Raw genomic sequence first — 59,794 nt, forward strand, 5'->3', positions numbered from 1 at the left:
AACCCATAACCACAGAGACAACTAAACCACAAGCCGATGATCAGTCACCACCCTTGCTTTCATCTCTTGAGTCTACCTTTAATGAACGTACACTTGATCTTGACACCATTGTGTCACCTCCACCTCCTGCTACTCGTCGTTTTGACCGCATCAAGCAACCAAATGTCCAATTCCAGAATTTTCATCTCTACCACACCGCCAAGGTTGCTTCCAGCCAATCTTCTTCCTTGTCAGGTACGCGTCACCCTTTGAATCGGTATATTTCCTATGCACAACTCTCACCAAAATATCGGAATTTTGTTTGTGCCATCACCACTCTTGTGGAACCTACAACTTATGAACAGGCAGTATTGGATCCAAAATGGCAGGAAGCTATGGTCGCAGAACTCCATGCTCTTGAACAAAATCACACTTGGACACTCACACCTCTCCCTTCCGGTCATCGTCCAATTGGGTGCAAATGGGTGTATAAGATCAAATATAACTCTGATGGCACAGTTGAGCGATACAAAGCTCAATTGGTGGCGAAAGGCTTCACTCAACGCGAAGGGATTGACTATAAGGAGACCTTTTCTCCTATGGCTAAGTTAACTACAATTCGATGTTTACTTGCCATAGCTGCTGTCCGACATTGGTCATTTCACCAAATGGATGTTCAAAATGCCTTTCTCCATGGTGATTTGCTTGAAGAAGTCTATATGCAATTGCCGCCCGGTTTTTGCCGACAGGGGGAGACACTTATGGTATGTCGACTCAACAAGTCATTATATGGACTTAAACAAGCCTCCCGTAGCTGGTTTCAGAAATTTTCTGCCACCATTCAACAAAATGGTTTCCATCAATCAATGGCTGATTATTCACTTTTCACAAAGATCTCTGGTAATTCTTTCATAGCTGTGCTCATCTATGTAGATGACATGATCATCACCGGCAATGATGAGAATGTAATTGCAGCTCTTAAGGAGTCTCTCCACACCAAATTTCGCATCAAGGACCTCGGTCAATTACGATATTTCCTTGGTATTGAAGTTGCTCGTTCTACTGATGGTATTTTAATATCCCAACGAAAATACACTCTTGATATTTTGGATGAAGCAGGCTTGCTTGGGGCCAAACCATTGTTGACACCTATGGAAGAAAATAATAAACTCCTGCCCACAGTAGGAGATTTATTGAAGAATCCATCCACTTACAGAAGATTGGTCGGACAACTCATTTATCTTACCATTACAAGGCCAGAGATAAGTTATTCAGTTCACATTTTAAGCCAGTTTATGCAAGAACCAAGAAAGCCTCATTTGCATGTTGTTCATCATCTTCTACAATATCTTAAAGGTGCACCTGGACAAGGATTATATTTTCCTGCAAAAGGAAATTTGCTACTAAGAGGATTTTGTGATGCAGATTGGGCTCGATGTTCGATCACAAGACGATCTGTGACTGGATATTGCATTTTTCTTGGAGGAGCTCTCATTTCATGGAAAACCAAGAAACAGACAACAGTGTCAAGGTCATCAGCTGAATCAGAATATCGAGCAATGGCTTCCATTACATGTGAACTTACATGGCTCAAGTATTTGTTGGATGACTTAAAGGTAGAACACTCGCAACCTGCCAAACTATTCTATGATAGTAAAGCAGCACTCCATATTGCTGCTAATCCAGTTTACCATGAATGTACCAAGCATATAGAAATTGATTGTCATGTTGTTCGAGAACGAATTCAATCAGGTGCCATAGTAACTGCTCATGTTCCATCGTCTTGCCAGCTTGTTGATTTGTTCACTAAGCCACTCAATTCATCAATTTTTCATTCCCTTCTCAACAAGTTTGGCGTTCTTGACATACACGCTCCAACTTGAGGGGGAGTATTATGGGAAAGGAATCAAGGATCCCGTAATTTGAAGATGATATTTGATTGCATATAGAAGATTATTTTGATTGATTGTAATTGATACGTTTGCTCATAGATTCCTAGAATAGGCTAACCAATACTTTGTATATATGCATCTTCTTCCTTTTAAGTTGATGAATGAAATATACACCAGATTTCTAGATTTCCAAAACACTCTGTTCTACTCTGTTTTCTTACATCTACCAACGAATCCTTTTTCTCTCATACGCTCCCCCTCTAACAGAAATGCACCCATCTCTGAATATTCCTCTAGGTGTCGCTCTCTGATTGGTGTATGCAAACCACCATCTGATTCTTCACCAGCTAGATAGGAGGCAACACATGGCTCCTTGAGAGCACTCCACCTATCATCTTAAGAGCCCTACACTTGTCAAAGAAAGTAACCTGCAGATATGCAAAAGAAAGAGCCTTAAATGGGGTCTATAGGATCATTCGGATTTTTGTATTTGTTGACCTTAGGCTTGGTTGAGTTTTGGGTTTCCTTTTTTGCCATGTGTATTGGCTAGAAAAAAGAATGATCATTGTTGTATTTGAGAAAGGAACAAAGGTTTAGGATATGGTTGCTCTAATACCATGAAAATATTTTTCCTGTATCTATTCAATGAAAAAAGAAAAGAAAATATATATACACTACTATTGCCTATTTATTTTCCTATACACATAGAAAACAAATATACTATTTCTTATTCACATTCCTAGAAACAAATCAATGAGAATAAAGAAAATCAGTTGACTATCATATTTAAAACCGAGATTCCATATATCATGTGCATTGATGGTCTTTATAATTCTTAACAACACTTATAATGAAAATAAGAGTAGAGAAACAATTGTCTTCTTTTGTAGAGGGTTAAAACAGATCTATAAACTCTTTTCAAATTTAAAAGAAAAATAGTTAAGCATTTCTTTTTATAAAAAGGAATTTGGTGTGGAAAATATTATTAAAAAGCACATTTTTCAGAATAATTTTTTTATTCTTTATAAAATAAAAAATTTCAATTTTCTTTTCCGTTTTTCTTAAAAAAAAATTGGTTAAAAACTATAATATAAAAAACAATTTTCTTAATTTAATCTTTATACTTTTTAATAAGTTAAAAGTTCTCAAATTATTCTTCCTATTTTTAATTAATTCAAAAACATCTACTTATTTTTAAAATAAATTTTGAAAAAAGTGTTTTTAATTAAAAATATGTAAAATGTATGATTTAAAATTGAAAACTAATTTCAAACAAATTATTAATCTTTTTTTTTTTTTCCTTGGCCTTAGTTATTTTCTTAAGACGGGAAGGAGGTGTGATTGACTATCATAGGGTCCATCAAAGGTTCGGTATCGGCCCCCTACGATGATGACATGGCTAAATGTAAGTGGATGCATGACAATTCCAGTTACCCAAAATACCCGTAAAATCTCCCGCGCAAAAATAATCAAAAACGAAAATTCCCTCAACACAGGCCCAGAAGCTGTGTCTTCCTCCCAAAATCGCCGCCGCCACGCCCATGGTGATACCAACCGAAGAAGAGGCTCCGTCAACGAGGGGGCCGTCACCTCCGCAGCTCACCGACGACGATATTGTGCGCTTGGCACGCGAACACCCTCAAACCTCCGCGTCCCTCCCATCCTTCCTCCTATCTTCGACCTCCCACCCTACCCTCATCTCCTATCTCCACTCACGCGCCGCCGCTGCCTCTCCCTCACTCGCCGTCGCTGACTACACTTTCTCACTTCTCTCCCTCATTTCTCTCTCTCCTCATTCCCCTCCTCTCTCCACTCTGTTCTCATCGCTCCTCCTTGCCTACATCAAACTCTTCAATTCCCGCCAAATCCCTCACGATCGCAATTCTCTGAAAACCATCCAAATCTTCTATCTCCACCTCGAAATCGCACCCAATCACGATCTTCTAGCTGTCGCAGACGCTATCGTCTTCGATTTGCTCCAAATTGTCAATCAAGATGATGCTCAACTCCTCGATCTCCTTCCTCGGTGTCTCGACCTGATTCGGAATTCGGAAGAGATCGAACGAGGTGGCGATTTTGTGAATTCCGTGGTTGATCATGTTCTTACGAGTGATTGGTCCAAGGCTTTGCTTGTGAAGGTGGTTTCACTTCTTCGGGAATTTTCGTATCTGGATAAGGGTAGGTGTAGGGAGTTTTTGGAGAAGGTATTTGTTGGAATGAAGGGAGTGGATTTGCAGGACTTGCCGTCGCTGGTTTATCAGTTACTCGTTTTGGCATCTAAGGGGTTTAGTAAGAGGGAAGTGATTGAAGGGATTGTAATGTTTTTCGGGTCAAAAATGGGGTCAAAGGCAACTTCTATTGTTCGGCAGGTTGAAGGGACTGTGTTGCTTCATGTGAATTTTGCTGTCAAGCAGGATCCTTCGTTGGGGCAAGAGGTTCTGGGCCTAGTCAGGTCAGATCTTAGGGTTTTTAATAATTTTACTGTTGCCATTTTGTTTTCCCTGGCAAGGGTTCGGAGGTTTAGTGAGAGTTCCATGGGGATTTTGAAGGCTGCCCTGATCATGGCATATCGGGACTTCAAGTCTGCAGAGTAAGGGCTGTAGGCTTTCAATTTCCTTTCTCTGTATGTTTTCTATTCTTCTGACTGTAGAATTGGTTTGTAATTGAATTTGCACCTTTCAGGGACTGTAAATGGCTATCAAATGATTTGAAGGAAGGATATCTGCAGACTGTCAAAATAGTAGAGAAGGCTGTTCTGCGAGCTGTAATGTTCCTTTTGTCTTTTATCTCATTGCATTTGGGAATATTCAAGCTCAGTTTTTATTTTTCATATAAATAAGAAACATGGTGTTCATTGCACTGCATCATGATTAGATGCACCCTGTTGCTCTCCAGTCATCAACTATAATGCTACAACCTACGCTTAAGGTTTAGTTGAATTGTTGATACAGCACCTGAGAGGTGAGGAAAAGAATGGCTCTTTTGTCTTGTATCTCCTTGCATTTGGGAATATTCAAGCTCAGTTTTTATTTTCATATAAATAAGAAACATGGTGTTTATTGCACTGCATCATGATTAGATGCAGCCTGTTGCTCTCCAGTCATCAACTATAAATAATATAATGCTACAATCTACACTTAAGGTTTAGTTGTGTTGTTGATACAGCACCTGAGAACTGAGGAAAAGATATGACCTTTGGATTAAGGAGGGACATAACCTGAATGATATTGATTGATCAATACCAGATAAATGTCTATATGCATTGAGCTTATTAGTCTATTTAGTATGGTGTAGTTGGCCATTATTGCTGCTTTTAAATGTGTCAAACATACCCAAAGGCAACAATTTTATATTCATTCTCTTTACATTGATTTAACATCATTGATTTCTTGAACTGTAGGTTAATGATAGCAACTATGGAAGGGAGCATATTGTGCCCAGTATTGTACAGTTAGGTTTCATATTGCTGGAGTCAGCAGAAGATAGAAACCAAAAAGCATTCTACAATTCCAATGGTCTGATGGGTACAGAAGAACTTGGTATTCAGATGCTGAAAAGTTTGTTTGATGTCCATGATATGGCAAGAAATGAGGTTGGTGCAAATTAACTATAGAAGTAGCATAATACTTGTTGAAAAGTGCATGCATGAGAATCTTTCCTGCAAAAACTTCCATTTGGTGTACAGAACCTTGTTATCCTTTATGGGGCCATATATTTTAAGTGGGCCTCTTGTAGCTATACATGTAGCTCTGTGCAAGGAGGAACTAGCTTTTTCCTAAACTTTTAGAACTGTAAAAATCTTCATTCATCCAGATACTCATCTTTAGGGGAATGAAAAGAATCATTTGTAACAGCATGATCAGGCTATAATGCACGTGATGATGATCCTGACACCCCAACTGAAAAAGGCCTATTGGAAGTATTTGGCTGTCTATGCAAATCTGCTTTTGCTATTCTGTTCTATCTGGGTCATAAGTCCTGTTAACTCATTATATATTTATATATATATGTATGTATGTGTGTATTGCCTCAACTGTGTCCATTTTGGTATCCTTGTATTCATTATAGCACTCAACTTAAGATGTGACCTCTTATTCCTTTCTGATGCAGTTGGCCTTCTCTGCTCACAACCAGACCATCTAAATAGCCAGCATTCTTTGATTTCTTGTTGATTCACTTTTAGTTGAAAGAATATGGTGATATCTTGTATTTTAAATAATTCAATGATCAATTATTACAAATTATTTCTGTCTAAGGCCTTGTTTGTAAGGGATTTTTGGAAGCGAAAAGCAATTTTTTATGCCCAACATGAGCTTCTAGATGTGTTTAGCAACTTGCAGAGAGAGACTTGGAGAAAAAGAAATGGAGTGAGTTTGACAAATCTTTTTTGCTGGTAATCTCAAAATAACTAATTGATTAATATGTAATCAATTGGACACTACTTTAAAATGGTTCTTCTGCTTAGAAACAAAATGTTTCGAATGCTCCTTAAATTTCTTGCTCTTATTGGGTCATTTTAATCTATATGCATCATGGTCTTGATTCATTGATCTCTCAGAATTTTATTTATTTATTTATTTTTTTTAAAAGGAAAGAAAATACTATTTCTTCCAACTGTTTTTCAAATTCAATAAATGTTGGTTGATTGTCAATTTTGTTGTAGTTCTATGATTGAGAGTATTATTTTCTATTTAATCCCTTTGAGTTGTATATTTCAAGTTTTGGTGGGATCTATTCATCAAGAAGAATTGATTCAATAAATTACATACTCTAGGTGCTATATGGATTTGAATTCGATTTTGGACCAAATATATATTGATTGACTGCCTTGATTATTTGTTGTCAGCAAATACCACTATTTTTGGTTTTGGATCTCCCAAAGGGTTTCTGCAGGAGATCTAAATTCATATTTTTCCACTCTTCTGATAAAAAGATTCATCCTCTTTCATAAAAAAACAAAGGTGGAACCAGTAAAACTTTCTTGCTTGATTCATCCCTAGGGTTGAGTACCTCATTCAAAAATTGTTTTTGATCCAATTTGTAGCAATCAATTTAAAAGGCAAATCCCTTGTGATACACCAGATCTGGCTACTTGACAAATGGGCATGTTGGATCATGCATCTTGCTATACATACACATGGATTTGCCTAGATTCTCACCCTGTTATATTTCTACAGGTGGTGATGGATTGATTCAAATGGATACGGCCATGTCCTATTTGGAGGAAGAATAAAAATAAAGCAGAAATTGTCTTTTGGAGAGATCAGCAATTAGCAAATTACTTTTTGCTTTAAGAAGACCTTAAAATGAATGTAATGGCAATTTTGCTTTTTGTGGAAGTCCGCTATTAACTTATGTTGGAAGTGGTTTCATGTTTACTGAAACTTCCATAATAGCAAGCTTGCCCATTTGAAATCATGACTCCAAATTTAGTTTTTAGTTAAAGGCTTAAAGCCAAACGTAAATAGTTATCCCCAGTGAAGTCTAAATCTAGCTGTCATTAGTCTCTAAAGTCACTTAATAGTTTAATAGATACTCCAGAGCCTAGTTGAGCTTCCTCTTTAATGACAATGAAAGACCAGTGAGATGGTAGTTTGTGGTGAAGGAATAGATCCATCTTCATTCTCTTTTGCCTTTTTCAAAAAAGTTTGACCCTTCAAGGCTCTCATCCTTCTACATGGGTCTTACGCTTTTCCACATTCCTTCTTGCTTGGTATTTTTCCTGAGTTGTTTGTCTTGGCAGCTTTACAGGTCATGAATGATTTTTTTTTTTCCTTATTATTTCAGAAAGTATAAAATTCATTTATCTTTACAAGGGATTCCTATTTGGTCAATTATAAGCAATTTCACATCTTTTTTTATTTTTTACTCTTTTCATTTTTAGCTTTGTTTAAGTACCATACTAGTATAGATTCATATAATTGATTTTTGTCTATGTGTTGCAGATTATTGAACAATGCAAATTTCGTATCCTCTCTTTGAAGCCTGAACAGAGCATGCCAATCATAAGGTAATTTCAGTTGAATCCAGTGTTGACCTTTCTTGTCAGAATTGTGGCTGATGGGGTTGTACTTAAATCTTTATGTGCAGACTGCTTGGTTATCTGATTCAGAGTTTACCCTACCCAATGCTGGAACATGTTTCACGTCTAAAGGAATTTTTGGATTATTTCACATTTATGCATGGCAAGATAGCCATCTGTTTTGTTACTGCTCTGTTGCCTCTCATCAAATTTAGTCGAGATCTTCAGGTATTTATTTTTCTCTCGTCAAACACAGTTATACTCGTGGTAGTGTGAGCTTAACAGCACACAAGAGCATGTTATGCTCTATATTTATTAATTCTCCTATAATAGGAAAGAAAGAAATCATTAGAACATGGACAAAAGCAAGAAGCTATTTTGTTAGAAGCATTAGCGTGTCCTTGCCTTCATCAAACAATTGGTAACTCAAATATAGTGGAACTGCAATCACTATGTTTTCTTTTCTTTCTTTTTTTTGGCTATATTTGACAAACTTCTTCATTAATTAGGTATCTACATTTGAGTTCTTAAAACAAAACCAATTGAAGTTTACTTGCTTTTTCAATCATGCAGGATTACACCATATTGGTTGTGCGCAAGGCTATGTTTAGACGAGAAGATACAGTTCGTATTGCAGCAATAAATGCCATTATTGATCTGGTTTTGGCGGAAAAACAATCCAAAAGAGGTGGGCCATATTCTTTCCAGGACTCTTCAAGCCAAGCCAGTAGCAGCCAGCAAGCAGAGATACCCTGCAGCTTGGGGGCTGGTCTATTTCAAGAGTTGAGTGGTTTGCTGCAGAGATGTCTTTGTCAGCAGGTGTCATGTTCTCCCAAAGTTATTTTTTATTGTTTAGAACATTTATTTTTTCTTCAACCATGTATCTTATTACAGTTGGATTACTGAATGCAGGCAAAAGTCAAAGAGATCATGTACCATGGGCTTGTAAAGCTTGTCTTGGTGGATCCACTAACTGCTGGGCCTGTCTTGGATTTTCTCTTGCCTCACTTTCTTCATTTTTACAGGGAGGTAGTTATTCATAAACTCACTTGTGCTTTTTCTGGATCTCACTACTTAAGTATTAATCCATATTTTGAGTTTTTTGTGCTTAAAATTATAGGTTTCCATGTCAACTTTGTAGAAGTTCATGCGCTGCTGCCTTTGTTTCATGTCATATATTTAACTGATCCTTTGTATATGTCAATTGAATTCCACTCTTGACACTAGAGCACCATGTTAGCAGGATGCAGATGCTCAACTTGGCATTAGCTGTTGTGTTAAATCAGAAAGTGGGAAAGTTTGTATTGAAGAACCTTTAGATTGTCTCCTATCCTCTATCTCTTGGATTCTCCTCCTTCAGCCACCTGGTAAAACTGATCGCCCCTCAGATTCATCATGGGCATGTTTTGGTTTCTCTCTTTCACAGGAGAATGAGGTATTGCTATATTTAAGAAAATGCAATATATGTAAAGAAAGGCGATTTATGATATTTTGCTTAATAATATTCATGTGAAATTATGCAGGCTGGAAAAATTCTGTCCAGTGAGTCATTCACTAGTGCTTTATTAAAGATCCGCCAGTGTTTGAGAAGAGGAAATATGGAAGGTTTGTGAAGTTCTTACTGGTATGGCTTTTCTGTTTTTTGAGTTGTCTGAAGCAGCCATCTTTCTACACATGATTAATAGGCAAAAATCCCTTGCAATATTTTTAAACTATCTCGGCTATTATGGAGGTGTATAAGCTAAGACAGCATATTTTCCAACTTCCCAGAATTCATATCTATATCATATTATATTTCTTGAGTGCTCGTCCAAGCTCCTGCCTCTTACCAGATTCTGTTTACTTATTTGTCAGATCAGACATTTTTGGTCAGACCCAGGATACAGTCTCTAGAACATCTGAAGACGAGAAGAGTAGATGCTGTGCTTTGATTTTGTCAGGAATTGTTGAGGTTTTGTTGAATACTATTGCTACTGAGATGGAGAAAGCGACTGACATAGAAAAGGTAGATCTACTAAAGGAGCTTATTGATTTTGTTAATCATTATGATTTTTTGAAAAAAAGTAGGTCTACGTCAAGGCAGCGGAATGGTATCAAAAGAGGGAATCTAAGAACTGCGGTTCATGATATACCAGATAGCACTGATTTGGGCCACATGACATTGTCCCAAGCACGAATACCTTTCCTGGCAACTTCAAGTATCTACCAGCTACTGCAAACATTTCTGGACCTTTATAATATTGATTTCTCAAATGGTATTACAACTTCTCAGAACTGTAGCCAATCATCCTCAGGCAAAACTTTAGTTTGCACTTCAAAAATGATTTCCTTTGTCTTAAACGTTTCCCTCCATCAAATCAAATCTTTCACCGTTTTGGGAAAAGATGATCCATTAAAGACTTTGATCTATGGAGAAATCGAGATGCTGGGTCCTCCTTTGCTGAAATTGATTTGGTTACTCAAATCAGAGCCTAAGTTGGAGGCAGATCAAAAGAAGAAAGAAGGTAAGGGGAGGAAAGATGTTGAGGACAGAAAGGAACACTTGCATCTGGCCTTAGTTTGCTTGAAGGAATTGATAAAAATTTGCTTGCAGAACCCACACCAGACCAGCTTGCTTGAAGATTTAGTGTCTTTGTCTACAGTTGAGTATCCACTGAGAAATGTGGCTGATGTTGGGTCCGATGATGAATGTGAAATAGCCTCTGGGACTGATGATCAAAACATAAAAAGCAAAGTATTGCTTATAAAAAGATGCGTAAGGCCATTGTTCTCTGAGCTTCTTGGGCTTTCATTTGTTCGTGAGGTTGAGGTGAATTCATTATTATCTGTCTCATTTCAATCATGCACATTTTTTAACCAACCTTTTGTGTCTTTGCTGAAAATTTATCTACTTCTTAAAGCAAAGCCATCTAAAGCGTTTTGTTTCTTCTCAGATTCTATGTGATATAGTAATGATGATTGGTAACAAGCTGCCCTGCAAATGGAGGAACTTTCATGGAGCCTGGGCTGTTCGTATTTGCAACACCAGTGGTATTACAAATTCCAAGGTTGCAAAAAATTTGGTTGACCTTGCTATATGTTTAAGCTCACCTCCAGATGATCTAATTGTGGCTCAAGAAATGGCGAAGGAGCTGTTAAAAGTTATGGGATCAGAGAGTAGCAATCCACTGGAGACATCTGAAACATATGCTATCATAAATCATTCAACAACCAGTGCAGTAGCTTCTTCTATACTGGAGTTTATTGAATCAGTAATAGTTGATATGGATTGGGCTACAGCAAAGCTGAAGACATTCTCTCCAGTTACTCTAGAAACTGCTTCCCTTGATTTGAATGGAGGACATGCTCCGGCATTGTCTTTGGAAGAAACTCTCTACTCAAGAGCTGAAGCGCTGGTTAGAGTCTTATCTTCTTTTGTTTTAATGAACATGAAGGGTAAGTTGAACTAACAAATTTAATTAATTAACTCTCTATTAATCTGTCTGTGTTCATGCAAATTTTTTTTCTTATACTTCACAAAACAAAAACTTGCAGACCCTCAAGCAGAGCATTTGCTTAGATTGATTACAAGGTTTTACAAGCATTTAGCTCGAATGTCGAAGCTTCGGATTGCTCCTAAAGGCTGCAGGCAACTCTTACCTGGCCTTAAGTTCCAGAAGCTTGTGGAACTAACATGCAGGCAGCTGACTGTTCCTCTATATAGCTTTGTGGCACTGATGCAAAGGGTACAAACCATTGATCTTTGAGCAGTTTCTCATTGCGCCCTCCTGCTTTTATTTGTATATACGTGTTCACTCTTCTTGGTTGTCAAAGTTATTCCTTATGTGCAGGATCAACAAGAGAATGCAAAGAGCAGAGGACTACTCAGCAAGATTAAGAGGGAGAACAGATGCATCCCAGACCTGATCTTCCAGATAGAAGATTATGAAAAGTATCTCATCCAGCTCAGCAAGGCTACCAAAGTCAATCTATTGAGGCACGCTAAGCGTAGCACTTCCAGAGATTTCAAAATATTAGACCACCCCAGAACCAACACCGGGGAAGAAGAGCCTCCAAACCACAATCATTCAACTGCAGTTCAGAATGAAACAGGCCAGGAATGTGAAGATAATGAAGGAAATGGATCAGAGAGGGCTCCATCACCTGAACCCCACAGTCCCTTGGCTGCTGAGGATTCTGAATCTGATGGTGAAGATAGAGATGCTCTTCCCAACCCCAAGAGATCGAAGATGAGTAAGGTTGTGCAGGACTCAGACGATGAAGCATAGCCAGCTTATACACTCATCATGCACTAGGCATCCTCAACTGAGTACAACGGGATGCTTGTATATAGCTGGTAAAAGAACAATAGAGGTTTTGAGAGTGAGTATCCAAACAGGTTTTTTTGTCTCATAAATGAAATGAAAGGTGTGGGAAGGAAAAGGACTCCTCGATTCCATTTTTGGCTTTCAAGGTTTCCTGTCAGCCATCTTATAGCCTTGGCCCAGTGGCTGCGCTCATCAACAATTAAATTATTGAACCTCAGTGGCTCAGCCTGAGAATCACCCACCCAATTATAAAATCAGCATTAGAATATTGTGGATGTAGTTGGCAATTGAAAATGGTATGCCATATGTGATGTGTCACGGGTACCAGAAAATATTTAATCTAAAAGACAATCAATCAAAGATGGAAGATGGGTTAGATTTTACATTAGGGTTTAATATCGTATCCAAAAATATTTTATATGCCTATAAAAGAATGCATTATTAATCAAATGGTATTACAGGTAAAGAGGATTTTGTTATTTTCTATTGGATACTTTAAACCTCTTATCCTTTTATAAATATTAATTTCATTTATTTATATATTTATTATGCTTTTATTCAACGGTTGATAGATACCAATTTTTTTTATATATATAATTAAAACTTCATTAGTAGTGTGTTTTAAAATGGACATAGGCCACCATTCGTCACCTTTCACATCAATATTAAAATAGAAAATTTTCAAATATGACATTTTGTGCATGTTTGTGTTTTACACTTTTACGTGAGACAAAGCATTATTTCCCATTGGGTAAAAAGGTAGAAAAAAACCAAACGTAGACCACTAGTCAAGAAAAACGAGTAGACTAGAGTGTAAGAGGTAGAGAGAGAGAGAGAGAGCGCTCCTCTTCCTTTCTCTTTTTTCCCTTTTGCTTTTCAGCTCTGGGAAGACGCCCTCTCCCTTTCTCTCCAGTCCTACTAAAACATCAAAATATCCAACGAAACGTAAAAAATGGCTGAAGACTTGAAGAGAAACGGCGCTTTAGCTCTCTCCTTGAAGCAATCTTCCGATGATCGGAAGCTTTCGTTGGCGGCATCAGCCAGCAAGAGGGTCATCATCAAGAGCGCCGATATGAAGGATGACATGCAGAAGGAGGCCATCGATATAGCCATCGCCGTTGGCTTTCTTTCTCTCTCAATTTCTTTGGCTTAGGTTTTTATTTTTTGGAAAATGGAAATAATTTACTTCTTTTTTCTGTTTGATTTCTGTGATTTTTGGATATGGGTCTGATCTCAATCAGGCTTCGGAGAATCACAGTGTGGAGAAAAACATTGCGGAGTATATCAAGAAGGAGTTCGATAAGAAGCATGGACCTACCTGGCATTGCATTGTCGGTCGCAATTTCGGTAATTCCCGTTTAATCATTTTTCTTATAATATATGTAATATCAATTTCTACTGGATAGATTAATTGATGAATCAGCGGTGGTGTTCTGTTGTTACATATGGAATGGGGATCTAGGCTTAAGATGATACTGAATTGTTTGTAAGCATATGTTCCCTTTCTATTGTTTGGTACTTTCCTGTATCTAGAAATTATTTCTATAATCTACATCCCTTTCCGGTAGCATGATTTTCAGTATAGCCAAGGTGGGATTCTGGTGATGTTTTTTTCCCTCTATTTTCCATTTTTAGGAATAAATAAATAAATATACCTCTCTGCAAATGGCATATTATTTGAGCAACAAATGAGTGGTTGTATGGTTGAAACATCAGAAACTTGATGGGGTTTCCTCAGCTTCAGGTAGTTGGACAAAATTATAAGGGGATGGGCCACCTTGGCACCTATTGTTTGAGTGTTTGGTGTATAGGAGTATGAGGAGAAGAGATTGTGGTCCTGATGTAGCCTAATGGTATACTTCTTCAGATCAGCACCAGTGTCTTCTTTCTAATGGAGGTCTTTATTTGGGGGAGAGGCGGTGTCTGGTGTCTAGGTCAGTCCAATGTGTTAAAAGAAGCAAAGTTATTGCAGTCCAATTGCCTAAATGGTACAAGTTTGCAAACAATGGGTATGAAATATGATTACTATTTTTGCTCATCTCATCAACTGAATGCTAGAGATATTGTTTTTATTAACAATGCAGACGGTCATGAGTCATGACTATAGTTCTAATTTTCAATATTCAACCATGATTTTATGCGGTTATTTCAATTCAGTAATTAAACCCCATCCTCAAAGCCCACCTGTATTTTGGACCTTGTGGTCCTAGTGGAGGTAGGGGGAAAGGAATATGATGAAATAGTGCCCCCTGGAGCTCTGTGAATATAAATTTTGAATATCGGTACTTCAAATTAAATGGCTCAAAAATCCCATTATATATTTTCCAAAACTGTATTGCTTGTTCCCTTCTGCTACTGCAACAAAGTTTTATTTATTTATTTATTTTGATAGGTAAATTTTGTTCCCCATTGGGATTTGAACCTAAAACCTCCCCACCCTTTTACCACTGCAACAAAGTTCTTGTAGAAGATAGGATAACTCAAATCCTATTAATCAAAATGCCATCCAGGTTGTATGAAGATGACTTCATGTGTCCTTGTTCCAATTTAATATTGGCATGAAGTGGTAGAGAAAACAAAGTATCAGGACTTTGACAATAACATCAGGGAAAAATCTTCCTACCTTTACACACTATGACAGTTGGAATTGCTAACTCTTGGATGTTTTCATTTCTTCTAGTTAACAAAAACTCCTGCAGTTTTCTTTGTCAGAATAACCAAAACTTGATAACTAGTTTTCTTATGTGGATTATGATCCTACTTCTTTTACAAATGACTAAGTTAATCTAATAAGATTTTCTATAAACCACCAGATTTTCTGGCCTATGTGACTGGTTTTTTGTTGTTGTTCGTATATAGCTGGTTAAAAGATATTCTTTGAGGTGACTACATACCAGTAGGACTTAAACCTTGGAAGTTTGATTAGGCTGCAGGCCATCCAGGGTTTGACGGGACATTTATTATTTTAATTCCATGTTTAAATGTGCATTAACAAAACAAAACTTAAAACATGCATATGATCTGCAATGAAGGAGTAACTAAAGTCAGTTGCAATTCTCCTCCAAACCCTACTTGTGGTCTGAAAACTTCAAGTGTGATCCCACATTTTAGTTGGGTTGGGTCAAATCCTGTGAATTCTTAATGATACTTTAACAGGGAAGCATCGTTGCTTTGATTTTCTGTTAGTATGTGTCTCTGCATGTTCCTTCAAAATATTGTTCTTATGTATCCATCTACATTGCTACAGTAAGTGATTTATCTCATTGTTATGCAAATACATGCCCACTATTGGCCTTTGAGTGATATTCAGAATTTGAGTGCTTTAAATATCCTGAAGCTTATGTCTGCATTGATCTCAGGGTTGATATGCATGGAAACATGGTTCTATTGCAATTTCTTTCAGAGCTATGTTCCACATGGGTTTTCTCTTATGTGACTGCAACCATGTATATAGAGAGAGCTGCATATGATCTCACTTGAGAATTCAAATTGATTATATTTTCTTAACCATCTAAAATTCACAGTATCCCCACTCTTTGGCATCAGCAAATGGATTTTGTTTTGCCATACCAAGTTGTTGAAAACCATATCTTATGAACACATCAGAATAGGATTTGGCAAGAAAATGCTTTGGTACATCCATCAATATGCAAAAATTCCTGTTTTAAAGCATCTAGTATTAGGTTTGGCAATTGGAGGCCTTGGTATTAGAAAGCTATCTACCCTCAACAAGGTGCTACAAGGCAAGTGGATTTGGAGGTTCACCTTAGAGAATGAGTCCCTTAGCAAGTGGGTGGTTGCTGAGAAGTATGAAGAGGAGGGAGGTTGGTGTTCCTGTAATAGTATGGGCAGTTTTGGTGTTGGGTTGTGGAAGGCAATTAGGAGTAGTTGAGGTAATTTAAATAGCAAAACATTATTGAAGGTGGCAATGGCAAAGGGTGAAGTTCTAGAAAGATAAATGGTATGGTGGTTCTACTCTAAGAGAGTCATTCCCCTTTTTGTATTCTATACCTTTGACAAAGGATGCTTGGTTGACAGATGTTTGGGATCAATAGGGCGAGTCAGGGCATTGGAACCCTCTCTTTTCAAGGTATTTAAATGATTGGGAGATGTAAAGGGTTGAGACTTTCTTTCCAGGCTTCAAGGGAAGACTTTTGGAAGGGAAGAAGAAGACATAATGGAATGGATGGATGCAAGGAAGAGTAAATTTTCAATTAAATCCTTCCACACTTTTCTAGGGCAAGAAAGAGCAGAAATGTTCCCTACAAGGGCCATTTGGAATTCAATGGTTCCAACTAAAGTAGGTTTTGACTCTAGATTGATTGCAAAGAAGATGATGGTCTTTAGTAAACCAATGGTTTTTCTGTAAGATGAAGAGTTAATAGATTATATCCTTCTGCATTGTTTTGCTTTTTGGTGTCCTTTGTATATGACCTCTGTACTTTGATGCACTTTTTTTTGGGTAGGTATACTTTGGTGCGCTTTTGTTAGGGACTATTAATATATTTATTTTATTTGCCTATTAAAAAAAATAATCTAGTATTAGTTTTTGGTTTGAATTAGTACATTTGTTCATTGTTTCATTACTTTATTTATACAATTCCAAAACATCCTGTGCTATGAATTTTCTTATTTCTTATTTGATAGGTAAATGAAAATGTAGTAACCAGCATCTAAAGACACCCAACATAGAGGAGGCACAACCCAAGTACATATTTGGCTTCCTGGAAACCTACAGACCAAATATCTTACTTCCTGGCCTATGAAAAGTTCTTTAAAGTTGCATTACCAAAGGCAAATACTAGGGGTGACACCTTTTTTGGTGAACCCATCCAATTGTCCGTGCCTGACCAGAGTTAAACCAAGTTCTGGCAGATCTGTTGTCCTGATGAAATTAATGTTTGTACTAGTATGATGGTTTGAATTCAAAACTGGTGTCTGTATTGGGTAGGCCTAGTTGGATCATCTTACCAGGCTTTTACCTGATATACATAAATAATGCACAATGAAATCAATTATAAATACAAAATAGATCTAAATCTTATTTGATAATATAGATGATGATATTCTTGATATTTCAGTTGGGACTTCAACATGAAGTGCCTATAACACCAGCAAATCCTGGACTATTGCTCCAGCTCTAGCCATTCATGGACTTGCAAACTTACTCTGTCAGTGTTTAATTTGATGCATCCCAGCTCTGACTTATAAAGTTGTGGTGTCCATTTAATTCTTGATGTTTCAGAAAGGCAATTTTTTTGTCTTAAAGAAAATTGAGATAAAAAAACCCTTTTTGATTTTAATCTCTTTGATTTTCTCTCACTTCCTTGATATATTCTTCTAGTCATTTGGTGAAAAATATGGGATTGCAATTGTTTTAAAACTTTTAAATAAAGATGCCTTAACCATTTTATTTTCCTGGTTTTTTCTACAGGTTCATATGTGACTCATGAAACAAACCATTTTGTTTACTTCTATTTGGACCAAAAGGCAGTCTTGCTGTTCAAATCTGGTTGAGAGTGGTGATGATGTTGACTAAGACAACAAAGATGATGGTGAGTTTGCCTATCCACAAAAGAAAAAAAAAAGGGAGAAACTAAGATTATGGCCAGTTTATGTTTATGATGTTATTGGTGGCACCTATGCGTATTACTTGAAAGAGTTTGTTCTTTGATACTTAGCTGGAGCAATCAAACCTTTTGCACCAGCAGCCTTGAACTGGTGGAAAACCTGTTATTGCCAGCTGGATTTGAAAGAAACCAGTTGCAATGTCGCAGCTAGTTTTTTGCTAGATCTTATATGACGGAAAATGCTGCTAAATGCAAAATTGGTGTGCTTTGGTCTGGTGATGGATCAGTTATAAATCATAATCGAGAGCCCCTAAATGCAAAATTTCAAACTGGACATTGGTGTGCTTAACTTCTATATTTATTTGTACTTGAGTTGGGTAATGGACTTCATCTGACATTTTTTTTTTCTTTTTGATACTACTTTTAGACATTTTGTTCTTGCTCATGATGATCCTCAAATTTGTTAGTGAAAATTAAACCTTGAAGCTAGTTTCAAGTCATGCGGTGCTTTGATCGCCCAGAAAAGTTGAAAATCTACGTTTTGCATACGATTTGGAATGAGCATGTTGGGGGTCTTCTAGTGGTATTTCTGTTTAGAGTGTTTTTCTAGCACCGTTCAGAATGAGGATGCATTAAGATTTCAATAAATAATGACCCTGTTTCTATATCTATTTGGTGATCCTGATGCATGTTCACACTACAATACCAACTTTTTTGTTGTCAAAACACAAGTGGGATATAGATCATCATGCGGGGTGGTTGTATTGGCTCTTGAATATGTTTAGTTTAAATTAATGCTTTCAAAATTTATGGAGAATGAGTTCGGTGGCCCATCAACGACTTGTTTTCTACTCAAGAAACTTCTTCAGCTATACCACTTACAAAAACATGGCATTCACACAATATATGGTAGTGGTCAGATCCAACCATGAGGTTGCTCTTTTCTTCAAGTGTCTTAACTATAAACTGGAGGGATCAAGACAAACAAATGTTAATCTTATGACATGTGATCTTTCACTGTTAACAATCAGAATCTACAATGCACTGCTTCAGTGCATTTTTTCTTATGTCATCTTATGACATGTAATCTTCACTGCTAAAACAACAATGGTCTATGCACAGCGTCAATGCTTTTATTAAAATTTCATGCATTGAATGTGGCAAAACAGTAGAGGACAAGCATCCTTATATGCAAGAAGAAATTGTTCTTGCAACCTGCTAGATTTACAGACCTTGCATTACCGGTCAAGATGTCAAGGGGGTTAAGTTCTGACATACCTTAAAATTAAGGTAAGCAGTGAAGCTGACTTACCTTTTAAAATCAAGGGAAAAGGAACATCAGCTTGTAGAAGCAATTTGTGAAATTTGCTTACATATTTTGCTTATACAAATGCAAAACATGCTTTGCTAATAGTAGCTTATAACAAATTGATGCAGAAGTCATCTATAACCAGTACCAACTAGTCCGCAGATCAGCAAATCCCGTCTTTTCTTATGTCTGAAAATCTGACTGAATAAGCTGACTTGGGCCTGGTATCAAACATAGTTCAAGGGCACTTTTATTGCAGAAGTACCTTTGTAATTTGTAAACCATAACATCGATGTTATCCAACTTAGAATGTCCATACAAAATCATACCAGAGTGTGTTCTTACACATTCATGTTACTGGAAGAAAGTATTATTTGATTGTAGAGAAGACGCCCTGACTACTTTGTTTTCTGGTTTCATTGACAGGTTCATACATGACTCAGATAAACTACTTTGTTTGCTTCTATTTGGATCAAAAAGCAGGCTTGCTGCTCAAATCTGATTGACCTTGGTGATAATACTGTTGATGAAGAAGATGACAATGATGTTGGTGGATTTATGATTATGATGCTATAGGTAGTACATTTATGTACTAGTTGAAAACCCTAGCCAGCAAAATCTCTAGCAGGACATCCATGTGCTTAACTTGTATATTTGCTTGTACTTGAATTGGATTTCAACTTTGAACTAAACCTTATTGTCAGTGCCTCACTTGATTGTTTCTTTTGGAGCTTTGCTTGTTAGTTTTACTAGTTCTTGATATTGTTAGTGGACACTACAGAACTTTTACAACAGGTGATATGGAACTTGAACAACTTTGTCTATAGTTTGAATCCACAAATTAGGGTTTTGGATGGTATTGATATCAAGTTTGTGTCTTAAATCTTGTTTCCTAGCATCTCTTTGATCATCAGTGGCATGCAGACCATGCTATACCAACTTGTTTGTTAAAATGCCCACTGGAACATAGTTGTTAAAAGCGTTGTTAGGCAAGCAACCCAAGACCCAATCATTCTTCCTTAGTTATAATGCCAACTTGTTCTTGTCTATTTTATTTTTTTAGCTCTTAATTCTTTGGACACTTATATAATTTTATTGAATGTTTTTTAAAAATATTTATTGGATTAGATTATAGGTCATGTTTTATAAAATGGATATGCACTTTAAGCTTGCCTTCCACTCCACCCAGGTGTGCATCCTGTATTGCGCCTAAGCCTTAATAGACTTACTTGACTTGTGGCTTTTAAGACTATGAAGTGGGGGGAGGGGATGATGAATTCGGGAGGGAGGGAGGGAGGGAGGTTGCATAGGACATTTATTCTGGATTCCAAAATCATGTAACAGTAGCAAATGCATTTGTTTGTGGGGGAGGGGGGAGGGGGGGTTCTCAGGTCTCTTTCCATGGGAGGATTCTTGTGGACATTTGCACTGCATAAAGACATGAAAGTGGGAAATCCCATTTATTCCAATTGAGTACACCCCCAACCCTCAACCCCCCTCCCTTGTAATAATAATGCTCTTTCCGCATGGGCACAATTGAAAAGTATGGATTCCCTCATTCCCATGGTCCTATTATATTCCTTCTATTTCTAAATTTCAATGTTCTATACCCCCACCCCACCCCACCCATTTCTTTCACTTTGCTTTCCTTCATTGGCTTCTTGTCTTGGATATTTCTACCCGTTCCCACTTCAGATTTTTACACTCTCTTATATTATATTACAACAAAGAAATATTTTTTAAAAGAACGGTTGAGAGCGTTTGAAACAACTCTCATCAATGATGGAGCTTGGGGAAATAATAGCTTTCTTCTTGGGCCCCTCTTTCGTTCCACTCTCCCCAAAAAACAGAGGCTCTTGTTAAGCGCACTGCACCTTCGATCACTAAAATACGCGTCCGAGAAAATGAAAAAATAAAAAATACAAATTTAATTTATTTACGCAATGTCGCCTCACAAGCAGACAAAAAACCCATTATCCCGAGAAAACGATAACTCTCATGAGATGAGCCAATAACTCTTTTATCTTATCTGATTAAAGATTTTGACCACGATGAGTCTCTTAATTAATCACATTTTCAAATATACCACAAAACACCAAAAATACCCTCCTGACACGCCAAGAAGCAAAAACAGCGGATTCCTGATAGAAACCGTGGGCTGAGAGAAAAGGGTAAAAGGGTCAAAACATTCTTTGCCTTCATACTAGGAAGCAAAACGACAGAGGCTATCACAGCCATTACAAAATGGACGAGACGGGGTAAAACTGGAATCACACCTCCCGGGTTTCCGGGTCAATAGGCAAACCCGCCCGCTCTGGTGCGGGTCCCTTTGCGAAGACGGGAAGAAGTAGAGGACGACGGAGAAGAAGAAGATGGACAAGAAGAAGCCGAAGTGGGTTTCATGGCCGCCAATGAACAGTTGTCTCTTCTAACAGTCTCTTCCTCGTCCATGAATATCTGCCTGCACCTGCACTCCACGCTACAAAAAGCTCTGTCTCCTCTGCATGAATCAATGAACCAAAACATCAGCACCCCTATCAAGCTAAAGCTTCAGCTGACAGAAATCTGGGTTTTGGGTAGATATGAAGCAAGGAAGAAGAGATCTGGTAGAATAACAAGAAAAAGAAACTGAAGATAATTTGTATTAAATATTGTAAATATGGATGCTTACTTGTACATGTAGATGTCTTTTCCAGGCAAGAGTTTTTGCTTGCAGAGAAAGCACTCGTCGAGAAAAGTGGTGGCCGCCGGGAGGAGAGGTGAGTGAGAATTCCAACGTGCAGGAGGCGAAGGAAAAGGAGTGGGTTTGGTCATCATGGTGATTTTGTTAATGACTTGTGGGGTTTTCTTGTTAATACCCTTCTGGGCTTCCAATACAATACTGAGTCCCACCATATCTCATCGTCCTTCTTTGGTCCCTACGGAGGGCGGTGGTGGCCTGGTGGTGGGTGGTGGCGACGGCGAGATTTGGTTGATGAAAAAACGAGGAAGATAAATAGAAGGGTGGAGACAGTACGATGGGGAGGATGGTGGTGGGTCCTTCTGCTTCACACCTATGTAGCAGAGAAAAGAGCAGTAATACCGACGATTGGAGTTACATCCTTTTCTAACTTCTAGTGCTTCTCAGCTGCCACGTACCCTTTTTATTTTTATTTTATTTTATAGGTTTTATATATAATAATATTAGTATGATGCTTGAGTCTTGAGTCTCTTGACTTTCTTTAAGATGATAAAACAGCTTTCTTATATTTGTATGTAACTGGAATTAATTTGCATGGCAAAATTCAAAAAGCATAGAAGGAAGTTTAGGTTGATTGAGGCGCTGTTTTTTTTTTTATATAGAATTTTAATGTTTAATAGTGTTAAATATTAGATTATTTATTTTTATAGTATATTATATTTATTAAATATTAAAAAATGAAAAATTTTAATATATATTTTTTTATTTAAAAAAATATATATTTTAACCTTTTTATTTAATAAAAAATTTATAATAAATCATAAAAAAAATAAAAAAATAAATGATCTAAATTTAAAAAACAAATTATTTTTAATAAAAAATTAAAAAAACAATACCATCTTAATGTCTCAACCGTGAGATTAATGGCATGTTTGGTATTGAATTTTAGAATTTTAGAACAAGGTTTTTGACCACACACGCACCAACACTTAAAATTTAGTCACGGGTTCCAAAATCATGAATTTCCTCAACCCACATCTTGTCCTTATCGTTTAAAGTTTAATAATAATATGTCCTATTTATTTCACCACCAAACACATGCGTTCTTATTTTTCTCAATTTAGAGTCTGATATGCATATAATTTTGATTATATTATTTTTTTATTTTGTATCTAATATTAATTTTTATTTATTCATTAATCTCATATATTCTTATAATTTTTCTAATTATCCAATTTTAATCATATACTATAATTAACTATAAATATCTTAATTTTCCCTTTTGGTAAATAATATATATTACTTATTTTTTATATTCTCGGTCCAGATCATCAATAACCGGCCCTACCAGCCCTCCAATCACCAATTTTCTTTTCAAAAATATTTTAATAAAATTGGTTTTAATGTGTTATAAAAGTCTGAAACCAAACCATGCATTCTAATTTGAAAAAACAAAAAATGAAAACCGGTGTTGGGTGGATGTAGCGAGTAGCATTAATTTCTGTCAAGTGAGGAGAGCGAGTAGAAAGAGTATACACAGGCAAGAGAGTAAGGGATGAAAGGGCAAGGAAAAAGGAAGAATGTAAATGGTAGAAGGGAGATGGATGGCAGGTGCCTTTTGTGGCACTACTCTCCATACCCTCTACAGTTTCCGTACAAAAGATTCTAACACTAAAAGCCGGCGCCTCCATCGGTCCACTCACCACCGCCACCTGTCCCCGCCGTATTCCTATTTTTAATTGCCTTTTATCTCTGTACCAATTCACCGTCAGAGTTTTCTTTTTCTTTTTAATTTGAAAAAGTTTTCTTTTAACAATTTTAAACAAGAAAATAAAATATATCCATTGAAATGATTCTCGTTAAAATACCTTTAACGTGATTTTATTAATAATCATTACAAATGTTTTTAAGGAAAATTATTTAATATTCGAATATAAACAAACATATATATACATATATATTTGATGGTATTTTTTTACTATGTATCATATAATAAAATAATTATTTTTAAAAAAATAATCATTAAGTAATTGCATATTAATCATTTAAAATTTAAAAGTTGATTAACGATGAAGAAGTGTAAATGATTCCCTATTTTTTTTATTTTTTTTTATTTTTAAAGGATTTTGAAAAGTTCATCCACGCATGAGGAAGATTAACGAGGATTAGACATCCTCCGGGTCACTCCCAAAGCAATTATTAAAATAATATATATTATAATAAAACCTTTTCAATAAGGAATAAGCCAATTTATTTTCTTAAGTGAAATATATTTTTGAATTAACATACTTAAGCATGAAGAACAATGGTTGGTGGGATTCCAACTTCCTTTTCTCACATCATCAGTGAGTCTTGGAATCCCCCTCCCCTTCGATTTTAAAATATCTTCTTCAAGGATTTTATGTTCGGAACCGGATTTTATAAAATAAAATAAAAAAAAAAAGGATAAAAGCTTTTAAGTTTGTAACCCATTTAAATATTATTTTTCTTAAAATAAATGAAACATAAAATTACATCTTTTATAGAGTAACCACCCATGCATATATAAGACATATTACTCGGTTAAAAACTACCTAAGTCTCCTTTGATGGGAAGAAGAGAAAATAAAATACAGATATATAATATTAATTCCAAAAGTAGGATAAAGGGTCTCTGGTCTATAAAAATAATTATATGAGTTTCATCATTACATGGATATAAGGTCTTATAAGAACTAGTCAACTAATCCTTATTTTGTATGAATTTGATTGTCATGACTGGAGATAGACATTTCTTATACAGGATATTATGTTTTTCTAGAGTTGTTATGAGATTTATCTCAGAATTGCTTATCTCATACTATCTAGTTATAAGATGTTATGTTTTTCTATAGTTGTTATGAGATATATCTTAGAGTGACTTATCTCATATTATCTGGTTATATTTTTCTAGAGTTGTTATGAGATTTATCTCAGAGTGGCTTATCTCATACTATCTATAACGATGTTATGTTTTTTATAGAGTTATGATATTTTATCTCAAAAATAACTTATCTCATATTATTGTGTCACACCCCAAAATCCACTCTAAGGGCATGACGGTCATTTCACACCTTAAGCCAAAATGCTCTAAGTGAAAACGACATAAACATTCGTATTATAATTGGAAATTAGTAAATTTATGTTTAGACTAGTAGGAAAAAATTCTAAAATCTCCAAGTATCAACTTTAAAAAAATCACTACTGATACCAAAGTGTTATTGTCTAAATAACTCAAACTCAAAATAATTCAAACAAAAATTAAGTTTTAACATCTAAAGAATGTTCAAAATAAAGAGAGTTTAAACAAATGTCCTAATAAATCCAAATTTCCCTCCTAATGGTCACTCCTCGCCCGAACTAAGGTTACTTGAAAGATTATCAACAAATGGGGATGAGCGTAAAGCTTAATAAGGAATATTAATACAATTTCATGGATCAAACATTTTCAATCACGCTTATAAATAAGAGATAACATATACTTATTTTCATAAAAACTTTTGAATTCACATTCAAACTTTTGAACAAAACTTTCTCATATCCATTTCAAAACAATTTCTCATCAAAACCAAATCGAATACATTTAAAATATTTTTATTCTGGTTATCGTATGACAAATGGTGCTCAATTAGGTGAGACTTCATAATTGAGTAACTAGTTTCAAATTTGTTCCATTTAAGGTAAACAAAACCAAATGTCAACAATTATAACCCATTAACTAGGATTATAAGGTTAACTATTATAACCTATTAACTAGGGTCATATAATGACAACTATTATAACCCGTTGAATGAGGTCAGATATGTCAACAATTATAACCCGTTGACTCGGGTCATAGAAATGTCAACAATTATAACCCGTTGACTAGGGTCATAGAAACCAAAGTCAAACACTTCATTTCATTAATTCAAACTTACAAAACAAAATACCATATCTCCACAATTTTTATTTTTCATAAACAAAGAAAATACTCAAACATTTTTTTCATACAAAACATATATTTGATCCATGCATAGAAATAAAAATAATATTTTTACGCATTTCAAAAGATCATATAAAAATAAAACTATTTCATTTTACAAAATCTACATTAATTTCCCTTACCTTGAAGAAGCGCTCAAAAACTTGAAGTATTTAGCTTGATGAATTTACTCCTCACCTAACATATTATCATATACAATTATCTAAAGGTAAAATTTTGACAATCCTAAAAATATTTTATTTAGTATTAGGGATCTTAATTAATTTCTCATGCTAATATTATTACTACCTAATATTATTTTCAACTTCTTAAATAATAACAATATAATTTAATGAATTTGAAATTTTTTTATAAACTCATATTTCTTCCAAATTATATTCTGACCATTTGGCAACTCAAGAAAAAAAACCAAGTAAGAAAGGTAAAGGAAAACAAAAGACACCTCTTAATCATGTTAATAAAGGAGATATCAAGTGCTTCTTTTACAAGAAGAAGGGACACATCAAGAAGAGTTGTCCCAAATTTAAGGCTTAACTTGAAAAGAAAGGTAATCTCATATCTTTAGTGTGTTACGAATCTAATATGGTTCATATTTCTTACAACACTTGTGGATTGATTCTGGTACTACAATCTATGTTGCCAATACCATGCAAGGCTTCTTAAACTAAAGGAAACCAATGAAAAATGAATGTTTTATCTATTCAAGGAATCAGATAAGTTCACATGTGGAAACGGTTGGGATCTACAGACTTGTTCTTAGATTTGACTTTGTTTTAGACCTTGAAAGAACTTTTTTTTGTTCCATTATTTTCTAGGAATCTTATTTTAGTTTCAAGACTTTTAACATATGGTTTTGGTTTTAAATTTGTTGGTATTTCATTTCATTTGATAAAAGACAATATCGTTGTTGGTAATGGAATTTTGAATAATGGTTTATTCAAACTCTATTTAAATCTAAGTTTTAATCATAGCCTTACAACTGTGCATGGAAATGTTGACATTAAATGTGGTGTTATAAATGAGAAATTTTCCATATTGTGGCACAAAATATTAGGTCATATCTCTATTGAAAGAATTAAAAGATTGGTAAATGATGAAGTCCTTGAGACTCTTGATTTTACTGATTTTCATATTTGTGTGAACTGCATTAAGGGAAAACATACCAACATGACTAAAAAACAGAGTGCCAGGAGGACTTCTAATATTTAGAAATCATACACACCAACATTAATGGTCCTTATGATATGTGCTTAAATGGTCAAAGATATTTTATCACTTTTATTGATGACTACTCACGATATATGTATCTTTTTTTGCTTTATGATAAGTGTGAAGCATTGGATACTTTCAAAATCTATAAAGCAGAGGTAAAGAAACAATTGGGTAAACAAATTAAAATTGTGAAGTCGGATAGAGGTAGTGAACATTATGCTAGGTATGCTGAAAAAGGACAACTATCTGGTTTATTTACAAGGTTTCTACAAGAACATGACATTGTTGCCCAATACACAATGCCTAACTCACCATCCCAAAATAGTGTGATTGAAAAATAAAACCGAACCCTAAGGGAGATGGTTAGGAGTATGGTTAATAACTCCAACCTCTCATTATCCTTGTGGAGTGAGGCCATAAAGACAACGCGACATATGTACTAAATCGGGTTCCAACCAAGGCAGTTCCTAAAACGTCTTTTGAATTATGGAAATGTTGGAAATCCAGTCTAAGGCATGTACATGTATAGGGTTGTCCTGTTGAGGTTAGAGTTTATAATCTACAAGAGAAGAAATTAGACTAAAAAATAGTCAGTGGATATTTCATTAGCTATGTAGAAAAGTCTAAGGGATATAGATTTTATTCTCCTTCTCCAACTACGAAAATCGTAGAATCTTATAATGCTAGGTTTCTAGAGAATGATGTGATTAGTGGGAGCAATGAAGCATGACACTTAATGTTTGAGAAACGCTATAATATTGAACATACTCTTGAATCTTCAAGTAGATTGATTATTTTCCCGGATAGTCATCAAGATTCGACAATCCAGGAGACACAAGTTGTTAATGAACCACATCATGAAGATATTCTGGTAGATCTAGTTATTCAACATCCTCAATAAGAGAATGTTGATATAACATTAAGAAAATCTACTAGAGAAAAGAGACCTGCAATTTCTTCTGATTATGTTGTGTACCTACAAGAATATGACATTAATATTGGTACTTAAGATGACTCCACTACGTTTTCACAAACCATGGGTGGAAGTGAATCCACATTATGGTACAATGCCATGGAAGATGAGATGAATTAAATGGCTAATAATCAAGTTTGGGATCTTGTTGAGTTGCCCAAAGGTGCAAAGTTCATTGGTTGTAAGTGAGTTTTTAAGACTAAAAGAGACTCCTCAGACAATATTGAAAGATATAAGGCAAGACTTGTAGTTAAAGGATTCACTCAACAAGAAGGAATTGATTATCATGATACCTTATCTCTTGTTTCAAAGAATGATTCATTTCGGATAATCATGACATTAGTAGCTCATTTAGATATGGAGCTACATCAAATTGATGTGAAAACAACTTTCCTTAATGGAGATTTTGAGGAAGAGGTTTACATGAAACAACCAGAAGGGTTCATCACAAATGGAAATGATCACATTGTTTGTAAGCTTAAGAAATCTATATATGGACTAAAACAAGCATCTCATCAATGGTATTTAAAGTTCCATGATGTTATTTTTTCATTCAGTTTTATGGAGAATGTTATAGATCAATGTATATACCATAAGGTCAATAAAAGCAAAATAATTTTCTTAGCCTTATATATGGATGATATTTTGCTTGCTTCAAATGATTTGGGCTTGCTGCATGAGGTGAAACAATTTCTCTCACAACAATTTGACATGAAAGATATGGGTGAAGCTTTTTATGTCATTGGCATAAAGATTAAGAGAGACGGATCTCAACGGATATTAGGACTGTCTCAAGAAACCTATATCGATAAAGTTCTTGAGAGATTTCGCATGAAGGATTGTTTATCTGGTACTGCACCAATTTTCAAATGTGATAGATTTAGTTTGTACCAAAGCCTAAGTAATGATTTAGAGAAGAAAAAAATGAAAAAAAAAAATTTATGCTTCTGCAGTTAGGAACTTAATGTATGCTTAGGTTTGTACAAGACTTGACATTTCTTATGCAATAGGTATGTTGGGTAGATATCAAAGAAATCTAGGTATGGAACACTAGAAAGATGCAAATAAAGTCATGCGATACCTTAAGGGGACTAGAGACTACAAGCTTACATACAGGCGATCTGATCCTTTGGATATGGTTGGATATTCGGATCCTGACTTTGCTAGCTACCTTGATTCTAGAAAATCGACATTTGGATATGTCTTCTTATTAGCTGGAAAGACCATTTCATGGGGAAATGCAAAGCAAACATTGGTTGCTACTTCGACCACAAAAACAGAATTTGTTTCATGTTCTGAAGCAATGTCATGGGCTATTTGGTTAAGGAGTTTTATTTCAGGGCTTCAAGTTGTTGACTCAATTTCTAAGTCATTGAGGATTTACGCGATAAGTGTTTTTGGCCAAGAATAATAAGAGTGGAAGTCGTAGTAAACACATCGACATAAAGTACTTAGTTATTAGGGAACATGTTAAGTCAAACAAGGTGGCTACTAAGCATATTAGTATTGGATTGATGATTGTGGATCCTTTGAAGAAAGGATTGCCACCTAAGGCTTATAAGGAACATGTTGAGCATATGAGACTCAATTTTGTTTTGTAAATTTCATGTAATTGAGACACCTTTTGTGTTTTATCGCATTTTTTGTTGATATGAAAACTCCAATTATTTCAATTTTGCCTTCTTATTTGGTTGTATACATAAAGTTTAGAGAATGACAATATGGATATTATAAATGTTAAGTATACCCTAAATGAGAATCTTGGTAGCTCATTCATAAAGGAATGACTCATATATTGTTCTTATTCAAAAGATAAGTTACATTGTAATACATGGAAGATAATACTTGTTCTTAGAGGACTTACCACCATGATTCATATGCTTTAAACTCTTTTGATTAAGTACAAGGATTTAGAGAAAAATATGTAATGTATTAATTTAATTAATACATGTTACTTAATTTTTATGGGCCAAATGGGAGAAATCGTTTTTTATAAAATAAAATAAAAATAGAATAAAAGTTTTTAAGTTTGTGGCCCATTTAAATATTATTTTCCTTAAAATAAATGAAACATGGGGTCACATCTCTTATGGAGTAAGCACCCAAGTCTACAGACGTGAGACATATTACTCGATTAAAAACTACCCTAAATCTTTTTTGATGGGAAGAAGAGAAAATAAAATATAGATATACAATATTAATTCCAAAAATAGGATAAAAGTTCACTGGTCTACAAGAATAAGTATGTGAGTTCCATCGGCACATGAACATAAAGTCTTGTAAAGACTAGTTAAATAATCCTTATTTTGTGTAAATCTAATTGTCATAACTGAAGGTATGATCTTGGATTTTCATTTTATTACTTGTAACTTTAGAGATTTTTATCTTACATTTTAAACATTCATTTGAAATGAATACCCTTTTATTATAATAAAATGTTAAAATTATTATTCCAACTCACCCTAAATTCATTGAAATAGAATGATAAATTATTATTATTATTACTACTTAAAACATTTATAAAAAGTTGCAAATCATGAAATACATTTATTATCCACAAATCCCACAACAATTTACTAGAAAAATTTCCCTCCAATTCAAAGAAAAGCATATTTCTTTCTATTGAACTTAAGATTGATTAACCATTGTTGGGAAAGACCCATTTGTGGAGGTCCACTCAAGATATTTCCCATATGACCTGTAAGCCCACTGCTCATCCACTAAAGTTGAAAATGGCAGGTCTTAGTAAATTAAAATAAATAAATAATAATAATTTATCATTTATTAATAAATATATAAAAAAAACCTATTTATTTTATAAATACTGTAAATCGACAATATAATCAGTTTTTCAAAACATGCTAGAGTTTTTGTTCTTTTTTTTTCTTCTTAATTTTCAAAGAAAATAAAAATCAATTTTGGAAATACGCTAATTCTATCCCATTGTTTGAAAATTTAAGTTTACCATAAAAAAAAAACAAATTTTAAAAAAAAATTGAAAAACATTTAAGCTCTATTGGCATCTTATGAGAATTTTTTTTTAAGTTTAATAACAATTTTTATATCCATTTGACTAATTTTATTGAAAAGATTTATGATTTAAAATTAATAATATGAAAGTCAAAGAAAACTTTATTTTGGCTTATATAATTTTTTTTTCATATTTAATAAATTTTTATATAAATATCATTCTTTAATTATTCAAAAAAAATCAATTATAACTTTGCTTTAAAATGCACTATAGGATGACAATTAAAAATTTTGAATCTTAATTTTTTTAAACATTTTTCTTTCTTTTTTTTTTTTGTTTTTAGAAATAAATTTTACTTAAAAATAGAAATGAAAATTAAAGGCAACCGTATTTGTTTTTGAAAATGCTAAAATTCTATATAAGTCAGAAAAATAAATAATTGACTTTAAAAATTTTTAATTTTCTTCGATAAATAATCTGACACTGTAAAATTGAAAAATTTTAACTCAAGTATTCTACTGTCTGGAAAAGAGGGGTGGTCTACCGCCACGTCACAACTCTCGGCTATCAAGCCCGAGAACGACGGCTCGCTACGGTGTGCGCACTCACAGGTAATCCAATGTGTGGATCAAAGTATGATTCAATCAGAGAATAACAAGTTGCATCATGGGGGCTATGACAATTGATTGACAGTTTGCTGGGTGTTGGGACACGTGTACGATGAGAAAGAAAAGAGGTTCACAACCCTAAGGCACTGTTTGGTTGTAGATCTTTTGTGTTTAAGAAAAGATTGGGGGTCTCCACGGATGATTGGATGAATTAAAGTGAGGGGGTGAGGAAGGGACAAACAAGTCCTTGTGGTGATGGAGAATAATTTGTGAAGATACTTGCGTTGGAACTAAAAAGGGAGTTGGAGATGGGGAGATGGGGATTTGGGAACAAACTAATGATGGTGATGTTTGAAGAATTTTGAGTGTGGGCACAAAAGACCATTTTATAGTACAAAAATATGAGAAGAACCCACTAAATCGGAATATTTATTTCCTCTTTTTCTTATATTTGTAATGATTTTGGGCAACTGGGAGAATAAATGCCACAATTATGGGGGATTCAATCCATCCCCGACCCACTTGATATTTTGAGTGGGGAATTGGGGATTGGGGATTGACTTTTAAGTTTTAAGTAACATCAGAAATTAATATAAATATGGCATTGATAAGATAAGATGGAATCAGGAGGAATAGCAGAGGAATCAGGATGGTAGAAAATGGGTATCACTCCCCCCTGAGGATGATAGTTTCATTTTAATTATAGCTTAGCTCAAGGTAAGGCATTTTATTATTATTATTATTATTATTATTATTGTTAAACTATGCTAAAAGGTTCATCTTCATCTTCATCTTTTTATTTGTTTACAAAAAGCATTGCATTAAACTAATTCAAATCCACTGCCCCTTCTCAGTTCTCACCTACTCATTAGGGGACAAAACCAGGGTAGGGATTAACTAGTTTTTAAATAACATAATTCTTCCATCATCTTAAGCTATGACTAACATTAAAACTAAGCTTCATGTGGTGTTGCCCCCGGATTCCGGATTTGGGATTCAACGTCTTTGACTCTTGACTCTTGATACAATCACATGGATGGTGAGTCAAATGAATATACCTGATGATGAAGATGGAGTAGAGTAGAGTGTGGCATGGAGCTTATGGGGGAATATGGAGACCATTTATCGAGTGGACATGTGATTTGGTTCTGAAGTCCATACACTCCATACTCCATATCAGGATCTGAAAAATGACAAACAAGCCTGCTCGTCCACAATATCATCACTTGGACTTCCCCCTCCTTTTTAGAGCAGGCAGTGCCTCTTCAATGAAACACCTACCTAACCTCTTCAATCCTTCACGTGCAACATGCAACGCAACAAGGAAAATAAGAATAAAAATTTAAAAAACGTGGTGCAAATGCTACAATTAAGTCAGCCACATGCAACATCTATCTCCACACTCCACACTACTTTATGGAATTGATGCCTACTCACCATATGTGTTTTGGTTTTTCCATTTTCTTGCCTCATAAAACCTTCAACAGTTGTGGTCATGGTCCCCAGCTAGCTGCCACTCTTCACTCACAACTCACAATTGCTGTGGGCCTTTGTTTCTATATGGTGCTAAATGCCCTCTCCCCTATCCAAAACCCCAGCGGCCCAGCTCAGGAAAGGGACCTTAACCCAACCCTGCAATTACTTGCAGCTAGGGATTTTGTTAATCTTTATAAATTGACTCACTACTCTATATACCTTTGAAGATATCATGGTTTCCCATATGGGTCTGCTCATGGGCCTAACGACAGCCCGCCCGTTCTCATGTTTTGAAGCCTGGCCCAAGAACGTTAATAAAAAGTCTCTTCCCCTTGGGATTGCAAATGGGGTGCGATCATCTTGCACCCTAATACGACGGGGTTTAGAGAATGGCAAATAGGTTTTAAAAACCCAGTTGGATTCGGGAATTGCCTTTTTTCCATCTAATCATTATGTATCTATTTAAGTAAAAATAATTAAAATTTTCATTTTTTTTTTCAATGCATATAAAATAATAAAAAATCATTTTTCATAAAATTTATATTATTTACAAAGTATATTTATTTTTAACATAATTAAAACTTGCAAAATATTTTTATTTGAAAAAAAATCAAAACATACCAGAAATTCTCCTATCCATCGAGCCACCCCAATGAAAGGAAAACCCGTTGACCTATGTATTTTTGGTAGCAAACACTACCCATATTCTCCACCAATCTCCTCCCAATCTTGTTGTAATATCCATATTTTCTATCAATCTTCTACTACCAATCTCGATGGTAATTTACAGCTCACACGTACCTCTTGTAACCTGTATATAATACAATGAATCACAAAGGAATAAAGGGGCTCTTATTTTCCTATTCTTTCTGTAAACCTAACATGGTATCAGTGTCATACTTGCTATAAGCAAGCTTTGCACAACACGTCCAGCCTTCATCATCATTCCAATTTATTTTTTTTCTCTCTTTATTCATAATTGTGAATCATGGCTGATGAATTTTCTTCATCCTCTGCAAATCCTATAGTTCTCACAACAGGAAACACTCTTTTATCTCAACCAAACACCCTCATCTCCATCAATGTTGCCACACAAATGTCATTCAAACTCAGCAAAATGAACTATGCATCTTGGAGAACCCAATTCACTAATCTTTTATTTGGATATGATCTGTTGGGCTTCCTCAATGGCACAACTCCTTGTCCTCCCGAAACCATCCTGCAATCTGGTTTTACAACACCTATCTCTAATCCCGAGTGCAAGTTATGGAAACGACAGGATCGTCTCATTCTCCATGCCATTCTTGCATCAGTCACATGGGTTGTTTCCCCACTTATCTCCTCTGCAACAACTTCTCATGAAGCATGGCAAAAACTAGAGATCACTTTTGCAAATCGATTACGAACCAGAATGCTTAGTTTACGTAATATTATGATGAAGACAACAAAGGGTTCTCAATCCATTGCTGAATACATGCAGACCATCAAAATCATTACCGATGATCTTGCTTTCATGGGCTATCCTCTCAGTGAAGATGAAATTATCCTTCATGTTTTCAATGGGTTGGACAATGATTTTAAAGAAATTAGTGCTGCCATTCGAGCCAGAGACTCACCAGTGACATTTGAAGAACTTCATGACAAATTACAGGATCAAGAAACTCTTTTGAAGCAAGATGACACCAGCAAGGAAGCTCCACCAATCATTGCTCAGTTTCATCACAAATTCTCTAATCATAAAGGAAATAGTGAAAAATCAGGTGGACATCCGGGAGGCAATTTCAACAACAAAGGATCAACCAATAACTTTGGCAATCGAAATATCTTTGACAATCAGGGAAAAAATATTGTTCAAGGTAATAAAAATTTGTCCAATCAAGGAAATCACCATCCCCAACAGCATTTCAATTCTTCACAGTATTCTTGGTGTCCCAACAATGGTACCAATCAACGTCGAATTATTTGTCAACTATGTGACAAAGCTGGCCACAGTGCCAAGGTATGTCATTCGCGACCACCATCACGCTTCTCACCTTAAGCCAACTACATAGCTAATGATCAAGCCAACGACAGTGACACTTGGATAATTAACTCTGGTGCCTCTCATCACATCACTTCGGATCTTCAAAATCTTTCACTACAATCTAATTATGGTGGTAATGAGGACATTATGATTGGCGATGGTGATGGCATTCCTATAACTCATGTCGGTTCCACCATAATCGAAGCACCCACAACCACTTTTTTGCTTGACAATGTTTTGTGTGCACCATTAATTAAAAAAAACCTTCTTTCTGTTTCTCAATTTTGCCATCAAAATAACACATCTATTGAATTTTTTCCTGATTTTTTTACTGTGAAAGATTTGAGCACGGGGGCATCCTTGTGTAGACTCTCTATTTTGTCTTCCTCGCACATGTCGTTTATAGCAATTCCCTGGTGGCCCATTAATACTCGTGTAACCTATCTTTTCTAAGCCACCTCGGAGACTTTGGTTGAAGGATTATCTGACCCCTTATTGTGACCCTTGGTAGCCCTAACTTAGACTTAGGTTTTTCTTGCTTTTTTTTTAGGATAGCTTTTAGGCACCCTAGGCCCACTTAGGCACCCTAGGCCCATTTAGGTAATCCTAGGCCCATTTAGGTATCCTTAGGCCCATTTAGGTACACTTGGCCCATTAGGCATCACTTTAGGCCCATTTAGACACTTTAGGCCCACTTAGTTACTTTAGGCCCACTTAGATCACTTTAGGCCCATTTAGGTAACCCTAGGCCCATTTAGGTATCCCTAGGCCCATTTAGGTACACTTGGCCAATTATGCATCACTTTAGGCCCATTTAGGTAACCCTAGGCCCATTAGGCATCACTTTAGGCCCATTTAGACACTTTAGGCCCACTTAGTTACCCTAGGCCCACTTAGATCACTTTAGGCCCATTTAGCCACTTTATGCTCACTTAGTCACCCTAGGCCCATTTAGATTACTTTAGGCCCATTTAGGTACACTTGGCCCATTAGGCATCACTTTAGGCCCACTTAGATCACTTTAGGCCCATTTAGGCACCCTAGGCCCACTTAGTACACCCTAAGCCCATTAGACACACCTAGCCCATTTGGCGTCACCCTAAGCCCACTTAGGCACTTTAGGTTCACTTAGATACACCCTAGGCACCTTAGACCTACTTAAGCACCACCCTAAGCCCACTTAGGCACCCTAGGATGATTTAGGCACTTTAGGCCCACTTAGGCACCTTAAGTCAATTTAGGCACCTTAGGCCCATTTAGGCACCCTAGGCCCATTTAGGCACCTTAGGCCCATTTAGGCACCTTAGGCCAATTTAGGCATTCTAGGCCCATTTAGGCACCTTATGTCCATTTAGATCATTTTTTGCATGGGCATGGTTTGCATGGTTGCATGGCTTGTATGACTTGCAAGACTCGTTTTTGTAAAATCACATTGCTTGAATTTTTTTTTTACCCTTATATTTTTGTTTATTTTATTTTATTTATTATTTTGTATATTTCTTCATTTATTTTATTTTCCTATTATTTTATCACTTTTCCCTAATACTTGTCTTTACTTATTTAGTTTAATTTAATAATTTTGTTTAAAAGTTTTCATTATTATTATTATTATTATTATTACTATTACTTTATTAACTTTGAAATTTTGTAGGAAGTCCACCAATAGAAAGATAAGAAAGTGCCTATGATGTGAAGCTTGGAGTGGGTAGCTACCATATTGGTTCCAAGAGTAGACATATGGAAAAAATGAATGGAGCCATGTTATGGGGAAGATTCAGCTTATGTATGAAAAAAGAAATGATGAGCAGCAAAGAAGGTAATGTAATTTGTCTTTTGGAAAAAGAATCATGTGATGATGGAAGGAGGATTCAGTAGTGTTTTGGGTTAAAGCATATTTTAAACGGAAAAGGAAAAGAGATGATATATTTTAGGAAGAATTGAGGTGGCATATTGAATAGACAGACTGTATTTTGCAAGAAAGAGAGCAGGGGGAATTCATAGAAGGAAAGAAAAGTAAACTCACATGCAAAAAAGGGAGGAGAGGCGTGATGAAGGGGATTTAGGTTTTTTTTGGGGAATATGAGAAAGACAGTTGAGGAGAGAGGAGGAGGATTTTTTTTGGAGAGGAGAGCTTGAAGATAGAGGGAGACGTCTGAGGGAGAAAAAAAAAAACTCTAGAGGAATTTTAGGGGATTTTTTTTTTGAACAAGATTCAGAAGAAAATTGTAGACATGGAAATCACTTTTATGAGAAAGACAGTTGAGGAGAGAGGAGGAGGATTTTTTTTGGAGAGGAGAGCTTGAAGATAGAGGGAGACGTCTGAGGGAGAAAAAAAAGAGAGCTCTAGAGGAATTTTAGGGGATTTTTTTTTTGAACAAGATTCAGAAGAAAATTGTAGACATGGAAATCACTTTTCCGGGTGGAACTTCTAAAGGACACATAGGCTGATTCGGGGACTCTTTGTGGTGAAGGAACACACGAGCCAGATCGAAGAAGCAGACACAACTAGACTGAGAAGAAAAAGTGACACAACCGTGAAAGAGGGTAGTTGCAAGCAAGGTTAGTGTTCTTTGACTTCGTTTTGTTGGATTTAAAATGCAAACGAATGTGAATATATGGTCAGTCCTAATGTGAATGATGCTATGGGCATGTTTTTATTTATTTGTTAAAGGAAAGGGAATGAAATCATGGATGGTTATAATAAAATTTAATGTCTTCCGATGAGTGTTTTGTTGGATTTGATGTATTTATATGAGATGTGTTAATGATTGTTTGAACAAAATATAAATTAAGTTAGGATTTTTAGTTTTTTTGGTTTTTGAATTTATTTTATTTATTTTATTTTAGTTATCATTATTATTATTGTTAATCTCATGTTACTTTTTGTAGGCATTTGTCTTGGATGATTCGGGATGATAGTTTAAAAATTAGATGTTTTATTCGTTTTGGATAATTTTGTGATGTTAATGAAAAGTTGAAATATTTTGCAAGTTTTTTTAGTTTTCAATAATTTGGATATTAATGAAAAGTTATATTGTGCTTATTTTTTTTAGCTTTGGGATAATTCCTGATGATTGTTTGAATAAAATATAAATCAAGTTAGGATTTTTAGTTTTTTTTTTGGTTTTTGAATTTATTTTGTTTATTTCATTTTAGTTATCATTATTATTATTATTGTTAATCTCATGTTACTTTTTGTAGGCATTTGTCTTGGATGATTCGGGATGATAGTTTAAAAATGAGATGTTTTATTCGTTTTGGATAATTTTGTGATGTTAATGAAAAGTTGAAATATTTTGCAAGTTTTTTTTTAGTTTTCAATAATTTGGATATTAATGAAAATTTATATTGTGCTTAATTTTTAGTTTTGGGATAATTCCTGATGATGATGAAAAAGTTTGAATTTTTAAGTGTTTTGATAATTTTTATGATAGCTTTGTTCAAAAATAAAAAATAAAAAATCATAATATTTAAATTATTTTAAACATTTTTTGTTCTCTTGGATTAAAATATAAAATAATTGTTTATCTTATTTATAAAATTTATTATGTTTTAAAAAAATAATAATAAAAATTCCTGCTCTTTCTAAAATAAAGAGTTGTGAAAATCATCTTCTTGTAAATAAAATAAAATAAAATAAATTATTAAAGAAAAATTTAAATTATAAAAGATATTCTTACATTAAAAAAAAAATATTTTTAAATTGTCGAATATTTTTTTATGAGGTTTTAACATTGAACTATTTTACGTGGAAATCATGGTTTTTTTTTTTTTTCTTTTTGTAAATAATTTTTTTTTTGAAAATATTTTCTTTGCTTGGAATTAAAGCTTTTTTATTTAAGTAAATTAAAACTTCCTTTTATAAATAAAATTCATTAAAACTATAAAAAAATATTTTCTAGGTATGGAATTAAAGCCTCTTTATTTAAGTAAATTGTAACTTCCTTTTATAAAATTCATTAAAAACTCAATTATTATTATTATTATTATTATTATTATTATTATTTTAATACTCATGGAATATTTCCTTTATAAAAGTGATAACATTTATTTATTTATTTATTTTTATTTTTTTTGCGAATAAATATTTTCTTTGCATGGAATTAAAGTCTTTTTATTTAAATAAATTAAAACTTCCTTTTATAAAATACATTAAAACTATGGAATCAATTATCATTATTATTATTATTTTTAATACTCATGAAAAATTTCCTTTATAAAAGTGATAACATTTATTTTGCGAATAAATTTTTTTAAATATTTTCTTTGCATGGAATTAAAGTTTTTTTTATTTAAATAAATTAAAACTTCCTTTTATAAAATTCATTAAAACTATGGAATCAATTATCATTATTATCATTATTATTTTCAATACTCATGAAATATTTCCTTTATAAAAGTGATAACATTTATTTTCTTGTGAACAAACTTTTTAAAAAAAATATATATTTTCTTTGTACGAAATTAAAGCTTTTTTATTAAGTAAATTAAAACTTCCTTTTTATAAATAAAATTCATTAAAACTGTCGAATAAATGATTCTTTTTTTCTAATAATCATGAATTTTTTATTTTTTATTTTTTTTTATTTTTTTACGAAAGTAATAACATTTAATTCTAGGCTATATTTGTGTATATCAATTGGGGAATTGGTGAAACCCCTACATAAGAAAATCTTTTCAAAAATTATTTTTGTTGCCACTTTTGTCACTTGATGAAATTATGTCTATCTTTTTTTAGGAATTATATACAAGATGAGTGTGATAATTAGTGTTTTCATATACTTTGATAATTTCTGTTATGCTAATTAGATAACGAACATACTAGGATTTCTATATTTTATTATTTATTATCTAACCCCTCATGTCTTATGGAAGCGCATTATAAGTTATCTATGTTATCTAGGTACGCCCCCTATCACCTACTTTCTAAATTTTGTAAACAATTCATGTCACTGTGAAATATGCATATGTTTGATAATCCTTAGGTGCTTAGATGTACGCTAGATTCGCTATGATTAAATACATGTTGTGTGCTATACTTCTATACTAAGTTTGATGTTTTATGATAGTGCTTGAGAAGTGGTCCGGGTACGTATCTTAACCTTCCTTTATTGTAATTTGATCTTGTTTGGCATGCTATTTTTTAGAACCACCTAGCCTACTTAGGTATCCATAGTTAGCCGATTAATTGCCACATTCCCCTTAACTTAGTTAGTAGAGACCTTTATAGGGCTTAGAGGGGTACTACCTTTTAAAGGTACCTTCCCAATAGGTAACCTGATCCCCAAATCTAGATTCAGGTTTTTCAAAGACATGCCTTTTTCCCAAAAATTATGGAGTCATTTTTTAGGGTTTTTCTTTCTTGTTTTATTTTCCCTTTAAAATAAAAATAAAATAAGTGGCGACTCCAATTTTTTCCAAAACTAAAATCTTCATTTTTCCAAAATAGAAAGCGAGTCTCGCCGATCGAGTGAGGGCGCACGTGAGAAATGCGGGTCCACACCTTGGTGCGAGGCCAGAATAAAGGAAATGTCTATGAGTGGTCAACGTCATCCACAACCTCCACAACCAAACCACATGCCTTTCTCGCCAACAAATCCACCATGAAGTCTTGGCATTGTCGTCTTGGTCACCCTTCATCTCAAGTCCTCACCAAGCTAGTATCTACTCAATCTCTACCTATGTCTGCACCTCGTATCTTCTCTTCTCATTGTGACTCTTTCCTTAGTAATAAAAGTCACAAATTGCCTTTTGGTGCCTCATCAATCTCGTGTACTAGGCCATTAGAAATTATTTACACAGATGTTTGGGGTCCTGCACCAATAATTTCATATGATCATTATCGTTATTATGTGATTTTTGTGGACTATTTTACAAAATATACATGGCTCTATCCACTTAAACATAAATCTGATGTCACTTCTATCTTTGAACGTTTCAAAACTATTGTAGAAAATTACTTTGCAACCACCATACAAACAGTTTATTCTGATGGTGGTGGAGAGTATCAAAGTCTCAGTCATGTCCTTTCTCATTTTGGTATTCAATATCTTAAGTCACCACCTCATACACCTCAAGTCGTTGGTATAGCAGAACGTAAACATCGTCATGTGGTTGAAACTGGACTTGCTCTTCTCCATCATGTGTTAATGCCACTTTACTTTTGGACTTTTGCATTCCAAACAACAACCTATCTTATTAATAGGCTGCCAACTCCAATTTTGGGTCACCAATCTCCTTTTGAAAAACTTTTCAAGAAACGTCCCAACTACACAAAATTGCGAGTATTTGGATGCTTGTGTGACCCCTGGCTTCGTCTCTATGCGTATCACAAACTTGATCCTCGTTCTTGTCCTTGTGTGTTCATTGGTTACTCCTTAGAACATAATGTTTATCATTGTTTTGATCTTGTGTCCCATAAACTCTTTGTCTCCCGTCATGTTGCATTTGTGGAATCAGAATTCCCTTTTCATACTCTCGTTTTAAAGACAGATAGGGTCACAAACACAAGCCTCTCCCATTGGTCTCTCCTTGACTAACCTACCCACTTTACAATTCCGCATGCCCATACATTCTCATCTCGTTCATCTCCAAGTCTGACATCTCATTTTTCATCCATCGCCAAAAAGAGTTCATCGTGTTCCTTCTTGTTTATGTGGACGACATCATCATCACCGACACCTCCTCTCAACAGGTCCAACTGTTTATTACCATCCTGGCTCATTGTTTTTCCCTCAAAGATCTTGGTCATTTGGCATACTTCCTTGGAGTTGAAGCCATACATACTTCCTCCGGCCTCTTCCTTTCTCAGTACAAGTACATTCGTGACCTACTAGAGAAACATAATATGCTTGGTGCTAATGCAGTTTCCACCCCGATCTCCTCCACTATGTCCCTTAAGTTGCATGATGAGGCCCCTCCAGCTAATCCCACTAAATATCGTCAAGTCATTGGTTCTATGCAGTATCTTTCTCTCACTCGACCTGATATCTCTTTTGCAGTGAACAAGCTCTCTCAGTTCATGCACTGCCCATCCACTACTAATTAGTCTATAGTTAAGAGGGTTTTTCGGTATCTCAAAGGCACTATTCATCTTGGCCTATTTCTTCGAAAGCACTCACCACTCATTCTCCATGCCCTTGCAGATGCTGATTGGGCAGGAAACTCTGATGATCGCACTTCCACATTAGCCTATGTTGTGTTTCTTGGGTATAACCTAATTAGTTGGAGCTCTAAGAAACAAAAAACAGTGGCTCGATCCTCCACTGAAGCGGAATGTCGAGTTGTTGCTACCACCGCAACTGAAATCAATTGGGTGCAGAACCTACTTTATGAATTTCAGGCCCAATCTCCCTCAACTCCAACAATTTACTACGACAATGTGGGCGCTACATATGTGTGTGTCAATCCTGTCTTTCATTCTTGCATGAAACACATTGCCATTGACTTCCACTTTGTTCGTGATCAGGTGTCCAAGAAGTTGCTACATGTTTCTCATATTCATACTTCTGACCAACTTGCTGACTCTCTCACAAAGCCCTTACCTCACCTTCAATTTTTAAATCATCGTTCCAAGATTGGCATCCAAGATGGAGGCTCAATCTTGCGGGGGCATGAAAGGAAAACCCATTGACCTATATATTTTTTATAGCAAACACTACCCATATTCTCCACCAATCTCCTACCAATCTTGTTGTAATATCCATATTTTCTATCAATCTTCTACTATCAATCTCGGTGGTAATTTACAACTCACACATACCTTTTGTAACCTGTATATAATACAATGAATCACAAAGGAATAAAATGGCTCTTATTTTTCTATTCTTTCTGTAAACTTAACACCCAACACTCCCACTATTAAAAAATTTCTGTTTTTGGGATGGGAATAGGAATAATTCTAAATAATTGGGATAGAGTTGAGATAGGCGTGGGTGATCCTTCTCGAATTTGCCCCTTTCCATCCCTGTCTTTCCCATTTCATTTTATCATTATAATTAAACCTTGATAAACTTGAAGTAAAAATCACTTATATCATGTGCATGAAACAAGTTCAAACTATTGAGCATTAGAATTTTTATATTATAATTATAAACAAAATCAAGGGATACTCTTTTTTTTTTTTCAAACAATGTGCATGGAACCCATATTATGCCATAATATCAAATAGAATTTGCAATATAAGAGCCAATGTCTTAATTTCACCATGGATATAAATAGCAACATCTATTGATAAGGATAGTGGGGTAGGGTTGAGCTAGAAAAATTAGAAGTCTTTACTATCCAATTATTGCGGCCCGAAAATCAAGCGTTTCAGTCCAAATTTAGCACAACTGTTTTCACATCATTGGATAAAGAGGGTTGATAAGGATGGTCCGTCCACTTCATCCTAAGAACCCAATTATTGCACCTCCAATATCCAGGTGGTATACATGCCCAAATATTATTGCTCCCATCTGCATCTCTCATATTATATATATTAGCAAAAATAGACAATTTTTTCATTATATTTTTTTCTTTATTGGTCTCATTTTCCAAATCAAAATAAAGTGCATGTCTCGAAGTACGCCATGCCCTCTCTCTTTCTCCCACACACAGTTTATTTTTTTTTTTCTTTAAAACAAAAAAAAAACAAAACACTAATTGATTTTCTGTCTTTCGATTATATCACTCACTTATAGCTCCTCTATTTCACTAATGAAAGACCAAGGCATTTCAGCAAGAACTCATTAACTTGATGCATATGTAAGATCCTCTAATTAATTTCAAAAGCTTTCCAAATTTGTTCACTCCATTTGGAAATTCTTGCTGTATATAATTCCAATTTTACTGAAATGATCGAAATAGACGAGAATTACGACTCAAATAAAGGGCAGATAGGCATAGAAGCTACACGCGTGCATGTGAATGGGTAAGTGACATGAAAATCAGTGCAAAGACCCAAGTGGGAGAGTGGGCATAATTTAGAGAAGTCACATGTATTTAACCTTAAAATAAATTAGGATTAAGTGCAAGTCAGGTGGCGCAAATAGGGCATGATGATGCAAAGTAAAACTGATGGGCAAAGCAGCTTTATGGGTGGTCCGTTGGTTCTAATGGAGGGGAAACACCACCATGTTATCCACTATGGTTTGATGGTATACTTATCAGATGTGTGTTTATATTCCTAAATCTTTGGCTAGGCTCCATCATATTATCCTAGCCGACCAAGTCAATGTGATGATGCTCTAGCGATTGCGACTTTAATTCTGTAGTACTCCATGTGGTCTCAATCCTAACTTACCCGAAAGCAATTATGTTATGGAATTGATGGGGTTGTTTAGAGATATTATACTATAGATATGAATGTTGATCTTTTTCGTATAATCCAAAACTCTATTATAAGTGAATTTATTTGAAATTCGAATGGAACAAGGAGCATGAAGTTAACGGTCAAGTTGACCGGTTTTAAATTTTCCTGTTGGGCCCTGGGGGCCTGGGCCGGTGGAAAGAACCTGGGGGCCGGGGCCGACCTTTGATGTTGTTGTTTAATAATAATACTTTAATGTGGGTCAAACTAAGAAAAAGATGTATCAACCGCAGATAACTCGTCTCAATGTTAAAAGACCCAGAAGTGGGGCTGCCGATTCAGAGATTATCCAAATGGGGGTTGAAACGCATATTTTTATTAAATGAATGCTTCCGCTCAGTTTCAAGGAAATCATGGAATATTATGTAGCTGGATCTTGGATGAAGTATTGTCCTGCAGGTGAGGCAGGTGAGGCTGGTGAGGCTGGAAGCTTATCTAATTATTTTGACTTGTATAAATCTGGAGGCTTGTGTCCATGTACATATATACATATATCCTAGGCAACAAACATTAATTCCATGTCATACTTGATATCGGACAATGATATATGTATAAAAGTTTGGATGATGATGAGGAAGTACCACATGTATGTGTGTGTGCGTGTGTTTTTTCTACATATATATATGCTGTATGACATATATAATATCAGAGATCTCAAATTGATGTTAACCATATGCCCACATATTTTCCAGAGATTTAAATCGTGAAGTGGGTCATGCACCTCTTTCTTTTATTTTATTTTATTTTCTGCAGGGCTCTCGATGGGCCACAACCCTGAAAAAGCTGAAGAGAAAGAAACATGAAAAAGCAACCCTTCCTAACTAGCAATATGTATGATTATACAGTGGAAATGGTTGATGTAGATGAAGGAAAAAAAAAATAGGTAGAAAGAGAGAAAAGCTAGCATGCAAAGGATACATAATTACACAAACATACATATGTTGATCAAGTAGTGAAAATAATGAGTTACTTTCCCAGATTGGTGTGTCCACTGTCCGCTTGGAACCGTATGCTGCATGTGTAGTTCCTTCCACAAAATCTGCATCTACTTTTCGATATCTTTTTCTTTGAGAAACCCTACTCCTTCGTCAAATTTCAGAGCTTCAGCTCTGTCTGCATGTGCATATACAGTGCTCCTTCCCACCAGGTCTTTGGCCTTTAATGACTCTCTCTCCCAATCTGTCCTGTATATCACTATTAAGATTGAGACTAGGCATGCAATCTGAGCCGCTAGAAGCCCATAGCAGAAACCGACGAACCCTAGTTTCCAAACGAAGGCTAGAACTATTGCCACTGGTGTGCCCACCAAGTAGAATGAGTAGAAGTTGATGCCTGCCCCAACCCCTGGCCTAGCACTTCCCCTCAGAACCCCACAGCTGGTGGTTTGAGGGCAATTCGCTAGCTCGCATACTCCTATTATGGGCAATACTGTCATTGTTAACTGTAGAACATCACTATCCTGTGTGAACACTCTCCCCCATGTTTCTTTCCACAGGGTGGTTAATAACAACCCAAGTATTGAGGTCACTAGAGCCAGCCCTATCGATACCACTGTTGCCAAGCGGGCTCTTCCCGGTCTCCCTGCTCCCAGCTCGTTGCCTACTCGGGTCGACACCGATGCGCTGAGGGCCGTTGGCAATGTGTACATGAGAGCCGTGGTTTGTATCACTATCGCAGATGTTGCGAGAGCAATGCGAGGCTTTGAGAGATAACCCGCAAGAATTGTCATGAACTCGTACCACCACCACTCCAAACAAACAGCTAGACAACTTGGGATCGCGAGGCGGAGAAGCATTCCCCATTCCTCCCCTAGTGAAGAAGCAGTTGAAGAATGTTGTTGTGATGACAATGGGATACACAGAGGTTCCTCTGGGGCACGAGTGTAGAAAATGTAACCTAGAAGAAAGAAGACAGTGTTGAAATTTGTGACAAATGTTGAGATTGCGATTCCGGGGACACCTAGGCAAAGAGAAAACGCCAGGAAGATGGTGATGGGGAGGTGGAGAAGAATCGCCAGTAAAGTGCACCACATTAGTGGCCATGTTGTCCCTTTACTACGTAAGTAAATACGTAGAGGATGAAGAAGACTATTAGCGAAGAGATCAGGAATAGCAAATCGGCAGTAGAGACTAGCAACCCGTGTTATGTCCGGGTTCTGATGGAGCCTAAGCATGAGGGCCTCAAGGTTAATCCACAACAATCCAATCGGGACCGAGGTGATTAGGAGCATAAGAATCGTTCTTTGTAAAGTGAGAGACACTACTGATAAATTTCTGGAACCAAAGGCCTGGCTGCAGAGGGGCTCCATCCCCATGGCCAGGCCAGACAAGACGGAGTAGCCGGTGATGTTGGTGAAGCCAATGGCTAGGGCGCCTCCGGCGAGCTCAAGGCTGCCAAGCCTTCCCATGCACACAACTAAGATCATGTTTTTGAGATAGCCCACCAAGCTCATGGCCACAATAGGGAAACCCATGTCTGCCGTTCTCTTCAACTCCTCCATCACCTAACAAAAATGAAAGCCATGGATCAAAAACAAAAGAAGAGAAAGAGGAAAAAAAAAAAAAAAATGAAACCTGAGGAGAAGAATATGCGGGAATTCTTAATATATTCGTACCTCTGGCATTGTCGGGTACTTTTGGGTTTGCTCTGCGGCAACCATCTTTCTTTCTTTTTGCTTATATTTTTTTTCCCTTTTTCCTGTTTCCTTTGTGTTTTGTGAGTTAGAGAAACACCCTGGAGCAGGTTTAATGGTGGGATCTCCTTTTTCTATATGTGTGTGTTTGTGTCACAGGAAGAGAAGAGAGAGACAGAGAGGGAGAGAGAGTCGTGCACAGTGTGCTTGGGAACAACATCGAGTAGATTTTTATAAGGTTGTGACTTGGGAGGTGGTGGTGGTGGTGGTGGGGTTTATCCACATCTCAGTTGTGGGATTCAGTTTTCGTTCTCACAAAACAAATGCAAGGGTTGCTTTCTTCTTTTCCTTTTTCTTTTCCCCATTTGGATAATACCTTGTAGCCAGTACTCGTGCCACGAGTGGTGTTGAGGCGAACTCTGGAAAAAGCCATATAAACCCTGATTTAGCACTCTCAAATCGAACCCTTGTTCCTCATATATACCCCCACCAAACTTTTCAATGCATTAATGTCATTATTTTTCTCTTCTTCTTTGCACAAAAATACCAGAAAGAGAGAGAAAATTGGGGAAAATATCACACACACATGGCATTTAATTACTTGAAGTACAGATATTATTATTAGTGTTGCTGTACCTATGGATCATTATGGTTACAAGTGTATGGCTCGATCACTATACATTATCAGTGGTTGGTTAGGTTTATGCTTGCTTTTGGCCGCTTCTATGTGTGGTTGTCAGCATGATTTGAATGCAATGTTGACATTAATTTCTTCATTTGCACGTATAATATTATTCTCTGCAATGACCCTCTTCCCCCCCCCCCCCAGCCCCTTTTTTTTTCACCAATTCAATCTCAAAGTTCGCAGCTAGCCCAAAGGCTCTTTTTCTTTCTTTTTGAAATTTTCTTTTAATTAGCGTACACTTGGGTATAGACCATGTCATTCTCTTCATATACATGTCAATTTTTGTGAAGAGACCCCGATGTAATGGATGGGGATTTTGCACAGACCATTACCTAACTTTAATTATTAAAACAGCTTAGGAACCATAAATTTGGCGTGACCAAATGTATAAATAGAAAAAGGAAAAGAGGTCGCATTCATTTCTTTATTAAAAAAGGGGAAAATCTACTTTGAAAATAATGTTTTTTGTTTTTTTATTTTTTATTTTTTGTGTGCGCCTTGGTTCATTCAAATTTCATTCATATTAGACATAAAAATAATGCAAAACGCCTGTGTACGAACTGTGTACTTGGTGAAAATAATTAAGAGTACTAAAAAGGATTCTGAGATATTCCTCCAAGAATCTCGATTCAAATGTTACAATTAGGTCATGATCACCTTTTCCATTAGGATAAACTTCCAGGGGCCTCAAAAGAGATGGAGATCAGGAGGGAGGTTTGCTATGGCCCCTGCATCCACATCGCATATACACAAAGTAGATTTTTTTATTTTTTATTTTTGTTAGGTTTGCATTTGAAGCAAAGGAAGCTTTTTCTCACATGTGTTTCGTAGATTCCTCCCATGGATCCACAACCTCAGGACCAAACACTCCCCCACGTTTTCAATAGGAGCACGCTCCTTGTCCAAAAAAGTTAATACATCCAGCCACCTTTCGAAATCATACCTTATTTTTCTTCCTTTACATTTTTTTTTATTATTTATTTTGGGTTAATTTTTGTGTATATATCTGTATGTGGAGTTAAAAAGTATAGGGAAACTGTTGTGCCCCGCTCCTTTGGCTAGAGCTTTAGGTCTAAAGTGGTGCAGCATGAGAAGGTCATTTCATCTGGTTGTGATGTTTGGATTACAAAATGCAAGTTGGGGTGCATGATAGCACATGGTTTCTTGAATTAGTGGTAGTTTCATAATGGATGGGATGATGGAAGCTGGTTGTACATCCATATATGTTCAAGTGCTACATCCTGAAGGCACATGAACGTCGATTCTTTGCTTGCACATACAATTACCCTACATGTATATGGACACACGACAGTCGCTTCAAATATGCCTAAAAATATTTGATGTTCATGTTCTCCCCTTACCTAACACCACAGCATCCCCACATGGTGCAAATGATGTTGCAGTAACCCAACCAAACATCTCTCTTTCTTTAATTATTCATTAATGTTTGAATCTTCAAATCCTTTTTCTAGTCCATGTAAAAATTTTGGCATCACTCCAAACTGCTTTCAATTTTCAGTCATGCCAGAATTAATGAATTATTGATAGCAAGCACTACTGCATATTTATATATTCATCAAACGCCAAGAGCTCCTAGTGATCCCTCCATGTACGTACCCTTTTTGATTGGGTCCTTCTTGAGACCTAATCCTAGTCTAAGTAAAAAACACTCATTACATACAACCTAGATATTCAAAATTAGAGGCTACCCATTTGATTTTTGTCAAACATATTACCAAGACTTTCCTTTGGAAAGCAAGCTGCTGTAAGTTTGAGAATATGTTGTTTTTGTAATTAAATTAACATCATGAACCTAAGCCCACTTTTACAACAGCTATAGTTAGCTTGATATATAATTGATATGGTCTCTCTCTCTCTTCTCAGTGCATGTGTAATACCAAATTAAATGATTAAAAGAATAAACACTAATAAAGGCAATAATCCTGCTGTCACACTAATGTAGAACCATGCATGTGCATTTAGTTACACCAAATGCATGACTAAACGAATCAATCGTTATCAACAATATTAATAATGATCCCCACTTTACTTGCAATAATCTTTTAGACAAATTGCACCTCGGTCACTGCCATCATATCAGAGATGGGATTTCATACCTTCCTAGCCAATGCCATTCCAACAGATATCAGAGGAATATTGGTTGTTAGGAGGAAAGGATGCCATATCCACTGGTCACATCGCTCATGGTGTCGAAGATATTTGGGCGTAGGATGTCGAGTCCTCCACATCGGTCCCAAAGTCTCAGGCAATGTATGGAAGAACTCAAACAATCAAGACCTCTCCCTTGCTCCCCCCTCCCCACAATGAGTGACAAACAGCATTGGTGTTTCCTTTTTTTCCTTTATCAATTCACCACCCAGTAGTTGAAAGTTAAAAGTCGAAAGTTGAAAGTTGAAAATACCCCCCTCCGTGTGGTTTGATGGGGAAGGAAATCACCAACAACCAATCACACCCCAGATCTCATTATCTCAGTCTGAAAAGCTTAAGCAACTAATCTCACAACTTGCTTCAAAGTTGACATGAGATGCCTTTCCGCCATGGCCCACATGTGTTGGTTGCAAATTGCATTAATTCTCCTTTCTTGACAAGCAAAATTCTCGCGCGGTATAACCTCATCAAGATTCAAGACACCTCTCCCATCTTAGGTTTTCAATCTACCAACACTAGCAATAGTCAATAACTGAAGCTCCAAAAAGCGATCTTGTCGACCTTAGAGTAATAATCTTTGGTGGGGCTCCATCATGACCTTGACATTTCTTACTAGATATAGCACTAAGTCCTCTTTATTCTTCTTAGTCAACATACTTTCATTTTTTTTAAACCCTGACTATCATTGTGGTATCTCTCAGATGGCAACTCTTAATGGAGAGGATCTGCTTCTACTAGATTGTCCACACTGCTTGGTCCCTGGTCCCCTCACCTCCTCAAGTGCTTCAATGTTAAAACCAGTGAGGCAGGTCCACGAGTCAAACATAGAACAGCTATCCCTTTTGACTATACTCTTTCATTCTCACCAACATACCCATGCTAATGATTCAAACAAAGATCGATCATAGTTTATGTTGTTTCTGCAGCATGTTGCTACTTCTTGAAAACACACTCTGGGGGTGGAAATGCATTCCTCCCTCCCTAATTAAGCCATCTTAGTTATCCAATTACATTTCTTTGACTTGACACATATATGTTAATGATTTTATAAGCTGATTGTTACATGACCTAACCATTTTTCCGGGAAAAAAAAATAGCATCCAAAAACCGAAAGGAATCCCACTTAATGTTTCCCATTTACCTTTTCCTATATGAGCAAGAAAGATGCTGTTCAGTTTCTTTTCCTTTCTCCTTCTTTGGCAATCATTGCTGGGAGATGGAAGACAAGGAAAGAAAATTTGGAATTCCATCTATCTCGGCAAACAAATGAACTGCTAAGGCTTCATATATAGTAGCTAAGAGACCCCTTAACTACACTTAAAACCCTAGATTTGCTATGTCATTCATAAATATAAAAGAAATTGATTTTCTTATTATTTTTATGATTAACTATAGATAGATGGGATAGTACTCAACTATTAATTAACTACAGGTTGTTGATCAATATTAATGTTTTCCTCTCCAGAATCCCTTTGGCAGCCTAGTATCAAATACAACTGATGTGGTATGTAATCTCAAGTGCATTATAGAATTGTGTTTATCACTGATATTAGCTAGGATTTGAACCCCTTCTTTTTCTTTTTCTTTTTCATTTATATGTAGAGGGATTAATTAAGTTGTAGAGGATCAGTTTCAAGAAGATGAAAGGAACTCATTGAATGAAAAGGTAATAATTTTAAGATCAACTTCTACTTAATTTTGATATTAATTAAGACGGATGCAGGTAAAATTGGGTGAAGAAAAACTTCATTAAACAAGTCTTTAAGTGAAGACGGAATTTGATCTAAAGTTTGGATGCTACTTTGTGGATATTTGTCTAATGGAACTTTAGGCAACCTGCTTTAAGGTATAATTATCATACATCAATCAGGGTGTTACCATCAAGCCCCATAGATCCGACATTGATGGCACAAAATTTGGCCGCAACAAGATACGCAATCAAGGATCTCTTTGATCATTATTCTAATGATGACAAGATGAACACCGACTTTATTATATTCTTAAGTCTTTTAAGGCATGATCAACACCGACTTTATATTCTTAGTCTTTTCATGCCTGATTCGACATGAACTTATAACAGCTCCTAGTTGCAAGGCCTTTTAATATGGTTTGGGTGATATCAGAGGAGGTGAATCAACTACTAAAAGTGACTGAAGAGGCCATTAAATAATTACTAGCAATATATATATAGATATATTAGTGCTTCATCATTCATGAAATTTGAGCCGACACTGATAATTTTCTTTTTTGATCCTGAAATGAAAGAAAAGCTAATTTTGTCCAGAGTGGGATTGAAACAGCGAAAGTGGGATTTGAAGGATCTCTTAGATGTAGATGGTAGATTAATTAGGGGTGGCATTTTCTCATTGAAGGCACCAACATTGCATGTGAAGGTAGATGAAAGATGGAGGGCCTCCATGTGATAATGGATCCTTGGAAATGCCTATGTATCGTTGATGATTAAAGCAAATTACCAAATTTAGCTAAACATGTATGCAAAACTTGGAAAGGTTGTGGATAAGCATGGGTAGGGGATGAAAAAGTGGCGTATTATCATGTGAATGAGGATCTTTCAGGACAAGTAATCATGTTCGTGACTTGACACTAACCAAACTTTCACCACTTCTTTTTAAGATAAAACCAAACTGCTCCAAACTACATGGGGCTCAAAGCTAAAAGCCAAAACGCACATTTTTTTTCATTAGGGAACATGAGTTGATTAGAGCCCATAACTTCACTACTTTTTCTCTCTACTGTGGAGTTTGCATAAATGGAGAAACACTGGACATTCAGAGAACCTTATTTCATACATTGAGAGGTGATGGAGGTGATGTAAATGAGAGTCCACCAGCATGTGAAGAAGACCAGATCAAGAAGCCCTTTCTCCTATTCCTCCTATTGCTCCTATTCTCCCTACTCTCCCTATTCTCCCTATTCTCCTATTCTCCTATCTCACATGCCATGGGGCTGCCTGGATTCCTCTCAATCAACATTCATACTTTCTCCCTTCTCGTCATCATGACTTGCCTTTTGATGTCTGCTCCATTACCAGTAAACCCTACACCCCAGATTAAACTCATCTAGACTATTGCACCATCATATATGCATATATGCATATAGCCTCAATACATCTATATATTGCTATTTCATCTTTGCATTTATGATTAATTCCCCAAAAAGCTTAATTAGTTTTTATAATTTAAATGCAATTCATTGTTCAAGTTACTTTAAATTCTTTTAGTCAAAGAATTTGTTTGATTGGCATTCTTGTTGTATCTAACAGCTTCTAATTTATCATTGAGAAGATCCTCTAGTTCATTTCTTAAGAGATTGATGCCCTAGCTCATTCAAACTTCAATTCAAAAAATCAACTATGTACCATAGTACTAGTACTGCCATGATTGGTGTCGGTGAAGCCTGCCCCATTGTCTAGTGGTTCAGGACATCTATCTTTTAAGCCGCCTTCTACGCCTTTTCCTTTAGCGCCACTTCTGCTTTCACTTCCAAATAGCTCCCATCCTCTTCTTGGTCGGGAAAAGTATAAACAGAAACGGACGTCGGCAGGTTGGGCCACACAAGCTCTGAAGATAGGTTAGAGGCCCGTAAACCTGATGTGGACCCAAAAACTGCTGGCCTTATCCTATGGGCCTATGATGTTCCAGTGCTGGGCTTCTGATATGGGCTTGAATCCGGGCTTTCTTGATTAAAGAGGGCCTGATATTCTAATTAATATTTAGATGGATAACACTGATTGATGATATGATATCCTCTAATGGATACTGACGTGTCCGATCTGAACGAGCACGTGGACTTGAAAGGCGTATACTGACACTGTAGAGTAGCCAAGTTCGACCGGTTTGCCCGCCACCTCACTTCTCTCAGTTGGCTCTATCTTCACGTTTTTCTAGCACAGTTTCCGGAGAGCGATGATTAGTCGGGGGATTTGGCAGCAGAAGTGTCGTAACGCCATCCGACGATGGCTGCGTTCCTGCGCTGCCCAAACCTCGCCGCTCTCTCCGTCTCCGGTCGTATCGCTGGGGAATTCATCGTATATAGGGTTTTGTTCTCAACCGATCGTCTCCCGATACGCTATGGCGTCGTTTTCCATGGTCAATGATAAGCTTATGGATGTGAGTGTACGCTGCTCTTGGCTTTAATTATGTGATTTGTTGATTATGCAAATGTTATACAACTGATGAAATTCTGATATGGTGAACTAATGTTGATCGTCATTTTAGATTTTCCTTATCTCTATTACGCTGATAAAACCTTAGATTTTTTCTCCTTTTGCCTTCGTATGGTGCGAGAAAATCAAGGAAAGGAATAGAAAATTTTGTATCGCATTTTTTTTGTTGTTTTCGTTTTATTTTTGTTAAAACACACACAGATTCACCCTGAGTTAGCTAAATAGTTGGATTAGGGTCGGTTGGGCGGGAGTTTCCATTTCTAGGTGATTGTAATTTGTGGGAGAAAATAAATGGTATTTCAATTATGTTGTGGGCAATTTCACATGCGATTTTATATTGAAAAAAAAAATTAAGAAAGCATAAGATGTATAGAAGGATGGAAGGAATGTACAAATGGAACCCCAAAATATCAATGATATTTCAACTATGTTTTTGGTTTTTAAAAATTTTTAAGCATATTTGGTTATTCTAAATTCTATTTTTTTTAAATAAAAACCAAAAATATGTTTGATAATATATGACAAGAAATAGAAAAAAACTTCTTTTTTTAAAAATGATTTCCCAATTTTTTTGACAACCTTTGGGAAATTTTCATTGCTCATATGTAAGGCACTAATGTTTGATAAAAAAATAATAAGATGTGGTTGTGACTTCTCATTTTAAACCTTGTTTCCTTTATTTTATTTTTTATTTTTATCAAATTTTAAAAAACAGAAGTGAAGACATGTTACTAAACATGGTTTAAAAAATTATTATCAAAACTCTAATTAGAAAAATAAACATTGAAATAGAAAAGTGTAACCAAACATACCCTTATGCTATGTTTGGTGTGAAAATAGCTAATTAGTTTAGATAAATCACTCAAGAAAAGGGGGGGGACAGGGGAAGGGTTTGAATTGGGTGTTAAAGACTTTTTAAAAATCATTAAATAAAACAAAAAAATAACGAGTAATGCAATAGTAAATTAAAGAGATTAAGGAAGAGGGATGTGTAAACTCATTTACAGTGATTTGGTACCCCACCTACGTCTACTCTCCTCAAGTTCCTAATCGAGTGAGGGTTCTACTATCACCAAGACTTTAAGGCCAAAGTCTTTAACCTTCTTACGCTTAAATTACTAGGTCCCAATGGACCTTTACAATGTATTCAAGTATACAACCCCCATGAAGTCTATTTCCTCAAAAGAAGTAAATAAAAAATGAGTTTAATACTTCTAATCCTAGAACAAATTAACTTCACAATACAAAAGAAAAGTTTGGATGGATTTAATAAGTGTACTCGAGAATTTGCTAGTGAGAAATCAATGCACTTATAAAAAGAGCTTTGAATGTGGGAAAAGAGAGGTTTTTGCAATTGAATGTTATTGTTCTCTTATCAATAAAAGCAGTGGAGCTCTTCAATTTATAAGTTTTCAGCTTGGGAACCCAAAAGTGCCATAAAAGCACCTTGATCAGTTGAGCTATGGTTTGATTGGTTGACTAGCCATTGGATATTAAATGCTTTGCAAGTAATTGTTGGGGTTTTTGAGCTAAATCGGAGGTTTGACCAGCCCTCGACCAATCCTTGCTAGGTTGAGGCAAAGCTTGAACCAGCTACACCCTAGCTACTAGAAGAGAGAAAAAACTTGGGCACCTCAACTGGTCCTCGACCAGTCGAGCACAACTGGTTGAGCTAATTCCCCAACCAATTCAATCGGTCACCCTACCTAAAAGTGCCAAAAATGTCCTAGTATGAGGTTTGAATCTTCCAGTAACATGTGTAACCTTTCTTAAAACCTTTTTAAGTTGGTTTAAAAAGAATTTAGCTTAAGGTTTTAAATTAAAACAAAGATTCATCCAAATTTATGATAAAAACATCTTTTTTAAGCTTAAGTGAGGATAAAAACTAGCTTTTAAGTGCATAAGAATAGTTTTAGATCTAAGTGCACCTATAATTTCCATCTTACAAATTTTTCTAGACACTTCAAGTCTTCAAGAAAACCAGCTTTGAGCTTTCTTTTATATTTTCTCATTTAAACCTAAAAACTTCACTCTATTTAAATTAGTAGTTAACTTAACCTTGTTTTGTAATTATCAAACTTGATTAAGAGAACTATTGGGCTAACATTTGGTTCCAAAAAATTATTAAGGAAAGAAAAAAATGGTAAGAAAAATGATTTTCTCATGCTTGGTTTTACCATAAAAAATATGAAAGAAAATCAATTATAATTAAACAGGAAATTATTAAGGAAAGAAAAAAAATAGTAAGGAAAATGATTTTCTCATGTTTTGTTTTACCATAAAAAAATAATATAATTAAAATTAGTAAAAAACTTATACATTTTCAATTATTTAATCTTTATATAGAAGAGCTTAAATAAATGGAATGAGTTAGTAGTAGCATATAAAATAATTTATTAACTTTAAATCTATCGTTTATTTTCTTTCCCTTTTTCTTTTCTTTTACTTCTTCTCTCTATTTTCTTTCCTTCAAAATTTCCACAACCAAATATAACCTTTGTTCTTTTTCTTTTCCACTTGCTTCAGCAACTAAACTGAGCTTCAACTCATCCAGAAGACATCTGTACTTATATAGAACCCACTTATCAGGTCCTGTCTTGTTTGGGGTGAAATGCGCTATAAAATTAGGCACTAGAAAATTCTTCTGAAGTTCACATCTTGCTTGGACTACTTCTCCAAGTTGGGTCACTCTCTGGAAGAGTTGCTGCTCCCTTTTCACTATGCCAGTAGAGCATTCATTTTTTCTGAAGCCTCATGCATGTAGTTCAACTTAATCAGTAAAACTAATTGTTTGCTTCTCCTGCTGTTTGATGGATGCCATATGTCCTTTACCATATCAATAGAATTTTTATGGGTGGTAATAGAACACAAGAAAGAGGGAAAATTTGATCTTTTTCAGGCAATCAATTCCCCACTTCCCTGTTCTTTCTTGGAAGTTACTTGCTATGATTTACTGGAGTCATATCATACAAAGGGAAGTCAAATGATGCATTCATTGTTATTAGGATGAGCCACGAGAGTGATAATTTCTTTCCTTTCCACATAATCTTACAACATAAAAGTCTTGTGGCTTGTGTTATGGAGTGGAAAAGTAAGGTGATAGACTGATTCTTCATCTGGCTTTCCTTCCCTGCATAGTTTGCTGGTTTTGAATGTTTAATTGGTATAACATATTTTTGATGATTTACATCTTAAAAATGCAAGATGAGGAAACATATTCTTTTAACTGTTAATATCATAAATTTCAATTGTCATTTTAGGATCCTTTGCTTGATCAATAGCTACCAAAATGGACTCTCACTAATTTATTTATTTATTTATTTTCCGTTACAAATGGTTAATCTGTCTTTTGTACTTTGCGGGTTTTACATTGAGAACCTTATTATGATCGGATGTCTTCAAACAAAATAAGGTAGAGCACAGATAAAGACACTTCATACTTTAGGAGGTTTCCCTATAGACTGGTGACATCTATTAATGTGTCATGTATGTTGGTTTTTTTTCCTTCTAATTGCAGTTGAACATTCCATATAGCATAAAGAGATCTTGCTTTTCGAGTCATGCTCTTCTTGATCTTCCTGCAAGTGGGATAGTTAGTATACCATTGGCACAAACAGGTGAAGGTATTGCTGAATGTGAACTTCTTAAATGGTTCGTGAAAGAGGTGAGTGAATGCTGCTGGTTTTGCATTTTGATTATTTGAATTTATTTGTTGATCTGTAGATTGTTGTTCAAGGTCTGGTTGAACCCATAAGATACTCACTTGCTACCTTCTGGTCCTTATCCAAACTGTTAATGCTCTCTATATCCCCCATTGCAAAAATGCATGAAATTTTGCTTTTTCTTGCATTTTGTATTTACCCTTTCAAATTCATTTTTCCGTTTGCTTTTGAGTTCAGTTTAAAATGATGTTAGATGTCAATCTCTATGCTGTTTTGTTGTTATTCTCATGATCCACTCGATACATATATGTTTGCTACAGGAAAGGATGCAATATTTGTCATTGAAACATGTATCATAGGAAGATCTCAATTTTCATTAAATACTGATATACTGCTTTTGGGCCTTTTGACTTAGATTGCAATGTTGACATTTTTTTTCTAAGATTTGGAATTTTTACTATTTTTTATTGGGGAATGAGGCTTCTCTTGTGAGTGAAAGTAATATCTTATGTTCTGGATTGTTAAAATGGAAAAGACATTACAGATCTGGAAATAGGAATACCTATTTCATTGTGGAACAAGTAGTATATGAATTGTACTGTAACAATTGTCAACTTCTTTAACTCGTTACCAGTGTGGTGACCTGTATTATTTGTTTTTAGTTTGTTCAATGGTTTTATTATTCTTTTTCAATGAGTCATTCAGCTTGGCACCATGCTCTTCTTCTGTAACTTAACTTTGTGTATCTAATTAGGAAGCTAAACTATGCTGATAACTGGAAAGCATCTCTTTTGAGGTTTTGTCCATGCATGCCTATTTTTTGTTTTGATATTTTGACCAAACTAAATATTGGTAACCTTATCCTGACAGGGGGATCAAGTTGAAGAATTCCAACCACTTTGTGAAGTTCAGAGTGATAAAGCAACAATAGAAATAACTAGTCGCTACAAAGGAACTGTTTCTCAAATTATCTATGTCCCTGGTGACATTGTAAAGGTAAAAACTAGAACATCACTCTCTGTAATGGGCATTCTGTTTCCATTTACTGTTTTATTATGTCAGTTATGATTTATCTGATGATTGATATGTAAATAACAACCAGCTCAGAACCGGATATGGGAGTCCTATATATCTATTCGAGTTTTGCTTCTTAACATTAGATAAGCATTTCTGACCTGATTGTGGAAACGGTAGTTGGATTGCTGAATTATACCATTTTGCTGCCCACAACATTAATATAGTGTGGCTTACAGAATAGATAACACAAATGCCCTGTATAGGTAAAGCAGCTGGGACAGCAATCCTCAGGCTGAATACTGTCTAAAGCCAAAAGGAAAGAGAAGGGGGACCAGCATAGGACCAAAATGGGGAAGGGAGGCAGAGGGCCAGAACAAAGCCAGAACACTGACGCTGAAGGTCAAGACCTGGAAAAACCAGAAGCAGTACAAAGCCAGAACCCTGTCGCCAATGGTCAAGGCCAGTATGAACCCCAAAGAAAGGGCAGAGGACCCGTAAAGAGCCAAAAGGAAGGAAGGAGGTTGAGAGGAAGAGATCGCTGATATTTAAAAGTTCTGCGCCAAACTTCAAAAGAAGATTATGAGGAAAGGAAAGAAAGGGTGAGACTTGAGATCGGAAAAAGGACTAGGATGAAATGGGGTTGATTGAAGTTGCATGGATTAGAATTGAACTTGACACCTTGTAAATGTTGGAACATCTAGATATGGAATTAAAGCTTTATGCAGAAGTTATAGGAATTGGTTACTCCTTTTCCATCTCTAGAATCCTGCCTTCTCTGTGGTCCTTCCTTTCCAAGTTGAAGCACTATAACCATTTGGTCACCATTCTCCATAAGGCTTCCATTATTCTTTAAGTTGAATCAGTATAGTTGCAGAAAAGTTTGGTTGAAATTTTTCCAATTGTTTGGCTAGTGAGGTTGGCACAGGAAACAAAGAAAAGGAAGGCAAGGCACTGCATTTGAAGGATTTCCATATGGAAGGTAATTCTTTCTTGGATTGTGCTAGATATGCTAGTGGACTTTAGGTGGGACAGTACATCTTCCAATGAGGAGGCTGAGTTCCTGGTGTAGAAGG

General features: G+C 35.6%; 6 protein-coding genes across 8 annotated transcripts in view; 4 read left to right on the top strand and 2 right to left on the bottom strand.

Moving 5' to 3' along the window:
• Positions 1–3,331: 3,331 nt before the first annotated feature.
• LOC100260122 (uncharacterized) lies at positions 3,332–12,331 on the top strand. Of its 2 annotated transcripts, none has more exons than XM_019219744.2 (13): positions 3,332–4,461; positions 4,554–4,635; positions 5,272–5,463; positions 7,817–7,881; positions 7,962–8,121; positions 8,467–8,712; positions 8,806–8,922; positions 9,134–9,328; positions 9,417–9,498; positions 9,753–10,702; positions 10,827–11,328; positions 11,428–11,618; positions 11,724–12,331. In XM_019219744.2, the coding sequence occupies exons 1-13, from the start codon at positions 3,413–3,415 to the stop codon at positions 12,159–12,161; spliced, it is 4,269 nt and encodes a 1,422-aa protein (XP_019075289.1). In that variant the 5' UTR covers positions 3,332–3,412; the 3' UTR covers positions 12,162–12,331. The 2 variants fall into 2 exon arrangements, with proteins under 2 accessions (XP_019075289.1, XP_010649581.1); XM_010651279.3 differs by having other exon boundaries at positions 9,137–9,328.
• Positions 12,332–12,954: 623 nt separating this feature from the next.
• LOC100267077 (dynein 8 kDa light chain, flagellar outer arm-like) lies at positions 12,955–19,809 on the top strand. Of its 2 annotated transcripts, XM_002270402.4 has the most exons (4): positions 12,955–13,317; positions 13,442–13,547; positions 17,635–17,755; positions 19,506–19,809. In XM_002270402.4, the coding sequence occupies exons 1-3, from the start codon at positions 13,153–13,155 to the stop codon at positions 17,715–17,717; spliced, it is 354 nt and encodes a 117-aa protein (XP_002270438.1). In that variant the 5' UTR covers positions 12,955–13,152; the 3' UTR covers positions 17,718–17,755; positions 19,506–19,809. The 2 variants fall into 2 exon arrangements, with proteins under 2 accessions (XP_002270438.1, XP_059592670.1); XM_059736687.1 differs by having other exon boundaries at positions 13,000–13,317; positions 17,635–19,809.
• Positions 19,810–21,083: 1,274 nt separating this feature from the next.
• LOC100261891 (FCS-Like Zinc finger 15) lies at positions 21,084–22,180 on the bottom strand. The gene is made up of 2 exons (XM_002270471.4): positions 21,751–22,180; positions 21,084–21,579 (listed from the first exon to the last, which is right to left on the bottom strand). Exons 1-2 carry the CDS (start codon positions 21,972–21,974, stop codon positions 21,372–21,374), a joined length of 432 nt encoding a protein of 143 aa, XP_002270507.1. The 5' UTR covers positions 21,975–22,180; the 3' UTR covers positions 21,084–21,371.
• Positions 22,181–33,986: 11,806 nt separating this feature from the next.
• Positions 33,987–35,036, top strand: LOC109122583 (retrovirus-related Pol polyprotein from transposon RE1). Its single transcript, XM_019219810.1, has one exon. It carries the CDS (start codon positions 33,987–33,989, stop codon positions 35,034–35,036), a length of 1,050 nt encoding a protein of 349 aa, XP_019075355.1.
• Positions 35,037–45,019: 9,983 nt separating this feature from the next.
• Positions 45,020–47,230, bottom strand: LOC100249871 (protein DETOXIFICATION 55). The gene is made up of 2 exons (XM_002270528.4): positions 46,985–47,230; positions 45,020–46,873 (listed from the first exon to the last, which is right to left on the bottom strand). The coding sequence occupies exons 1-2, from the start codon at positions 47,027–47,029 to the stop codon at positions 45,416–45,418; spliced, it is 1,503 nt and encodes a 500-aa protein (XP_002270564.1). The 5' UTR covers positions 47,030–47,230; the 3' UTR covers positions 45,020–45,415.
• Positions 47,231–52,517: 5,287 nt separating this feature from the next.
• The window catches only part of LOC100244742 (lipoamide acyltransferase component of branched-chain alpha-keto acid dehydrogenase complex, mitochondrial), a 13,396-nt gene continuing 6,119 nt past the window's right edge, over positions 52,518–59,794 (top strand). The window contains exons 1-3 of the mRNA XM_010651278.3: positions 52,518–53,986; positions 57,560–57,706; positions 58,575–58,700. Coding sequence (XP_010649580.1) covers positions 53,783–53,986; positions 57,560–57,706; positions 58,575–58,700 — 477 coding nt within the window. The 5' untranslated portion in view covers positions 52,518–53,782. The remainder of the gene's footprint in view (positions 53,987–57,559; positions 57,707–58,574; positions 58,701–59,794) is intronic.

The sequence above is a fragment of the Vitis vinifera genome, chromosome 5 (assembly GCF_030704535.1).
Source record: "Vitis vinifera cultivar Pinot Noir 40024 chromosome 5, ASM3070453v1".
Lineage (NCBI taxonomy): Eukaryota > Viridiplantae > Streptophyta > Magnoliopsida > Vitales > Vitaceae > Vitis > Vitis vinifera.

Coding starts and splice junctions, on each gene's coding strand:
- LOC100267077 (XM_002270402.4), top strand. CDS start 13,153: ATGGCTGAAGACTTGAAGAGAAACGGCGCTTTAGCTCTCTCCTTGAAG. Junction 13,318..13,441: donor CCATCGATATAGCCATCGCC/GTTGGCTTTCTT, acceptor GATCTCAATCAG/GCTTCGGAGAATCACAGTGT. Junction 13,548..17,634: donor CATTGTCGGTCGCAATTTCG/GTAATTCCCGTT, acceptor TTTTTTCTACAG/GTTCATATGTGACTCATGAA.
- LOC100261891 (XM_002270471.4), bottom strand. CDS start 21,974: ATGGTGGGACTCAGTATTGTATTGGAAGCCCAGAAGGGTATTAACAAG. Junction 21,580..21,750: donor AAAGACATCTACATGTACAA/GTAAGCATCCAT, acceptor TGATTCATGCAG/AGGAGACAGAGCTTTTTGTA.
- LOC100260122 (XM_019219744.2), top strand. CDS start 3,413: ATGGTGATACCAACCGAAGAAGAGGCTCCGTCAACGAGGGGGCCGTCA. Junction 4,462..4,553: donor CGGGACTTCAAGTCTGCAGA/GTAAGGGCTGTA, acceptor TGCACCTTTCAG/GGACTGTAAATGGCTATCAA. Junction 9,329..9,416: donor CTCTTTCACAGGAGAATGAG/GTATTGCTATAT, acceptor GAAATTATGCAG/GCTGGAAAAATTCTGTCCAG.
- LOC100249871 (XM_002270528.4), bottom strand. CDS start 47,029: ATGGTTGCCGCAGAGCAAACCCAAAAGTACCCGACAATGCCAGAG. Junction 46,874..46,984: donor AGTACCCGACAATGCCAGAG/GTACGAATATAT, acceptor CATTTTTGTTAG/GTGATGGAGGAGTTGAAGAG.
- LOC109122583 (XM_019219810.1), top strand. CDS start 33,987: ATGGCTGATGAATTTTCTTCATCCTCTGCAAATCCTATAGTTCTCACA.